General features: G+C 35.9%; 1 protein-coding gene across 2 annotated transcripts; it reads right to left on the reverse strand.

The window, feature by feature from the left end:
* Window positions 1–35,606: 35,606 nt before the first annotated feature.
* On the reverse strand, window positions 35,607–60,478 carry LOC122291844 (ubiquitin carboxyl-terminal hydrolase 8). Of its 2 annotated transcripts, XM_043099855.1 has the most exons (13): window positions 60,210–60,478; window positions 59,573–59,821; window positions 50,044–50,185; window positions 47,765–47,824; window positions 47,600–47,695; window positions 43,209–43,535; window positions 42,918–43,058; window positions 42,623–42,793; window positions 41,531–41,788; window positions 41,253–41,401; window positions 38,037–38,597; window positions 36,970–37,243; window positions 35,607–36,207 (listed from the first exon to the last, which is right to left on the reverse strand). In XM_043099855.1, exons 1-13 carry the CDS (start codon window positions 60,293–60,295, stop codon window positions 36,091–36,093), a joined length of 2,631 nt encoding a protein of 876 aa, XP_042955789.1. In that variant the 5' UTR covers window positions 60,296–60,478; the 3' UTR covers window positions 35,607–36,090. The 2 variants fall into 2 exon arrangements, with proteins under 2 accessions (XP_042955789.1, XP_042955790.1); XM_043099856.1 differs by lacking the exon at window positions 38,037–38,597 and having other exon boundaries at window positions 60,210–60,438.
* Between the last annotated feature and the right edge of the window lie 470 nt (window positions 60,479–60,948).

The raw sequence follows: 60,948 nt of genomic DNA on the forward strand, positions 1-60,948 counted from the left end.
TGGTTGAAGTGAAAACCTTTTGGTTGATTTATAGCACAAGAGGTTTCATTAGAAAAAAATTTGCATGCTTCATTAGGGTTATGGAAATAGAAATAAGTATGAAACTCTTTGTTTAATTTTATTCTTTAAGCCCTAGAGTCTTGGTTTAGTGATTTGATCCTATAACCTATAAACTCTTGCTTACAATAATTGAGTCTATGTTTTGAGTTGTATTTTGAGCCTTGTAATTAGGGTTTTGAGTTGAGTTTTTATTGAACATCCAAGAACATATGATTTTATGCAAGTTTTGAGGATCTTAGCATGTTGCTTGTTTTCATATTGAGGTTTGTTGTGATATGTTTTAAATGGTGCTAAGGCTTATCTAGGACATGAATTTGAAGTGTATGAATGATTTAGTTTATGAAAACTTGCATGCTACCTAAGGATTTAATCAAAATGGTCTAGAACAAAGCATGTATTAATCAGTTTAGGGTTTATGGCACAAACCGGTTTCTATCTTTTGTTATCTTGAATTTTATTGCTTGGAGTTATTTACTATCAAACTAGGAATGGGTACTTAACATGATAGAAGATAGGGTTGGTGATTTATTAAGGTTCTTGAAATCATTTGTAAGAACAATGCTAGAGATGCCATACTAAAGTTTCGAATTGCATGGATATTGATGTTTTGAGTTGATTTCTTTATATGACAAGTATTAATTACTATGATGATTGTATATATGGTGTCTTAACATGTTACTAAACTAGGAATTAAGAGTTGAGCATATGTTAAATTCGGACCATAGCATAAATGGTATGCAAGGATGACCAAAAATTACATCAAATGAAAATAAGGTTTAGAGGTTTCGGCCAGGGTAGTAGATATCTCATGGTAGATGTTTGATTTTGAAATTCTAAGTTCATGCATGGATTAAGAAAATAAAATACATGAAGTACGTGAAGTTCATTGAAATTCGGGACCTATTTGTAATTATTGAAAGTTTAGGGTTTGAGAATTCTCAAAGTTAAGGGGCAATCTTGCAAATAATACTCTAGGACTAGTAAGTTTTGCATTTCTAAGTTATGTAAAATCATCTAACCTTAGAATAACTTACTCTCGGTGTATGATAGTATGTTTGAGAGTAAATTTCATGCAATCGTGTCATGTTTTATCTTGATTCTCATATGAGCAATAATTAGGTATGCCATGAAATCATTTTTCATATGCATGAATATCTGTCAAATAGTACGAATATATGTCATGAAGCATCATGAAGTCATTTGTCGTACGCATGGATACCTGTCACATAGCTTGAACATATATCATGAAGCATCATGAAGTCATTTGTCAAATGCATGAAATCGGTCATATCACATGAACATATGTCATGAAGCATCATGAAGTCATTTTCAATAAGCATGAATATCTGTTATATAGCTCGAACAAATGCCATGAAGCATGCCAAGTCTATCACGTTTTTAGTCAAGCATGAAAATGTTAAGTTTTATCATGACCCCATGAGATAAGACATCATGGTAATCCAATGTTTTAAGACTGTGACATGAAGTATGGAAAACTCTGATGTCGATAAAATTATGTTTTGTAAAAGTAAGTCCATTACTATCACGAAACTTGTTTATAAAAGCAAGCATGACATGAAGTACGAAAAACTCTAATGTCAATAAAGTTATATTTTTCAAAAGCAAGTTCATGTCTATCATGCATACATGTCATGTTTATTACCATGCATGCTTGATACATTGTTGGTCACATAGACATATAATCTCATCATGGTAGTCTTAACTATCATTCTCACCCGAAATGGTAGAAGTTTTGTCAGTATTAGATGGAGCACAACACCCTAGACTAGACAAGGTTGAATATAACGATGGGTGGCTAGCCTGAGATGACTGAAGACAAATACATAGTGGAAGCCCATTTTAAGTTAGGGCAATACTAGGGATCCTGCTGGGGGATCTCATTGCCCAATCCCGTTAGTGTATTTTTTCTTTTTCTTTTTCTTTTTCTTTTTTCTTTTTCTTTTTCTTTTTCTTTTTTTTTTTTACATCATTTTTTTAACACTTCTAAATATTTAAAACAAAAAGGAAAAAAATTCACAATATTATTAAACAAAATTTTCTTAATCACTAAGTAAAAATAAAATAAAAATAAAAAATTTGGAGCGAGAGCTCCAAGCGGGATCCCTAATGTTTTCCTTTAAGTTAACCAATTTTTACATGGAAACTATCATGTTTTTGTTAAAAGATATTCAGGAGTGTAGAGGGGGAGCATAATCCCTACTGGATGTCAGTAGTTGAAGAAACTATCACATTTGAGAATCATTTTGACTTAGACGACCATTTTATGAAACTTGTTTTGAAATTGATAACTGAGACCCAAGATATCTTGGGAGGCACATGTTAATGTTTTTAACCATATAACCTAACACAATGTGCTTATATTCTAAGGATCTAAAGGTCAATGTTTCAAAGCCTACTGTATTGATTAATGTTATGAAAAATTATCTTGGGATTCTAGTATATTCTGGTGCACATTTCAAGTAAAAAGAAAGATTTTCACTATGATGATTGAATATTGCTAGAAACATGCTAGGTATATTGCATTTAACCGTTATGAACGGGGTATATAACCTTGCTTTGCATGTCCCGATGCTTCAACCTTTGTCAAATCCCAAGTGGAGTTTGGGGGCATCACAACTTCTATCTTTCCTGAATGAGGGGCCTTTAATCTCCATCATCCATGTGTCCTCTAGACTTAAAGAATGGCTAAGACCAAGTGGCTGATGGGATAGGGCACGTATGTCTCTGCAATTTGCCTTGGGAGCAAACCCGTAGTCCTTCTTCTTATGAGAGCCTCTCAAATGGCATTAGACTTTAGTACTTATGAGGTCAATCGACATGGCCTACAATTCCGTGAATTACTACAAACTACGAAATAAACATATATATGTTCAGGGATAGAAAAGTCATATAATTTTCCCTATCTATTAAATCGGATATTCTTCAAATTCCATCAGATCACACATTGAATGAAATATACACCAAAAAGAAGTAACTTTAACACTCACCGCACATTCTAGATTCTTATCCACTAGTACTCAAGGAAAGAGTCATGAGTACTACAAGAGTTGCTAAACCTAATACATAAGAATTAATAGTGTGTACCAGCCATAATATTAAATCACTACAACAAATATGGCTTTTAGTGACAGATTATAAATAGTGACGGTTTCCAAACTGTGACTAAAACGTATTTACTGTGACGGTTTGTGAGAACTGTCACTAAATGTTGGGCAAGAATTTCAAAACGTTCGGACGTTTAACATAATACGTTCGCACGTCAAAGTAACGTTCGAATGTTATGTATATTTACGTGCGAACGTAAAAAAAATTAGCGCGAACGTTCGAACGTTTTACATTATTACGTGCGAACGTGAATATATTAGCGCCAATGTTTGAACGTTAATGTGATAAAGTTCGAACGTTATATGTTAAATTACATAAATTAACCATAATATATATTTTTTTAATAGTAAGGTTGAGTAACGTTATATTAAAAAAAAATTAAGAGTAGAAATTAAGCTACACAATACATACATTAAATATTTGTGTCCATTACATATGTCGAAAATAAAAAACATTCGATTGATAAATTTTTACAAATCACTTTCAGAACTGCTGGTTTACAAAAAATTGAAACTCCTCAGTCAATGTCTCAACCTTATTGTTTAACACATCTACATGATGTGCAAGATGTGCGACAGCCTGATCTATATGTGCAATCTGTCTATCGATCTGTCGGTCTATATGCGCCTTCATATCTGTCATCATTGTATCAACCCAAGCAGGTCGCACATCCCCAGCAGATGTAACTCCCGGCTGCTAACTAGTACTCGCCGACGGGCGAGCAACATCGGCCCCAGACTCAGTCGGGGGAACAAGATCTGGCATAGGACCAGACTGACGCCGAGCTGAGCCTCTCCCCTGTCCAATGCTCCGGCGGTGTGTGGTTATGTCGATAGGGCTCATCTGGTTTATAACCATCTCCTCCGCCTGGAGTGGCACTCCCCGGGCTAGTAATAAGCGGCTGATGATGACTCCGTACGGGAGATTATCCGTGGTAACGATGCTGGCCTCGTAACGGATCCACTCAAATATAACAAGGAGCAAGTCAATGGGCTCACCACGTGCCAAGCCAATCAGGAACTGTGCACGAGCCCAACTGAATGTGCTCTTATGTGCCACCGGGTCTACATTTGTTGCAACAAAAATGTGCAACATGCGAAAGAAAGGCAGCAGCTGATTCTGGCTGAAGGAGTTCGGCCTATCGAGCTTTGTGCGGTCCGTGCCAGTGAGGATGTAGAAATCCTGGTCCCACTCATCGTCACCAACCTCAGCAGCAATAGGATCGCCCTCGGGTCGATCTTCTTCATGACTGGGCATAAACTCAACAGGGCCCGAAGATGAAGCAGAAGCGGCTGGATCTGCCTCAAATATGCCCGGGGAAAATGCAGCTGCTATGTCATCAGCCTGAGCAGCTGTCGACTCAGGTAGTATACGCGGAATCTGGAGCAAGTTGGCGAGAACATCCGCCGAGAACTAAAACTGTACACCGTGTACACTGAGAGTATGGGATGATGCATCGTTAGGCATGGTGGCCATCCCAATGTAAAACTCTCGAACCATTGTGGGGTAAATCTTTCCCCTCAATGTGCATATGGGGCCCCAGCCTCTAGTGACGAAGACGTCTCTCAGCGTCTTTTGCTCCCAGCTGAGCTCATCAAACTCATTAATGAGGATTTCTCGTTCCCCCATAACAGTTCGTGCCCCCAGTCGAGCGATGTCCGGATTGCCTCCATCCCTCCCTCGCTTCCTTGTCGTCATATACTGAGCCATATCCTGAAAATAAAAAATATATATATAAGTTATAACATTTAAAAAAAAATGATTATAATCACAGATACATACGTATTATGACATATATGGATTATACTAAAAATTAAAATATCATCCTTATAAATTTACATAATTTTGCCAGTAAAACTTTTAAATAATTTCACTTTTTCAATATATAAAATAATAATACCTAAAAGAAACAATATAAAAAAATTTTTATACGAAACGTTCGAACGTTAATACAATGTACGTTCGCACGTTAAAATAGGTGCAAATTTACAAAGATGATACGTTCGGACGTTTTTATCGAACGTTTCATTCAAACGTTCGATAAAAACGTGCGAATAAGTTCATTACATCCGAACGTATTATCCAAACGTTCAGACGTAATGAATTTGAACCGTCATACGTTCGGACGTTCTTACTAGCCGAAGAATACCAACGGTTTACGTTCGAACGTTTTATCCAACGTTACGTTAAAGTGTTGGATAAAAACGTTCGCACGTTACAATATAACGTGCGAACGTAAAGAATACAAAAGGTCACACGTTGGGACGTTGTGTCGTGACGTCCAAACGTTACGACACAGAAACGCTGAGTCGACTCAGCCATTACCGAAAGCTTCGAAACGCATGTTTCGAAGCCACAAACAACCAAAATATGCATTTCAAAAGATGGGGAATGTTTCTACGGTCCTATTCTATCATTTTACTGCAAATGGTGGCCGGAAATGCAAGTTTTATAACTGGGCTACGGTGGGTTTTGAATTTTTGAAACCCACCGATTAAAAACAAGGAAATAGAAGAGGGAGAGGGCACATTACCTTTTAGTGACGGTTGTGGTGGCGGATGGCGACGGTTGCGGCGGCGTGCGTGGCGGAGAGGATGAGAGAGTTTGAGTTTTATAACCGGTTTCGTACAAGTTATGGCCTGGAAATCGTCGTGCCTGGCCTTATATACAGTTAACGTCCGAACGTTAATTAATTAACGTTCGGACGTTAACTGCGCTTGCGAACGTTATGCATATTACGTTCGGACGTAAAAGCATACGTGCGAACGTATAACTTTTACGTTCGGACGTTGTGTTAACATGCGAACGTACTATAGTATATGTTCGGATGTCAACCAAAACGTCCGAACGTTTTGGTTATAACATTCGAACGTTTTTACACTATATATTATATTATATATATTATATAATATATTATTATAATATATATTATATTACCTATATATTACTATATAATATGATATATAATATTATATATTATATATTATATAATGTATAATATTATATACGTATAATATACGTATATTATATAGTATATAGTGTTAATAGTGTATATAGCGTATACTATATATTGTTATACGTGTATATAGTGTATACTATATACTATATACTAATGTATAATATTATATACATATAATATATGTATATTATATAGTATATAGTGTTAATAGTGTATATAGCGTATACTATATACTGTTATACGTGTATATAGTGTATACTATATACTATATAGTGTTATACTATATAGTATATAGTATATTACACTATATACTATATAGTGTATACTATATACTATATAGTGTTATATAGTATGTAGTTTTAATACGTATATAATGTTATATACGTATTATTGAAACCTATATTATATAGTATATAGTAATATAGTATACTATATTATATACGTATATTATATACGTATTATATACTATATATAGATATAATATATATTCGTATGTTATTATATATTATATTATATATACTAATATATTATATTATATCTAGTGTATACTTATATAATATTATTGTAATAATATTAATATATATATTTAATACTATTTAATATGTTAATATATATAGTATATATTATATAGTAGTATATAATGTTAATATATATAGTATATATTATATAGTAGTATTATATAGTTATAACTATATCCAATACTATAGTTAATATACTATAGTATCTATATAATAACTATAGTATATTATATAGTAATTATATAGTATATAATATATATAGTATATACATATAAAGTATATGTATAGTATGATATATATATATATATATAAAGTATATGTATAGTATACTATATATTACACTATATTTGTAGTATATATACTATATTATATACAAGTAGTATATATAACATAGTACTAGTACTATATTATATCTATAATATATTTACTATATAATATATTATACAATATTATATAGTTATTATATATAGATAACATACTATATAATACTTATACTATATTATAGACTATAATATAGATAATATATTATATAATATTTATACTACATTATCTAATAACTATATTACTTTAATATAGTTATTGGATATACTATATTAAAGTATACTATACTAGGATAATATACAATTTTTCCTATATAATATATTATAATATACTTGTTATAACTATAATATATAATATACTTATTATATATTATAGTTATAATATAATATATATTTTATATTATTAGTTTATATAAAGTTATAATATATAAATAGTACGTTGTTATATAATACTTATGTTATATATATTATAATTGGTACAAATTATATATTAATTATTATTGTATAATTTATAATTTAATTAATAAGTATATTATGAGGAATATACTAAATATATAATATGTAAATAATAATATTAACGTTCGAACCTTAATGAGAAACGTTCGGACGTTATAATAAATTCGGAGGGAAATTTCCCGCTTAAACCAAATTTGCACAGTACGTTCTAACGTACTATATAAACGTTCGAACATTACTGACGAATGCGTAGGATGGACAACAATACGTGCGAACGTACTGTATAATTATTGGGCGGGATAATTTTACGTTCGAACGTTAATGCGTAAACGTTCGGACGTTCATTAATGAACGTCCGAACGTTAATCGCATAACAAGCAGAAAATAAAACTTTCACGCACGGGAAAGCAGATTCATTTCTGCTTTCCTCCGTGCATGTTAGAGTGAGAGACAGAGAGAGTTTTAGAGAGACGGAGCTGGGAAGTGGAAAGCAGTGGGGAGAGACAGAGAGTTTTAGAGAGAGGAAGAGAAGAAGTGGAGGGTTATAGTGAGAGGGAGGTTGCAAAGGTATTTTTTTAAGCAATAAGGTAAATGGTTTTTCTCATTTTTTATTTGTAATATACATGATAATTATCAATGTTTTATTTCATATATATTTAACTAACTAGTATTGTGTATTTTTTGAAGGATCATTTGTTGTGAATTGTTGAGAAGTTGTGATTTTTGAAGAAGAATTTATTTAAAGCACAAGGTATATATACTAAACTCTATTGTTACATTTTATTGTGGATATAATTTGTGATTAAGTTTGTGTTGTTTGGATGAATTAAAAAGAAAAATTATTGTTATTGAATATGTTTATTCTTAATGTGATAATGTTTTAGTATAGTGTATGTTTTTGAATAATAATTATTTGTTAGTTTATGTGTCTATTTTAGTAATTTGTTGTTATAAAAGAATATATATAACAATTTTTTTAATAAATAAATAGTGTGATTATTTGTGTAAGAATAAAAATTTTAAAATATAATTTATTGGATGATGAAGATTATAAATTATAATATTACAATTATAACTATTATATATAATTAGTTAAATAACTAATATAATAAATTATCATATATTACTAAGTGTCAATAATAAGGCATAACTATATAGTATATATAAAAAATCGTATTACTAAAATGATAATATAAATAAGTATTATAAAATAATAATACTTATTTATCTAATAGCTCAATAATCCTAAATATTTTATCTAATAATATATAGTATAGAGTATATTAGTATTAATCCATAATAATAATTATCATGTAATGTATAGTATTAAAAAATGATTAATAAGAAATAGATAAGTAATTATAATAATAATTACTTATTTAATAATAAAAATTATTATAATAATTATAATAATTTTGGCAATAATAGTAATAATTATATAATAACTGATAACAATTAAGTGTTATCAATATATAGTATAACTAGTAATTATAATCTAATTTACTATATATTATATTAAATACGAGATAAATAAGTAAAAATTGTTATTTTATGCTATATAATAACAGATAAAATATAAGTGTTATCAGTAACTTATAATAGTAATTATAAGATATTTTATAGTAGTGTTATATATTATATAGCTGATAAATGACATATAATATAATAAATTAGGAATTATATAAGTCTACAAATAATTTCTAAGTGTTATCAATCATTAATAATATAAATATTATTAGTACATCGGGATAATTCAAACAATGTGCGCTAATTTATTTGTAGACTTTTTTGTTAGATATTGTATAACATTGCATAAATAACCTTAGACCCGTTTGGGAATTAGTATACATTTAGGTGTACATTAATTCCTGAATTGTCCAGTGTGGACAGTTTGAGATTATATTATCTGTATTGCACATAAACGTTATTCCTACTTTGAACGTTTAGTATGAAGTTTCGGTGTCTTCCTCATTTGTTCTTCGGGTATACTGTTCTTAGGGTCATAATCTCTATATGTGAACATGTATACTTGGAGAACTATGGGGAAGTGCTGCCGAAATTTTTACTAACGTTCAAAGTAGTAGAGTGACGGGACTTGTGCAATATGGAGAATATAATCTCGAATGGGATAGGACCAACTACCTTGAGAAAGAGTACTTTGAACATGATGTATCATGACATGCATGTGTATTTAACTTTACCTTAATTACTAAAAAATTAGATGTTTTTAGAAATGGATAAAAGTTGGATGCGTTTACGCGATAGACTTGGAAAAGATTACATACCCTATGCGCGTGGAGTAAGGGCCTTCATTGATTTTGCAAAGACGTCTGCTGATAGTCGTGGTTACATTAAGTGTCCATGTCGAGGTTGTAAAAATTTGTGTGCGATAGGATTGGATGAAGCTGAAAGTCATATATTTGTGAATGGTATGGATTTGGGCTATACTCGATGGGTACTGCATGGTGAGCTGTATGCTGAATCAGCGGATGACTTATTCAGTCAGTGGAAAAATTTGCACAACGTGGATGATGATTATGAGCGAGATGAGATGGAGGAGATGTTGAGTGACATTGGAGCTGGGATGTTTATGGATGAGGTTGACGACAATGGCTCAAGTGGGCGACGAAATGATTCAGATAATTTTCCAGAAATGTGGGAAGATGCAAAGCGTGAGCTTTATCCAGGTTGTACAAAACATTCTAAAATGTCGTTTATTGTGCGGTTGCTTCACATAAAATCATTGTGTGGAATGTCAACCAAAGCAATTAACATGGTATTAGACTTATTTAACGAAGTGCTTCCCGAAGGATCTGCATTCCCGAAGAACTTTTATGAAGCGAAACAGTTGAGAAAGGGATTAGGATTTGAGTACAAGTCCATACATGCGTGCAAGAATGATTGTGTTTTATTTTGGAATGAGAACGAGGAGAAACAAGCATGTCTTGTATGCGGAGAGTCGAGGTGGAAGGATAAGAAAAGCGTTCCGGTTAAAGTATTGCGATATTTCCCATTGAAACTCTGGTTGCAAAGATTATACATGTGTAAGAAAATAGCTCACGATATGAAGTGGCACAAAGAGAAAAGAGTTCAAAATGATGGATTTATGAGGCACCCTGCTGATTCACTTGCGTGGCAATCTTTCGATAATCAATATCCAGAGTTTGGGATAGAAGCAAGGAACGTGCGTCTCGGACTCACAACTGATGGATTCAACCCTTTTGGAAATATGAGTACAAGTTATAGCACTTGGCCTGTAGTGTTGATTCCGTACAATCTTCCACCATGGAGGTGCATGAAGGCGCCTAACTTTTTGTTAACTTTGCTTATCCCCGGCCCGAGATCACCTGGGAATGACATTGACGTATATTTGCAGCCGTTGATTGAAGAGTTGAAAGAGTTATGGGAAGCAGGCGTCAGAACTTATGATGCATCCACATCAACAACTTTTCAGATGCATGCTGCGGTAATGTGGACGATAAATGACTTTCCGGCATATGGGAATCTTTCTGGCTGGAGTACTAAAGGAAAGTTAGCGTGTCCGACGTGTAATAAAGAAACTACTAGTGAGTGGTTAAAATATTCTCAAAAGTTGTGTTTCATGAGTCATCGACGTTATCTACCAACTAATCATGCATGGAGAACAGAATCCGCTAAGTTTGATGGACGCGTAGAAGATAGAATTGCGCCAAATGAGTTGTCTGGGGAAGAGATCCTGGAACAATTGGTACATGTGGCAGCGAACAATTTTGGCAAAGGTCGGGGAAAGAACAAGAGAAAACGAGGCGTAGCAGAATTGAATTGGACAAAACGTAGTATTTTTTTTGAGTTGCCGTATTGGTCGTCCTGCATGTTGCGACATAGTTTGGATGTAATGCATATTGAGAAGAATATTTGTGATAATATACTGGGTACATTGATGAGCATCAATAAAAAGACGAAAGATACAATTAAGACAGGGAAAGATCTTGAGAGAATGGGAATTAAACATAATTTGCATTTACGAGTGGATGGTGAGAGGGTGGTCATGCCGCATGCATGTTTTACAATGACAAGGGAGGAGAGGATGGACTTCTGCAAATGGTTGCAAGGTGTGAAGTTGCCAGATGGTTATACTTCAAATATCAGTAGATGCGTAAGTCATGATGACTGGAAAATTGGTGGATTGAAAAGTCATGATTGTCACGTATTTTTACAGAAGTTATTACCGGTGGGAATTCGTGGGAAGCTAACATCTGCTGTATGTGTTGCCATAACTGAACTGTGTATGTTTTTTAAGAATTTGTGTGCTCGGGTAGTGAAGCGAGATATGCTGCAGAAACTGGAAGAAGACATTGCTACTATACTATGTAAATTTGAGCAAATCTTTCCACCGTCATTTTTTGATGTCATGGTCCATTTAGCAATACATTTACCCCCGGAGATCATGTTGGGTGGACCAGTACAGTTCCGTTGGATGTATCCAGTTGAAAGATATTTAGGTCGACTGAAGCGCACTGTTGGGAATAAAGCCAGAGCTGACGGTTCAATAGCAGAGGCCTATATACACGATGAATGGTTAACATTTTGCTCTTTATATCTTCGTGGTGTTGAGACACGATTTATTCGTCAAGAACAAAATGCTGATCTTGCTGCTCTGCCTTCTCGTGAGCTATCAGTGTTTTCTCAGAATGTACAACCTTTGGGTGCACAAACGGGTTACGATTTACTTGATACAGAGTTGGGTAAAGTTCGGTGGTACGTACTAAATAATTGTCAGGAGATTGATCACTATCTCAGGTATGTTGTTGTACAAGGTTTAAATAATTCTAAAGATTATATACAACTTTAACTATTGTTATGTAAAATAATATGATAATATATACTATACAGTGAGCACATGGACAAACTTAAGATGGAAGGCGTCGAGGATATAGTGGCAAGACACGAGTCAGAATTTTCTGGATGGTTTGAACAACGTGTATGAACTAAACTCTATACTATATGTTACATGATGAAAGTTTTAACTCTAACTAATATTTAATAAATGACATTATTTAAATTGTTAGATATTGGAACAACGTGCTCGTGCTCCCGGATCAGTCTCTTTTGAATTGTATACATTGGCCCGTGGTCCATCAAACAGAGCACTTCGATACACTGCATGCACAGTTCGAGGTTATAGATTCCATACTCTGGACCGTGAACGTAATAGAAAAACTCAAAACTGTGGTGTCTTGGTCGAGGGGAGTCATGGAACAGATGATATTGATTATTATGGTGTCATTCGTGATATTATCGGATTGAAATATCTGGGTGGGTCTATAACATATGTCTTCAAATGTGATTGGTGGGATCTAGGCGGTGGTCGGGATTCGATATATAGGGATAATCATTTTACGAGTGTCAATACTGCATCTAAATGGTACGAAGATGATCCATTCGTATTGGCTTGTCAAGCTACTCAAATCTATTACTTGATTGATCTAATGAAAAGTGCTGATGAAGATAGTGGAGAGATAACTTGGCGAGTTGTACAAAAATTTGTCCCTCGAAATATATATGAAGTAGGAACGAGTGCAGATTACGATAATAGTGGAGATGAAGATGACACTCTAAATGTAGAGACCTACCAGGAAGATGGAGGAGTGGATATTAACTTATTTGTTGACCTCGGTGTACTCGAGTTGCTCCCCTTATGTAGAGATGACGTCCCACTCATCCATCTCGACCTGTCTTCATTAAATTATCACTCATTTGAAGAAAGTGAGAAAAGTACAGAAGAAGAGTAGAAGAAGAAGACGAACAAGAATCCGGGGGGGAAGTGGATAAGGATGACGAACAAGAGCTTGATGATGATGATGACGAAGATGTTATACAGAGAGATTCTGAAACAAACATGGAAAATACATCCGAAGATGAAGACTAAAAGTACTAAAAAGTTTATTCATATACAGCCATTATAGAATTTTATAATAAATATAAATTTATTCTAATAATATTTTTTTGTTATATATAATCATTTCCAAGTATGCCGCCAAAAAGACAAAGGAGAAATATGCCTCCTCCACCGAGTCCAAGTCCTGAACCCATTGAGGACTCCCCACCTGAGGAGTCTGTTCCCGAAGATGAAGTTAACATTACAGAGAACGATGCACAGTCGACACCTACCAGTAAGGAATGTTTACGTTAATACTATATATACTTGAAGATGTTTGTTTCAATAAATAATATATATAACCTTCAAAATTATACTATCATCTATTAGTTGATGAACAATTGGCTCGTCGCGGTCGTGGCTATACACGCGGCATCTCACTTGAGAAAAATCGAAGGCATGGTAAATTGAAAATCACAATTCCTGATAATTCCACTGGAGGAGTGAATGATAGTGCAGCAGCGCTTTCCTCCTATATTGGCACAGTAATTCGAGCTTACGCTCCATTTTATGTGCGCTCCTGGAGAGATGTGCCAAATGAGATTAAGGAACACATTCGGAGTCGTGTGCTGGTGAGTTTACTTATTATATCATTTTTTTCACCTACATTAGTTTATTATATTTTTAACGTAATTAATTTATAATTAGGATGAATTTGACCTCGACTTTGGTCGTAGCGAGGATTTGAGAACTGTGAATGAGTTAATGGCTACACTATTCCGATGTCACAAGGGACGATGTCACGACCATTTCAAGAAATTTGAGACGTTTGAAGAGGCTGCACAGTCCCCTTTCCAGCAGATGAAATTAGACGACTGGATAAAGTGTTGTGATCTTTTTGCCTCTCCAGAATATCAGGTATTTTAGATTTATTTTCTATAATTATTTACATTTATATTTGTTGTTTATATTATATGTATGTACATATATTACAATTAACGGTGAGAATTATTTTTGTAGCACTTAAGTTCTACAAATGCAAATAATAGATCTGCTCTGACTATTCACCATCGTGCTGGTTCAAGATCATTCCATCGTCTTGCTGAAAAAATGGTAATTAATAAACGCAATAATTCATATTTTTTCTTATTATTCTTTTATATAAGTACTAATATTGTCTTTTTCAAATTGCTAATGTCGTTTTCTTAGAAACGTGATGATCCTGAAAACTTTTTCCTCATTCATGTCTATGCTGCTGCTCACACTAATGAGCATAGTGAGTGGATGGATCCTGCAGCTGCAATTAATTATGTAAGCGGTGTTCCTTTTGTTGAATAAATTATGTAACATGTGATTAAATTATTTTTTATTTGTATTTCTTTTAATATGTTACTTATTGTGTGTTTTGATCTTTCAAACTGCAGGGAAAAATGATGGAGATACAGTCAGCTTCTGGGGATTCCTCTCCTAGTGACTTGGACATTTTTTCACAGGTGCTTGGGCCCAACTCTAGTATGGCAAGAGGTTTGGGATGATCTTTCAAGCATTCCGGTTCATCTTCCTCAACCTCATCGACATCACAAATTAATAATCTTACCAAAGATTTAGAAGCTGCACGACGCGAGAATGAGTATATGAGGTCTAGACAGCAAGAGTTGGAGTCCCTCTTAGAGCGACAGTCTCATTTAGAGACGCGTTTGCAGGACCAACAAAGAGAACATGAGGAAAGAATCCGTAGTGAGGTCCAAGAGCAAGTGCAGCGGGAGATGATGATGCAAATGGAGCGTGTTATGTCATTGCAACAGAATCGTGCTGGGCGAGGAAAGAAAAAGAAATGAATTTTATTTCTATATTACGTTTTTAACATCTAATTTGAAAACAGTTTCAAACAATATTGGTTGTGAAATATGTACTGTAATGTGAAACAATTGGTTTGTTTATTAAGTGGATGAGTTTAGCATTTCTAATATGTACGTTCGAATGTAAAAAAAATACATTTCAACAGTATTAAACGTTCAAAAATACGTTCGAACGTAACCATACAAAATAGTAACAAAACGTTCGAACGTTTAAACCCAATTTAAAAAAACGTTCGAATGTCAAAAATTTTAACGTTCCAAACATCCGAACGTACACTTTACGTTTGAACTCTACTCTCTTAACATTCGAATTAATGTCCGAACGTCATGTTACAAACGTTCGGACATTATTTCATTTTCGTTGGATTCGAGATTCGAACGTAACGTTCGCACGTATAAACGTTCGAACGTTTACATTATACGTCCGAACTATAATCAACAAACGTTACATTTTCTTGTTCGGATGTTAGCTCGTCTTATTTACGTTCGAACGTATAATTTTACGTTCGAACGTTATATTCTGTGACAGATTCTAACCGTCACAGAAAATAATACGTTCGAACGTTATTTCAAACGGCACATCTCCAACCGTCACTAAAAATATTTTTAGTGACAGTTGTACAGTAAACTGTCACCAAATGTAATCCGTGACGCACATTACGTGACAGTTGTGGTGACGATCAGAAACCGTCACCAAATATATTTCGTGACGTTTTTTGCATTTCTTGTGACAGTTTCATCTGTCACTAAAACCTATTTTTGTTGTAGTGAATGAGGAAAGACTATAAAGTCATAACTAAGATTGAATGTGATTGCATGATTGGACTGTATGACTGATCAGATCTTGAGAAGTCAAGAGGAATGTATGTATACGTATTTATGTAACTAAATGTGATGAATGTGACTGAACGTGATTGAATTTGACTATGAATGTTATTGCATGACTAAAACCTACGTTTTTACACGTTGACAAGATGAAATAGTTCTTATTAAATATTCGACTCATTTTTACTTTCGTGTATGATCGTCCCAGGTGATGTTTAAACTGAGGATTGAAGCTATGGGATGGGAATTAGCTCAGGAAGAAGTGCCAGAGTCCTAGATCATGTACAAAGGTTTTTCAAATTATGTTTTTTACCAAACAAGATTTGAAAATTTTAAATAAATTCTTTGGCAGACTCTTTTTTATTTTTAAAGTACGTTTTATTAAATGAATTTTTCTCTTGGATAGATACACAAAATCCTCTTGCTACGCTTATAGTGGTTAGCTAGTGTAGTGAGGTGTAACTGAAGAAGAGAGTGATTTTTATTGAAGGGAATATGGGCATGAGTTTTGATGTGTAAACGGTTTCCCAATGGTCTCTACATGGGCTTAATTTCTTACACTTGGATACAAGAGAGGAGAGTGGCTTGGAGTGTGATTGGAAGAGTTAGGAGTCAAATGTTGGTCGTGAGCGTGGGGTGCAGGTGATAGTGGTGGGGTAGCGCCATATGAAGTGTACGAAACTTTATCGGGAGGGTAAGTTAGGGGTGGTCACCTAGAGGCAGGGGTTTTGACACTTTGTAGGGTGCACACAGAGTGGTATGGTGTAGACTACTTGAATAGGTGTGATAGGGATGTTTTATGACAGGCAAGTGACAATTTTGTGGCTGCCACGTGGGTACCCCGTCATCACACATTTTCATTTTCTGAAGCCTAAATGTTCGAAACAGGATCAAACCATATTTCTTTTTCTTCAAAAATAATTTCTATTTGAAGATTTTCGTTTTCTAAATTTTTCTCTCTTAGGTTTCCCACGCAATACAAATCTAAGTCTACCTTTGTAGTCATATATATCTTATTTTATCATGCCTTATCGTATCCTTTACTTTCATTTGTCCATGACATATATGGTATAAACAAACATAATATAGCGTGCAGAATTAAAGTATGCATAAAAATCCGTTGCCTATATTGCTTTCATAAATAATTATACGAGTGCATGGAATAAGGGAAACCAAAGAATGGGTCATATATATAGTCATAGATAAAAATTAAATAAATAAATAAATAAATGTGAGATCCGAGAAGAAACCTTATGGTTAGTCGCATAGCAGATTGATCTTAGAAGAATTCATAACTTTTCTTTGAGATCTTTTAAAATCAAAGTAAATGTGAGTTAAACACATTTAGGATCCCTAGAGTTAGAGAAAAAGGAATGGTGCTAAGTGGCAATCACATGTCACCTACGTGGCGAACCTAGAATGCCAGTGACCAACCCTGAAACACCTTTAAGAAATTTTTTATCAGGACCCACTCCATCGGGTGCTTTGGACAAACAATCATAGATATATGACACTTGGCATCCACTTGGACCTATGCTAGATCACCACGTCACCAAGTTGGCTTGCCACCTGACTTGGCTTCATTTCCTATTTACAAGCTACATGACATGCCAACTCAGCCCATCAGAAAGATCAGACCACACACTTGCATCATGGCAAGCAAATGGGCCGTGTGCAACTTGTCACACATTAAGCTAAGGTTGATGATGTGAACCAATCCTCCAACACCTCCCTCTCCCCCCTTGGCGAGCCATCACCCTCAGCATCATATTTTCCTTCTTTTTAATCAATGCTTCTTACACACTTGAGCTCAATACTACACTCGACACTTGACATGAGGATGAGAGCCAACCTCATACCCAATAGGAAATCATGCAAAAGAACCTTGAAATCTCTCTCTCTCTCTCTCTCTCTCTCTCTCTCTCTCTCTCTCTCTCTCTCTCAAGTTTATCCCCATTTTTTTCTCTCTTTTCCTTAGATAAGTCGACACACTCAAACACGTACCAAACCAAAAAGTCCTCTCCACCACCCAAGCTTATAACCCTTATGAGTACCAAGTTCAAAGTTTTAAATATATGAACTTCTCTTAACCTCTCCTATTCTTTGAACTCTTGGATGCTTACTCATGGTTGTGGTTTGGGTTAAAACTTGATGGTTGAGTTATGAATTCCACCATTTCAATGAGAGTCTCGAGTGGACATGTGGATTCATTCTTTTGAGTAGTGTATTTAAGCCTTGATGCATTTTTAAGTGAAAATATATATGATGGTGTGAATAAAGAGAAGTTTTTATTTTTGAAGTATGATGACTTCCAAGGTGTGTTCTTTCTCCTTGGATTTTTTTTATTTGATATATGAGATCATGCTTGGATTTTATATTGATAGTAACCGAGAATTAAGGATGTAGTCTATGAGAATCAAAATCTATTTTTGGGTTAACGATTTGTCAATACTATGCTTGAAGCATTATGACACTTGATATTCGAGAATTGTTTGGTTGGAGAAGAAAAAATGTGTAGATGGTTTTGAGTCTTGGTTTCCTGAGTGTTGGCATGGTACTATGCAAGAAAATGTGTTCGGAGTTTTTTATGTTGGTTTGGTCATGTTTGGAACTATGGATATGGTATGAGATTTTTATGATCTAAAGTTAGATTTTGACAATCAATGGGTTTTGTTTCCACATGGATGAAACGTATGTATGAATTAGATTGAGCATGCTTAGGAGATTTGGGGTTTTGATATTATTTCTAGGGTAGAGGTAAAATCGATTCTTATATGTAGATATGTATATTGATCTTGTTTGATGAATCAAAATCTTAGTCTAGAAACATGATAAGATTAGTCTACATATAAGATGGTGAAAGCCTGGTAAAGTAAATGATTTTAAGTTTTGCTCCGTAATTCTCGGAGCTCTCAGTTGCGATGTGGTTAGGTCTTCTCCCTAGGGTTTCGCCTATGGCGGCACCCCTAGGCCCTCTGATGTCGTTGGTGCCAGGAAGGTCTCGATCAAATGGTGATATTGGTGGTTCTGAGGGTGAGATTGATGGTAAGGATGGTGGAGCTGCTCAGAGGTCCTATATGCAAGCATTGTCTCGGACAACCAATACTTCGAGGTTCAAGATACCTATGAGGTATCCAGTTGATGTGGATGGCAAGTTGGGGTTTGTTTTTACGGAGGCGGAGATGTTTAAAGTGGTGGAGGAATTTCAGTTTGTGTTGGTATTGAAATTCTTACGTGCAAAGGCCTTCCATTGATGGAGTTCGTTTGGCAATTGTCAAAACATGGGGGCTCTCAAAGATTCCTACAGTAAGCTTCATGGATGATTATCATATCCTGGTGCAGATGGCAAGTGAGCCGGATTTTGTTCATGGTTAGGCGCAAGAGGGGCGTGTGATTGCGAGGTGCAGTTTCAGGATTTTTCGTTGGACCAAGGATTTTGCCCTGGTTGATGAACCTTCCATCGCAGCTCAGTGGATTTTTTTGCCAAGATTGCTGATGCATTTGTATCGTCAGGATTGTCTTCAAATTCTGGCTACCAAGTTTGGTAGATATTTGGGCACTGATAATGCGACGTTGAATAAGACTTGGGTGACTGGCGCTCGAATCTACATGGAGGCTAATTTATCTACAGAATTGGTTCAAGGATTTCTCATTATGGTAGCAAGCAAGAAACGTTGGCAGTCTGTTCTTATGAGAAGATGGGCTTCTATTGTTCTAAATGTCGGCGCCAAGGGCATACAGAAGTGGTGTGTAGAATGGGGTGGTCAGGGTCTCATCGTGTACCAGAAAAAAAAAAGGAGGGTGGAAAGCCGGCTTCTAGTAAGGAAGTGTGGCATGAAAAAATTGTTGCAAAGTCCTTTAAGGCTCAGGATACTCAGGTTGTTGAGGTGTCAGCTCTGGTGGTGGCCCAGCCTGTTGGTGTGGTTCAAGCAGGGGATACACAAGTGAAGGCTAAGGAGGTGGTGGCCTAGCCTGTGTATGATGTCCAAGTGGAGGCTAATGAGGTGACAGAACCAAATTCGGTGGTGACATATGCTTTGTTCTTGGCAAATTCGCAGTGGTGTGAGGAGGCAAGTTCGGATGGGAGTTCGTGAAAGGTAGTTCTTTGGTTAGTGCGGCGGGTAAAAGAAAAAACAAAATGGAGGAGGATGAGACACTAATGCAGAGAAGGGAGTCATTTGGTGGGCAAGCTTCTCCTGTGGTAGATTTTCTTATGGTGGACGGGGAAAACCGAATGGCCTGGGATGGTGGAGGTTCCTTGAGAATTATTGATGATGCTCTGGAAATAGAAGGTAGGGGTGGGGTGCATGAGATTGATGTTTGAGATGGTCACATTTCAAATTGTGAGGAAGATGAATCACTATAGCAGCTTGCTATTAAAATGGGGTATGAGTCTAATGTAGAAGTTGGTGCAGGGAGGTCATCTTATCACAGATTGGGTAATAAAAATCCTGTGGGTTTGTGACAGTCTCAACAGGTTTTATCTTGTTCCTCAAAATTTAATATATGAATGGTTTGGTCCTAGTGTAGAATGTACGTAGTTTACGCACGTCACATAAGAGACTTAAAGATTTAGTTAACAAATGGAATGCCTCTATTGTTGCTATTATGGAACCATTTGCATGGGAGGATAAATTGCCAATTCTGGAGAGTTATCTTGGTTTTAAGTTTAATTTTTCTAATGAGGTGGTAAGGGGTAAGGTGTGGCTTTTATGGCAGGATGACTTTGATGTTAATATTGCTGATATGTCGGATCAATTTTTGACTAGATGTTTTGAGTCTATGAATTAGAAGTTGTTTCTAATTTTTGTCTATGCTAAATGCAATTATCAAGAGAGGAGGGATCTTCGGCAGGCACTTATGGTCATGATAGAAATGTTTTGTGGCTGGTTGTAGGTGATTTCAATATTATTGAGGATGGAGAAAGGGTTGGGGGTAACCCGCGACCTCTGGTGGCCATTGAGGATTTTAATCAATGCTTAAATTCATGTGGGCTCCTTGAGTTACCAATAAAGAGTCGTAGACTCTCTTGGTGTAATGGCCAATTGGGTTGTGGACGTAGTTGGGCTTGATTGGATCGTGCAGTTATGAATGATAAATTTATGTGTTGCTTCCCTTCAATGTCCATGGAATATTTTACTCGAAATACATTTGATCATAGTCCTATGCTTATTAGGGGCTCGATGGAAGATGAGAAATATGGTCTAGCACCCTTCCATTTCCAAAACATGTGGATTAACCATTCTTCTTTTCAGGCTTGTATTGCTGCAGTATGGAGAGAGCCTGTGTCAGGAAGTGGATTATTTAGGCTTGCGGCAAAGCTTAAAAAATTGAAGGTGACGTTGCGAACATGGAACAAAAATGTTTTTGGTCATATTAGTAGCAATATCTCAGAATTAGAGGAAAGAATTGAGAAGATAGAGGTTCAACTTCAAGATTATTATCAACAAGAATTGGAGATGGAGTTGCTAATGTCAAAGGCCATTGTCTTTTTGGGAGCAAAATGAGGAGTCCCGATTGGCGCAAATGGCAAAGAAAAAATGGCTTGATGAAGGTGACCAAAATTCAAAGTTTTTTCATGCTGTCACAAACATGATGCTAGGGTGGTGTTGCATTTGTCGAAGGAGGTTCATTTGGGAGGTGTTCGGCATTTCCAGAATTTTCTGGGTGAAGGAAGTGTTACTTCGCAAATTGATTTGTCGGCATTAATAGATAAAGAGATCTCATTAGAAGAAAATGAGGCCCTTTGTCGAGTGCCTTCAAAAGATGAGTTAGGGAGGCTCTTGTTCTATTCCGAGGTTGAGTAGTCCTGGTCTAGATGGGTTTGGATCGGCTTTTTATCTTTCTTGTTGGGAAATTGGTAAGGAGGATGTGGTAGATGTTGCGGGGGATTTCTTTTCTGGAAATGATTTACCCAGATTTTATTCATCATCTTTTATTGTGTTAATCCCTTAAGTACAGGAGCCGAAGAGCTTTGATAAATTTTGACCTATTAGTTTATGCTCTGTGGCTTATAAGATTTTCTCTAAAATCTTAATTAGGAGGATGACTTCACTTCTTCATTGGCTTATTTCTCATGAACAATGTGCTTTTGTTCCAAGAAGGAGTATTTTTTAGAATATTTCTCTGGCTCAGGAGATGGTGAAGTCGATTAATAAAAAGACTATGGGTGGAAATGTATTGTTAAAAATTGATATGGCTAAAGCCTATGATCGGGTGGATTGAAATTTTTTATTAGTAGTTTTGACAAGTTTTGGATTCTTAGAAAAATTTTGTGACTTGATTAAGGTTTGCATTCAATCTCCTTGGTTTTCTATGATGATGAATGGGACGTACAAGGATTTTTTCCAACCCTTGCAAGGATTGAGACAAGGTGACCCTTTATCGCCATATTTGTTTATTATGATGGAGGAGGTGCTTTCTCATTTATTGAAAAAGGAGTTTAAGGAGGGAAGAATTGGGAGTTTCTCTCACCCTCGTGGGGCTCTTTGATTTCACATTTGTTATATGCTGATGATTTATTGATATTTACTAATGGTCAGAAAAAGTCTTTGAAGGTGCTCCTGGAAACTTTAAATAAATATGAGTTATGGTCAAGGCAAAAAATAAGCAAAGAAAAGTTAGCTTTATTTTTTTCAGAGAAATTTCTAGTAGCAAGAAGGTTGTCTCTACTTTGGCTCACAGGTTTTGTTGAAGGAAAGTTTCCAACTTGTTATCTTGGTGTGCCTCTGGCTGTTGGGAGGTTGAATGCGAGGATGGTTGAGCCATTAGTCATGAAGCTTCAGAACAAAGTTGCTGGTTGGAAGTTCAAGTTGCTAACTCAAGGTGGGAGGTTGGTTCTTATTAAACATGTTTTAGCAAGCATAGCTTCTCACTTGCTTGCGGTCTTACACATTCCGAAGCTTGTTTTGAAGAAGTTGAATTCTATTTTAGCTTCCTTTTTTAGGGGGGAAGAACATGGCAGAAATAGGAGGAAATGGAGAATGTGATCGAAGTTATGTAAGCCAATTTTTGGAATGGGGGATTGGTGTGAGAGATTTTTAGGAGGTCTAAAGGGCATTACATATGAAGTTTACTTAGCAGTTACTCTATTTAGATAATTTGTGGACTCAATTTTTCAAAGCTAAGTACTTAAAGGGGAAGCATTTTCTAGAAACAAACTCTAGAAATTCATATTCAATGTTTTGGAAATTCATTTGTAGGGTGATGCTAGAGGTGATGGATAATATGTTGATCAAAGTAAGAGAAGGCGTTGTTTCCTTTTGGTTTGATCGTTGGTTAGTGCAGGGACCTCTTGCGGCTCTGCACCCTCTTGCAGCTTGCGTGCCTAATATTACTCAGCCTAGGTTGGAAGTGAAAGATTGTTGGGTGGATGGTAAGTGGGATCGGGAGTTGCTGGATACCCTGATGGACTCGAGCGTTGTCGACGATATTATGAGGGGAATTCCAAGTAGAAGACCTGTGAGTGATGTTCTAGTTTGGCACCCTTGTGTGGATGGGTGGTTTTTGACGAAAACAATGTGGGAGGTTACTCATATTAAGCAAGCATAGGTAGAAGGTTTGGAGTGGATCTAGTGTAATCTTATTCCGAAAAAAAATGTCAGTTTGCATGTGGAAGGCAAGATTTAATTGCCTACCTATTGAGGAAAGGGAGTTGGTGGGTATTTATTTAGCATCAAGGTGTGTTTTCTGCTCCAGAGGAAAGGTGGAGGATCGAGACCATGTCTTATGTACTGGTACTGTGGTGACTGAAATGTGGCTTTGAGCTGCTTGCTTGTTAGGTGTTCCATGCATGGCGTTCGACAATTGGTGGGCGCAATGTTGATGCTGGTTCTGTTGTGCCAATAAGTCGACACAGCGAGGTGTGCTAATTGGCATAATCCTGATGCTTATCTCTTGGAGACTATGGCAGTGGAGGTGTACTGCAAGAATGCAAGGAAGGCACGATTCAGTTGATACGATATGGATGTCGTTCAAATTCTAGTTGCAGGTCTTTTCGACCAAGCTGCTGAAGGTAATATCTTTATCAAATATTGATCAATGTGTTCTTTCTGAGTTGGGAATACTGGTGCGAGAGACGATAGTAAGGAGGCCGAAAATAGTTTTATGGAGTAGGCTTTGTGAAAGGTGGGTGAAATTAAATGTGGATGGATCGTGTAGGGGAAATCCAGGTAGTTGTGGAAGGGGTGGGGTTATAAGGGATGATAGAGAAAGATTTTTGGTGGCCTTCTATACTAAGTTTGGATTTGGAACAAATAATGAAGCGGAACTAAGGGCGCTCAATTGCGGTTTAGTGCTTTGTAAGGAGTTGGGTTTCTAGAATATTGTGACTGAAAGTGATTCACCTTTGGTGATTAATTGGCTTAGGAAAGATGAGTTGCACAACTTGGTATTTATGGGATTATTGGGATGGAGCTATACAGGTGCTCGATGGTCTGCAATACATGGTAACTCATCAATTTAGGGAGGGAAAAAAGTGGCTGATTTTCTCGCTAGATAGGGTGAGGAGGGGGTGGAATGCACTTATATGGCTTCTGATGAATTGCTTATTCGTGTTCAAGGTTTGCTTTGGTTGGATTTTCTTGGTTTGCCTAGTATTAGGCTGTGATTATTGTTTTTTAGTATTTAGATTTCGTATACGTTTATGGTTGCTGGGTGTATTTTCATGTTACAAGGATTTATTGGTTTATTTATTGGTTTGTGATTCTTTGGTAATAAGGTTGAGTTGGATGGACATGTAACAACGGTTTTCCTCTGCCACAAGTGAGGAATTATAATAAATTTTGGGAGGAGTAATACTTGGACATGTGGCCCTAACTCTTCAAAAAAAAAAATTAGTCTACATATAGATATATATGTGTGCAATGTGTGAAAGTATAATGCAGCCAATCGAGCATGGGATTGGACCTCTTATTTTAATCAAAACTGCTAGGTACAACCGGCCTGGTAAACGTGGGGTAACTGAGTAGCCTACGTGGAAGGAAAAAAAAAAGAAGCAAAAATGCCAACATAAAAAGGAAAGAACGGAAAAAACAAAGAAGGAAGAAAGTGTGAAGTAAAGCAAAAAGCTAAGATTTTTTTCTTCTTCGCGGGAGTAGCAGCAAACCAGAGCACAACTAAGAATCCTGGTACGTTAAAGCATTTCTCCACCAAGAAAAAAAGAATCATCTCTTAGATTTCTTCATTAACATATTTCTCCCAAACCCATTTAGTAGATTTTTTTCGAACCAATTTCCTGAATTTTTTTCAAACTCATTTTTAACACATTTCTGTTGTTTCTTGTTAATCTTTCCAGACCCATTTCTAAGATTTCTATGAAAAAGACTATATTTCATTTCAATATTTCTTCCAAACTCATTTTCATCTTCTGTCTCTATTTCGCTCTTGAGCTCTATCACTGGAAAAACTTCCTACTAACTAATTTTCTAGGATTGGGATATTCTCCCATTATTTCCCTCACATCTTTAAAGTCCAAAAACTAGACACGGAGACATCAAACCAAACATCAAACCAAAGACAAGCACATCAGCAAGAACTCACAAGTGTAAGTGAAATCCGTCCACGGCCAAAGGGGTCAAATATTGTGCTTTCGGGGCCTGGACTTGGTTGAGGAACTTGATTTCGGATTTCTACAGCAAGTTCTAGGTGTCTCTCTCGGTGAGTACCTAGGACCAAGTTGGCATCTCGACGGCGTACGCTTCGAAGTCAGGGAACGATTTCATCTACTATTGTCTAAAGACAAAAAATTTTAAGCTCCTCACTCACCCAAAATAGATTTTTTCTGCTGTCCTAAATGAAATACAATCATTTCATTTAACGACGTGGCTCACCATATCAACCGATTGCCCAACGGTTGCATAGGGCTGTTGCATAAAGTATTTTTCTATTTTAATAATCCTAGAATATAACCTAGGAATGATGGTTTTGGATGTGTCCAAATCGCTTTTTAATGAGCATCAAAACAGGGTCTTATGTTGATAGGAAATGGTGAGTTTTAGGCTTGGTTTGTGAGATAAGATAAAATGATTTGTGAATAATAGTGAAATAGTTTAAGTTAATATATTTTATAGGGTGTTGGGAAATGAGAGAAAAAAAGTTGAATAAAGATATTATAAAATTAAAATATTATTAGAATATAATTTTTCAATATTATTTTTATTTTGAGATTTGAAAATGTTAAATTATTTTTTATATTTTTTTAAGTTCTGGAAAGTTGTGATGATTAGATAAAAAAGTTAAAAATTTGAAATTGAAAAGTTTGTATTTGTAGTATTTGAATAATATGATGAGATTGGATGAAATTGGATGAGTTGTGAGTACTTCGCTATCAAAACGGCCAGGACTTAATGGTGCATTTTTCAATTTGGTGTATCTTTCGATTTGTCCCTTTAAAATTTGGATGATGTTTCTATGGCTTAGAGAAAGATTTAGTTGGGTCAATCTCCCCAGATAGAGAATGGAAACATGGGGTAGAGACCCTTGAGGCCGCTCTCGAGTTGGTCCCTGCATGGAGCACTAAGTAGAGATCTTTTATAAAAGAAATTAAAGTATCTAGTGCCCTTAAGAAATGGTGGTTTGACTTAGTGAAAGAGAGTGATTTCCTAATGTTAAATGGAAAAAAGTCCCAAGTGTAAGACTTACCTTGAAGTACTAGGGCACTATGTAGAAATAGAAAGAGTCTAGGCTGAATGGCAATATTTGAAAACCAATGGGCCATAGTGTAACAGCCCGCTAGAAATTTAATTGTGAAATTTCTATTAACTTTAGGAACCTCGTGAAGACCCCATAAGTTTTCACGAATCCATTAATCGTATAGGTTTTTGTCTAACTACATAGTTAGTGTTATTATTTACTATGGTATCAGAAGTGTGTTTTTTATTATTAGAGATAGTTAGAAGTGTCAAAATGTATTATGGTTTGTACCATTAGACTCGAAGGGTTATTTAAGGTCTTATGGCGCAATAATATTTTTTTCATATTTTCGGACAAAACGTCTGTTCAAAACTGTAGATATTATTGGATAAAAATATCTTAATCTAATTTTGTGGATATTATTAGATAAAAATATTTTAAGCTAATTTCATGGATATTATTGGGTAAAAATATCTTGAATTGATTTTTGTAGATATTATTAGGTAAGAGAGTCTTACACTCCACTCTCACTCCAGGTAAGAGAGTCCTACACTCCACTCTCATTTCGGGTAAGAGAGTCCTACACTTAACTCTCACTCCAGTCTCATCTCTTCCATATCTCATCCATAAGTATCTCTAGCCACCCCTCCCCACGAAATTATCTTCATTTATACTTTCCATTAAAAGAATATTAAACACTCTCTCTCGGACAGCTTTTAGGAGTTCTTTTGCACGCCCATTTCAAAGCTTTTGTAAGTGTTTTATCATAAAGTCTCCATATAAGTTGTTCCTTTTTTAGTCTAGTTTACGTGGATATCTTATTTGTCCCATTTGAAGATAATTGGTCGATCAAATATTATGTAAACTATAGAAAGGTCATTCTGGAAGATAAACTGGAGAATATGTTATAGTTTGGAGTTTTTAACCAAGCTAATGGATAGATATTGGTCTGAAATTTTTATGGAGTATTGTTAACATGTATATATGACTATTGGTTGAGGATTTTTGCATGATTAAAGGTTTTGATGAAATATTTTCTTAGATTTAGAAACTTAGAAACTGGAAGAGGAAAAACAGTTTATGTTTTGAGAAAGTTTAACTCTTTGGTGATCTAAACTTATTCCAATGACTTTGATAATTTTATTGGAGGATCATAAGCATCTTATATACATGTTATATTATTATTTTGAAGATATTTGATGTGAGTTTCAAAGATATGAAATTTTATGCAAAGAGATATTCAGATAAGCCAAAGTGTGGATGTTCTTGGCTAAATTTATGTTTTGATTAATTTTTAACCATGTGATCTTGAATTAGAAGCTTATATATATATATTAGGATATCTTTTTAAACCATGTGATAGTTTGGTTTGAAGATCACATCTTTATAAGTCATAGATCAAAAGGTTAATCAAAACAAGTTAGAAACAAAAATCAATGGAAATAGCATATGGGAATTTCGGCCCTATGGAGTTTTAATAGTTGTGATTAGTTTTAAATTTTTCTAAATTGATATTTGAGTTAAGGATAAAATTTACATGAGGCATGTAAATTTTGGTGACTTTTAGAGTTAGTATGCAAAATCCTTAAGTTATGGGTAAAACGGTCATTTTCCTACATGTAGAGAGTAAAATAGAAATTTTACTCTTTAAGTTAGTATTTTTCATATTTCAAGTATTAGTGATTCAGTGCTAACTTTTAGAATCACTAATTACAGTTCCTCGTGATCGTGCTTGAGGTTTTATAAAAAACGCGAAGATCGAGGTAAGTTAGCTTTTAACTTACTAGCAGTCTAATGTGTATGTGTGCTAAGTAAAGGAACTACAGTGTATGTATGTGTGTTATCATATATGTCATGCCATGCCAAATTATCACGTAATTGTCTATTATACAGAATTTATTTCGTCATCAATTTTTATTTGTTACATAATATATTCTGTCATGTATTACTGTAACTTACAAGTACGTCATGCTAAGTATGCCATCTATTACATGTATGTCAAGTCATGTAATATTCATTGTTGCAAGTATGTCATGTTAAATATGTTATCTATTATATGTTATGCCATATTACGAAATGTTTCTATCTCAAGTTGGTCATGTATTTCAAGTTATGTTCAAGTCACGTTATGTTACGTCAGGGTTTCAGTCCTTTCGTATTCCAGTCACGTTTCATCTTGAGTACATTCAGTTTCGTGGGGTCCACAACATCTGTGGCACACAAAGTATAAGGTCACAGCAATTGTGACGCATACACTACGTGAGACACAGCAATTGTGACGTGTAGAATACATTGAGCCACAACAACTGTGGAGTATGTATTTACACGTAGAATACATGGAGCCACAACAACTGTAGAGTATGTATTTAACTGCATTGTGATGTGTATAATACATGGGGCCACAACAACTGTGGAGTGTGTATTTTTCATGTTAAGTCAAGTTTGTGTATAATACATGGGACCACAACAACTGTGGAGTATGTATTTACACGTAGAATACATGGGGCCACAACAACTGTGGAGTATATATTTTTCATGTTAAGTCAAGTTTCAGAACAAGTTCATGATAAGTCAAATTTTATATCACGTTCATGTTAAGTCAAGTTTCAGAACAAGTTCATGATAAGTTAAGTTTCATATCATGTTCATGTTAATTTAAGTTTCAGAGCAAGTTCATGCTAAGTTAAGTTTCAGATCAAGTTTATGTCAAGTCAAGTTTAGTTCATGTTTCAATTTAAGTTATGTCAATTATGTTATGTTGTACGCCAAGTTATACTTTAATTACTTATGAATTTGATTATGCATTTATGTTTTTACTGTCATCCATGCATCATTAGCTTGTGTGGAAGTTGTTTTGTTAACTTACTGAGATTTGTAATCAAATCTCACTTTGGTAGTCCCAACTACCATTCCCCCCGAATAGTAGATCTTGTTACAAGACCTGAAGGAGAATCAGGAGCTGATCAACTAGACACAGTTGACTAAGCGACGGTGCGACGTCAATGTTAATATAGTAGTTAACGTAAATTACTACTTGTACGATGGAGTTGCATCTCTAGTACTTTTTGGATCATAACCATTTTGGACTAATGTTGTGATCTGTTCAATGGGTCTTTATGTATGAAGTATGTTTTAAGCATTTGGGATATTTTCAATTTGGTGCATAGTATTGCTAAAAAAAAAAATTATCCGCTGCAAATATTGCATAATGTTAGAGGCATGTTAGGAACATTGCATCTTATATGTTATGAACGAGGGCAGGTAACCTTGTGTTGCATGTCTCGACGCTTCAAATGTCCGTCCAATCCCAAACAGAATTTGAGAGCGTCACACATAGTGCAAATATAACTCTCATCAAGTGCTTATTTGCAAAGTCAGTCGTCTAAGTCTAACCGAAAACATGTTCTCTCGTAGACAAAGATAAAACCAACAATACGCTTGAATCACCCTCTGACCATACTCCATGATCGTATGACATATCGTTGTAAAGTTTCATTTTTTTTATTATCATTATTGTAACTGTTGCATTTATTTCATGCATGTAGTACTTCCATCATTGTAAGCATGTTTTATGAAAGATTGCATGTTTTCTGGAGATGAAAAATTGGAAGCTAAAGAAGCTTAGGGTGAAGGACGATTACACAAGCCTTAACTGTTCTTGGGATGAAGTCACACTAACAAATGTTTGTTAATCATGTAGACGTGATGAAGGGAACCTGGACGTCCATACGGATCTTTAGGGAAAGTCATGGCGTACTGATAATATAGAACGAAATGGGGCATTTTGGGAATAGAGATATTGATCAGGAATCTAGAAAGAGTCTCGTTGGTTGCATTTCATTCTCTTGCATTTATTTAACTCTGTTTAAAAAGCTTTCCTGGTAATAAATCTCTTGGATTAATTACTTATCCACCGTGAATTGTTCAGATCATTAGCAACATGCTAGGTGCAAACATATTATTGTCACGAGTATTAGGGGTATGCAACCCAATGCTACATAACCCGACATGTAGACGACCTATCAAAACACAAGCGGGAGGTCGGGGCATCACACGAACACATTATATTAACTTCATAAAAAGATGATTACCTTGTTATATGAAAAGGGTAAGATTTTAGAAAAAAGAGTGATCCTGAATTCTTATATAAAATAGCAACAAGGTGGGTGAGATCACGGTTACGTGCCTCAAGTTTTACACATAAAATCACTTTATACAGTTAATAACAACTAAGCACGTCAATAAGCAACATCTCTACATACTCGTATCAAGAAGTTAAAATCTACTTAAGAACACTATAATGTTTAAAACTAAACATATCCTTAATTGACCTGTGATATATAATTCAATAAAAATTCTATACACCATACTATCATCTTACTTTTATTCTATTACGTAAGATATGGCACATTTATCACCATTAAATGATTATTTATTGGTTGATTCTTTACAATTTAATAGTAATAAATATGTCACTTCTTACATAATGAGATAAAAGTGAGATAAGATTGTGTTATATTAGTATTACTCATAGCGGTTTTAATCCTAACAAGTTTTCTTCTCTTTCAAGTAGAAAACTTGCCTAACATGATCACTAGATAGCTTAGGAAACTTCCTAATCTGTCAGATGGCAACTTTCGAATTTCTTTGTAGCGTATTAGGAATGCTTTTTTTTACTTATAATTTAAGGCTTACGAATAACTTTTGGAAGTTTGTATGAATTAGAGTTATATAAATTACTTGGACAAGATCACCTACAATCATAGCTAGCGCTACAGTAATTAGGAAAATCTCCGTATCAGTAGGGATGTAATCGGTCCGGTTTTGGATAAAATTTACCGGTTTTATATTTTTGAAAATCCATTATCCTTCTAAACCGGTATTCTGATTTTACCAATTTCCAGTCCAATTCGATTCGATTTTTCAGTTTTAATATATTATATTATATATTATATTAATACTATAGTGATAATATATTGTAGTATATTATAATATATATTATAATTGTATTATAGACTATAGTGATATATTATAGTATATTATAATATATAGTGATATAGTATTAATATAACTATTAATATGCATTATATAATATTAGTAATTTAGTATAACTATTAATATAATAATCTATAGTGATATAAGATTTTAAAATTTAATATTATATTAATTAGCAATTTTATAATACAAACTATTTTATATATAATTATATATTATATATATAAATCATATACAATATAAAAAATTAATATATATATATATAAAACGGTCCAGTCTGGTTTTAGAAAAAAGAAAAATTAGAATCGGATCGATTTTGACCGGTTTTAAGAAAAATAAAACTGGTACTGTGAACCAAACTCGGTACTGTACCAAACTCACCGTTTCGGTATTGTCCAGTTTATCGATTCATCGGGTTTCTTTTTTGTTTTTTGCACCCCAAGGTATGAGTCTACCCAAATTAGGTCAAACAAATTAGGAAAAAAATTTGACTTTAGAGTTTCTCCTAGCACAGGGATAAAAATATAAATCAAGAAAAGTTCATGCAAAATTGTAATTAAATAAAATATTCCGGGCAAAAATGGAGTTTCTACAATTTATAGGGTTAGATAAATAGAGCTTTTAGATTTTAATGGTTATAATTATTTTTACGGTGACTACACAGAAACGAATGACCACTCAGATTTCATGAATTTAAAAAGTTAAGGATTCCACGGTTATATGCAGAGATTTGTAAATTAAATACCCTGTTTTGTTTATAGAATTGGATTGACTTGGAAATTTATTGTTTTATTTGAAATGTTTATAATTCAAAAATATTATATGTAATAACTTTTACATATTTTTTATACACTCTATTAATGTGATTGGGTACATCATATTTTTTAATATAAAATAATTATTTTAAACAATTACATAATTAGAGTGCATAAAAAGTACATAAAAATGATTGTACATAACAAAACACTATCGTCACAGCCCTACGTGTTGGGAGGGATGTAATCTCGGTGGAACATCCATAACAATTTTAGAATGAGTAAAAATGGAATGCTATCAAATGGGTTGGCGACAAACTTCGGCCGAGGACTTGCCTTCTCACTTGTGGAGGCTAGAGAAACTTAGGTGAAAGATTGTTACAAGAAGCCCTAATTTCTTGATATGAAGAAGTCACACTGAAAGAAGTTTACGAGAATGTGTGATCAAGAGAACCACTACACTCGCACGGTGTGAAGGGGCCATACCAGGTGGCTTAAAGTAAGAGTACCATGAAAAAGAGAAGGAAAAACAGAGAATGTTTGGGGCGTTACCCATATTGCATTATAAAACTGAATGCGGATTGGGATATCGCCTGATATCCGGATCCATAACCGTATCAACAGTGCTACCTCTTGTTATATTTAAAGTACAGTGAATTTGACTCATCAACTAAGACGAAGGGTAGGTTTTGAGAGTAAAATGAAATGAGAATTTTGTAAATAGTAATAAAATAATTTATGAATAGTAGTGAGATCAACTAAGACAAAGAATATCATTTCAATATCCTAGTTGCTGTTAACGAAGTTGGATAACAATGTTGTTATTTCGTAAATGGTCTGCACTATGGTTTTGTAATATTCGACCTTGTGTTGTAGTTAAATTATGTGGTGCGACATTGTTATAAATGTTTATTTCCATTGCCACCAACATCAAAACCTAGAACCATGCTAAATAGGCCGGTAAAATATGATAAGAATGTATGGACATGCGACTATGGGTTGTTTGTCTGACATAGGTAACCCAGTCTTATTATTGTGACAGGCAATCGAGAGCATCACACGTAAAATTACATGGGCTGGCTAAAACTTGCTTGGAGCATAGATTTTTTTTTTTTTTTTTTTTTTTATTGATGTATGTTATTTTTATGGAGTACTACAAAGAGACACATCCATGTAATATTTTTATATTTTGAAAATGGACAATCCTAGGGGGCCACCCACAGCATGTACCACTCGCCAATCAGTGTGTCTCTAGTGCATTTGAATTTTTTTTTCATTTTTTTTAAATATTTTTTTAACATCCTTAAGCATTAAGAAAAAAACATACAACTTTATTAATAGTCATTTTTTTAATTATTAAGAAAAAAATAATTAAAATATCCAAACAGTAATTTTGAGGGGTCAAGTATCATTATTCTTTGAAAATTGGTGGAAAAAGAATTAAAAAAATTTATACACGTGTTTCATAATTCCTAATTAATTTCCCTTTATATAATATATATATATACATATATATATATATATATATGCAGAGATTAGAGTTTAATTTTCAAGAAAAATATTTTAACCACAAATATATTCTATAAAAATAAACTCGTAAATTGAGAGGAGTTGATATGATACGTTAAATCATAAAACTATTTTTATTGTCAAATAAATCTAATGTATTATATGAAACAATATCAATTTATAGATTTATTTTTGTGAGATTTTTTGTGTGGTTGTGACAATTCCCAATTAGCAAATATGTATAACGAAATGGAAGACGAAGAGACTTATAAAGGAACTTGAGGATTTTCGAAGGAATTAGAGCACTTATTATTTTCTATGCAATATTATTTGTGTGCATTGAGCATTGTGTGATGTTGAAATTATTTTATTGCTTTGTGACTATAACACCCCAAACCTCCGAACCTTGAACAGATCTATTTTAACTATTTATTTAAGATTATTATTACACGTGGAGAGTTTTATTTATTATTATTTTATGCAAATATTTTAAGGTAAAAATCTCAAATATGCTAATACTAGGATTTTAATCCGGACCATTATTTGAGGATTACATTTTTAAGATGGAATTGAGCCCGATCGGGCCCATGATTTTGAATAGGCCATAGGTCCAAGAATTATTTTAAAGCCCGAGAATATTTATTGGGCGAGTCGGGCTTACTTTGGACTCAAACCCGGTCCAATGTATTATTAGACTTGGCCTACGAATTTAAATGGATGGGTAAAATGCGATACATTTAAGTGGTGTCATTGAGATGAAGAATAGTACTCTACTGGAAATTGAACATTGGAATCCATTTTTAAGCATCAGTAGTTCATAATCAGGTTTCCTGCAATTGTCCTTTTTATTCTCGTTGTAAACTGAGTATATTAATAATTCACCATTTCTGTGTTGGACATCAGAAATTAGAGTAATATCCTAAGTTTACAAAAATGCTACCTGAGGTTTTTTCTTGTTATAAGTAATGTAAGATATAATTTTAGAATGTGCAAAACTCTTTTTCAAATAGAGTGTACGAGACTTGCACGTCCTATAACTGTAAATATTATGTCTTTTTATGTGATATCTTGTGTATTGCACATGTACGTCACGTTTTTGTATAGACACGTCCTCTCTGGCGGATGGTCGGTTAGCCATGAACAATTTTTTTTGTATGGATAAATTCTCCTTATAAGTGAAAGAGGGGGAGAAAAAAGACAAGCATACTGAATGTACAAACTAATTTCATAGGTTACCTCTTTATACCTAGTACACCAGTAATCGAACCTGTCAAGAGAATCATCCATGCTCAAAGGCTCAATTTTGTAAAAGTGAAATTATCTAGCCACAAAATAATTACATAAAAGTGATCCTACAAACTGATGTAGTTTGTCTTATTGTAAAGTTACTTTTATTGTAAAGTAGATCTGACGGATCACATGAAACCTTTCAGTTCGTAAGATTACTTTTGTATAATCCTTTTATAGCTATAACACTACTCTTTGTAAAAATCCAATACCAGAAATGTAAAATGTAGTATGCATGGAAGGAAGAGAGTTTATTATATTCAGATATCGCCCGAGATATGACATGAATATAATACAAAAACCCTAGATCAAAATATTTTCCCCAGCTATAGAGCTTGATCTTTTACTTTTACAAAGCACTCAGCTTTCTAGTCACTCTGTTCCAGCATTTCAGAGACAAGCCATGTGCAAAACAGAAGTTGAAAAGACAACAAATGACACATTGAAATCATCAACTTCAAATTGGAAGACTTCATTAGTTGCCTATAAAAAGAATCCCACATCTTCTATCATCAATAATATAAAAAGATAGAAAATACACGTATCACTGGGGTTGGATCATGGATGCAAATTCCCACTGCAAAATTTTCTACTCTTGAAGTGAAAGGTGTTTTTTTCATACACAGCTACAGGGGTACATAATATCTTCCTGAATCCTGAGTATGCCTCTCTTTTTCTTTTTGTTTTTTTTGTGCTAATCCTGGGCATGCCTTCATTTCTGCGGTTGTTACACTGATACACTTATCTTCAGAACCTTTGTCAAGTGAATATCTCCATTTTCGTCCATGCCGGAAACTCCAATCAATTAAATCAGTTAATGCTATTGACAAAGAATGCTACTTTAATTGTAGTTGTAAAAGATAAGATCCAAAAATGCTGAAGATATATTGCTTCAACAGGTGTTTTCAATGATCTATAATTATACTCTGATATTACACTTCTACAACTCTTCTGTAGAAAAGAACATATGCCGCAGAAGACTTTATCTTCTCGTGGCTGATGGGATAAACACGGCCATCATCAAATTCGTACCACTGGTCACCCCCTTGCTACATAAGAACAAAAACAATTAGAATACCATCTTTTTATAAGTAAAACACAGTTACTACTGGAAGAGCGAAGCTTAAACAAGATAAAGATTTCATGAAAAATTAGATTAAAGCGGACTACATCTACGAGTTTAACTTAACAAAGAATCTCGTTTTGTAGATAGGTCCGCGTTTTTGTGCCAGTAAGTCTAACTGCTGACAGCCATGACATGTGGCTAAGTGAAGCGCAGTTTTTTTTCCTTTTTCCTTTTATAAAGTGCCTAAATAATTGTATGAAATGGTTTGAGTTTTTTAAGCATGCGATCAAAGCTTGGTGTTCATCTTCCTCCTTGGCAATCAACAAAGGTAAAGCACATTTGCAACAACCTAGAACATCTAGCTTCAATACAAACAAAACAAGATAAAACATTATTCAAAAGAAAATAAAAAGTCCAAAATATGTAATATTTTTCACCTAAGAGGATTCTAGCGATCATAAGAAATCATGAAAGAGTTCAGTCATATAAAGTTAGAAATATATGGGACGGTCATTTAAAGTTAGGAATGTACATGAGGGGTCCACCGATGTACAGAAAATCCCTGTGTCTCGCATAATAGCAATTATAACACAGAAACCAAGGCCACATATAAGAAAAGGTAACTATAATATGGATAGGATGTCAAAATTTCCCTTCTACAAGTTATCGTATATTTTGAGGATACATGGTAAGTTTTTCAATAAAACAAGTCGAAAGATTAACTGCTGACAAGAACACCACTTACATGGACAAATGCTGTGTAATGACCACCTCCCATGCTTCCGTAGTGATTACTAACTGCATAAAGCACATAACGCTTACTTGACTGGCTATTCATCTGGGAAATATAAGGTGACAGATCAAAATTATCAACAGGAAAGTCAACATATGTCTCTAGCTTGTTCTTCGAGAACCGGCTATATGAGAACCTCTTCAAATGAATAACCAAAATCTCTGGCAGTCTCCAAAGATCTAACTTTTTAATAGCTTGACAATGCTTTTCACAGCCAGGACAGTACCTAAAATTATATAAACAAGAATTTGACATCAGAAAGGGTGCAATAACAAGCTGAAGTTAACACAAGGAAGCCAAGATATGCTAGAGGCTGTAGGGAACGGCATATGCTGCAGAGGAAAGCATAAATATATGCAGTGATAGTGCACCCGTTTAGTAATTCAATCTTGTCTATTCCAAAAATAACAAAACAAGGCCATCAGTAATCCATGGACCAATATCTTGAGTATGTATGGAACATTTAATGAGGCTGTTAAGATTGCTCAGTGACATAACTTTAAATGCATTGATATAAGGAAAAAAAAAAGGTTTCTTAAATGGATATGGAAAAGCTATCCATTATGTCAATTTTTTCATATGAAATAAGGACACCAATAGCAAGTGAGTTTGAACAGAGTAGCTAATACACGATGGCCAAGTGCAGACAACCAACTAGTGGACATTGTTTCTTTCAATTAGAAAAGTCACATCATCCAATATCAAAGCCATCATCTTGATAATGATGATGATGAGAACATTACTGTAATAAGAAATGTCAGTAGGACGATTAATAGATTAAAATTAACAACTAATACATCCATTGCTTTTGGAAGAATGTGTCTGAACACCTTGATACTCTACCAGAAAGCAAGCCACTATATCACCAAAATGTTACAGGATTGCCCAATCAAAAATGATGGTACAATTAACCCGTCAAAATATATCAACCCCCGTATGCCAGACAAAATATTCTGGCTAGATAGAACATGAAAATATTTTCCAAGCACAAGCTAAAGATTTATGGGGTACCCACTGACCACATGTCTTCCGGTCCAAGAGGTTCCTCCTGCAAGAATGCTTCTAGGCACTTGTAGAGAGAAATAGACTCCTGAGGTCTCTTCACATAGAACCCAGACTTGAAAACCTCTGGTAATGAGCAAAGAAGCTTTGTATCATATTGTTCCATATGTGATTCTGGCCAGCATACAAGCACATACAATCGGCTGGACACTTCCATAACTGTCACTGGCTCATTCATGGCTAACTTGGAGTGCTTAACAATTCCCTTTTCATCAGTCAAATAAAATTGCAGTTCTGGATCCAAAGCTGAGACAAACCCATTCACTTTAGAGGGGTTCACACATCCATCTGTAACAGGACTTTCGGCACCCTCTACTTCTTCAATTGCAGTGCCCTTGGAGATATCAAAGTCTTCTGTGGGATTTTCTGCGGGATTTTCTGCAAGTATTCGGAATGAATTAAGCAATTTTAGATAAAGATTGCAGATATAAGACCCATCCACAGGCCCACAAAGGCTTGCCACAAGAGGAACTCCAAATGCCTTCCAACTTGAAGTCAGCTTCCCATGGATGTACTGTCTGACAATATAGAATTAAAGAGAGAGCCAGGATTAATGGGGAGCCCTTCGAATCAATATTCTTTTAACACATCTTGAGAAAATAGTATTAATATTGAGTATGTCTGGAATCATGCTTGTTTGCATGGAGTTCTCAACTTGAGCTTTGCAAGGGAAAATGCTAGGACTTATCAAATTAATCTACCCGCTTTTCTTTAAAGACTAAATCATTAAAGTAGCAAATTTAGAACAAGAGGGGTAAACATTCCAATATGGTGATTCAGCTTCCACATGTTGGAGTTGAGCAAAGGGCACAAGTACATAAAAAATTCTCCAAAGAGATTTCACATTATAAAGAATCCATTTCCTCCATTAACTAAACTGGAGGATAAAAAACCAACAATCAATAACCTCTATGAGGCCTTGTAATTTCAGTCCCCTCCCCATGTTTGACTTCAAGAAAAATTATGTTTTTTCATCATACTATACCACTCTTCTTCTCGAAAGATCACATAGTAAAGAAGCACCATATACACTTCCTAGAAAAATTATTAGACCTAAAAGCATGAAAAAATGAAGGTAGCACACAGTTTAAAGATAGAAGTCTGGTGGTGCTTGTACCCCAAGCCTGGATTCAAGTCCCCCAAAGAGCAAAGATTTCCGAGAGAGCATTGGCTTTTTTTTCCTTTATTTTTCTATCTTATTTTTCATTTCATTATCTTTTTACTGCCAGGATGAAAAGAAAGCCAGTACAAAACACCGAAGGCAAAGAGGGTACAGATTGTTATAGAACCTCATGTGGCATATAACATACTTTCAGACTTCAGGAAGGTATCAGTCTTCAAAAAGTAAAATAGATATTTTCCAACTTTATCCCATTCTGATTTAAGAATATATGTGGCTTCCCTAATGAGTTTGAGAAGGTTGCACAGCTTGTTGAGTTTATTTGTATAAATGTTTTGCTTGAAATTTTTCTATATCTTAAATAAATTTATAAATAAGGCACCTTACATTTACTTCAATATTATAACGAAATGAAGCAGCCAAACACCATTCCAAGTACAAGCACACACATTCCAGAGTCTGGGACCACTATGTTTCCAGTCCACAAATATATCAATATTTGCATGTTATGGAGAAGACACAGAAGCCAACTTTTCATGGGCCAAAGAATGGTGAAGAACACCAATTCTTAACTTAAGACTTCCACATACAATCACATCAAAGGAAAAAATTTTACAGTTGACAAATATCATTGAACTGATTCAGCCCCTAAAATTTTATTACGTGAAGTTTACAATTCCATGGACTACGAGAAACTAATCAACAAGGTATTGTACAAAAAATTGACCACTATGTAGGATGATCATCTGATCCCAAAACCAGACCGCCCTAATGTTACCAATCAACATAGGTCAGTTCTCAACAGTCCATTGGCGCAAGCCAGTTATGTATTGAGGTGTATCAAAGACTGTAAGGTTGGTCGTCGACTTTTAGTGTCAGTAAACCCAACCATACCAACCCAACGCAGAGCAGATAGTCACTTCACTTACCAATTTCCCCTAGTAATGTTGTATACTGATTTCCAACTTCTGACCAGAGTTGGAAGAGATTTTTCTATTCCGATTCTCCCTCCACAGCACCCCCCACCCCCAAGGGCATTTAGAAGTTTGGCTGCACCACCTAAGACCACCTAGCCCCTAGGCTGCCAGATCTGGCCAGCAGCATTCACAGCACTAATACGTTCAGCACCATTGGTAAGCATCTCTCTCTCTCTCTCTCTCTCTCTCTCTCTCAAATGGGTGGGAGGCCAAGGGGATCAGTGGGTGAAGAATATGCAGTGACACTACAGTTGGTGTACATGTAAAACATCTCAAAGGGTATTGTTAACACAACCGAAAGCCATTTCTCTTGCTCCATTATTTTCTGATCTGAGGTGTCAGTTGTTCTCTAGTCTTCTCAAAACAACCATTAATCCTTTTCTGTTTTGCTTTTTGCTATTAAGTGACAATCACATATGATGGGTGCTGACTGTGGATCTGATTATGACAGTTGAAAGATGTCGCTGAAGATCAATCTAATCATGGCAGCTGAAGGAAGTCATTAAAGATGGTTCAGCCTTTAAGTAGCCCTTCTTTTCTCTGGAATCTTTATATCATAGCAAACGGTTGTAATTGACCTCATGTTCCTCATTGAAGTGGTGTTAGGTAGAGGAAACTCCCACCCTACAATGACCATATCAGCACTCCTCACAACCAGATCAACACCTTTCACGGCCAATTAATGCTCCCCAATCACCAAATCAATGCAAATGGCACCCCAACCCCAAAAGATACTCCTCATAGTCTCAACCACTAGGTAGGCACTCTCACGGCTGCCACTGAGCAAATTGGTGAAAAGGTAAGCTCACCTCATAAACCCCTCGTAGTGCCATAAATCAGCCAAAGCGATGCCTAACAATCAACAAACTAAATGCAGTGAATGTCAGGGCAGATTGGCTGATTACTGGTTTAGGGCCACCAATGACCGTTGACTAAATCAAATTAGAAAGAAATTGCAAATAATCAAATTGGCCACTGAGACCGCCAATTTAGCACTGATTTAGGGATACCAACAACCACTGATTTTAGATCAAACTTGAAAGAAATTACATAATTAAGAAGCATATTGAACTTACTCCTCCATACGCTGATTAATGAAGACAACCAAAGGAACCTGCTCAATATCTTTTGCTAACCGATAGGCCACCAGTCGGTCATCATCTCTGATTAAGGATAATGAATCAGCTGGCTCCTCAAGATAGCGTATAATCCTGTTGTTGTATATCTATGAGGAAACCATGGCGATCAGAGATCAAAATAAAAATATATTAACATCAGCATTACCAGTAGTATAAACTTAAATATATAGCACATGCAAGCTTTACTTTCAGAATATTAAGACACTGCAAAATACCTCAGCCACCAACAAGGTCTCGTCAGCCCCTAAAGAACACGCAATACCTAGAGCCTTGATAAGATCTTTGCATTTTCCATACTTTGGTACAGTAATAGTGCATGGAGATGGCTTACTATCCCCATTGGTATTCAAAACTGTTAAAGTCATCGTCCGCATTATTGTTGAAGGTAGAGGAAGTGATAGGTACATGAATGGATCAAAGGTTACAGAGATCTTTTTGCAAACAGGACAAACTAACGTTGATTTATATTGACCCTGCAACCAAACATGACAATAAGGCAAATAACAATTAGTACTATATAAAACAAAAACATCATAGACTTTCAATTCTCATGTAACAACTCAAGGAAAGCTCAAGCCAAATCCAGATCTATACTTCAAAAGGACTAATAAATGCATAGGAGCCCCTTGGAATCAGTCTAAAGAGTAAGAACCTTTTAATGCAGGTCTTCCTAAGAACAAGCATAAGATCTATTCGAGCTTATATGAAGATCTGTTCCTATAAGAAATGTTCCAAAACAGAATCCAACCTGCTTGTCTGAAAATTACAATAAAATTAAATAAATTGCCATCAAACCAAAAGAAGTTTGCCAAGTTAGCGACTTAACTATCTAAACAATCAACTTGGATTGAATCACTAGATAAATGGATATGTAACCTTGTTTTGGTGTGGTCAATCTATTCTTCAATTCCCTCCCTTAATTCTTGTCCTAAGATTTAAGTAATTGGATCAAAATCCATACAAATGGTCAAAGAAATTGAGTCATTGACCAGCCAAAACGTTTTGGTACATTGGAGTTTTCACATTCTAAACATAACTTTAAAATCTTAACATGAGCAAAAATTCAAATTTCATGCCATTATGAACACTTTTCTTGCTATTCATATTTTCATTTGCTACTCACACCCCAGGTTTGGACACAGCCAAGCACGCCTCAGTTTCCCCAAATTTATGCATGCCCAACATTAATGCCAGTACTAGCCACATTAGCATAATGCCACCCAAACCACCACGAGAGGCTTCACCATCCCCTACCAATAAAAATTTACAGCAAAAAAAAGTTGGGAGCAAAGGAAGACAACACTTACTTGGCACACATCAACAATTATGGAGTTATTGCGAGCCAAATGATTCTGCCAGTATTCATTGGCCACTTCTCCATCCGGTCGACCATCTTCATCCTTGGCTTCAATATAAGGCTTGCATTTTACACGATTGAGATCTTCATGGAGCCCATCCAACAAAAAAGCAAGAAGCTCCTATGACAAAAACAAGAATTTTCAATTTATCCGAAGATAAATTTAGGGCAAACCCACAGACCACAACCCAGAAGATACAAAAGGGAAAACCAACACCTATTTTTGACATATTAACTTCACTCACTTGGGAATCATGTTGATTATAGCCACTGAATTGAGGAGCAAATCGAGCTAGCTTTGACTTAAACAATCTTGGAGCCACTGGAGCCGCGCCAGGAGCCCATAACTTCCTTAACAGATCTCCAAATGCTAAAGCAATCTCACCCTATTGAAAAAATAAATACCTATTAAGAAACAGAACATTCGGCAAACGCTCCAAGCAAAATGAGGAACCTCTCATAGAAATGTTCTTACAGAAAACTCATTTTAATATTATAAAACAATGAATCTATGATAGTGGTAAAGGATAACATACATCCATGCCTAGTGGGTTCTCATGATTTATTTCTCTACCATAATCTCCAAGAAAATAATCAACAAGCTTTGGGGTGTGGGCTAAGCATTGGAGAGCACTGTTCATGAAACATGTGTTTCCAAGATTTTGCAATCCAGTCAATCCCAAAGAACCCACTTCACCGGAACCTTTACGACCCAGATTAGAGCTTGTATTGCCTACACAACCATTCAATGATGGGGCGGAAGATGAAATTGACAAAGCAGAATGCTGTCTAAACTCAACTTTTCTTCCATCCATGGACTTCACAGAATCTGACAACCCATAAACTTGCAACTCCAGTATAATCTGTATAGAAGCATAAACGTTAGTCCATAAATCAAAAGGCCATATATCACATAGAATAAAAACCAAGAAGTTAAAGCAGCAGTTGTAATGAAATAAACCTAGGAGGAACAATTGATTTAGTATTCTGGACTAATTTCCACTAGCCACTGAATGAACTTCCTTGTTGGGCAAGTGAGATAAATTGAGCAGCCCTAATTAATGGTCCATCCATAAGACTAGCACAAATTTTTTATGCCATAGAAGTAACCGAAACAAGTTTTCCAGAAACTCTACCATAAAATGTTCCAAACTTTTGCTCCATAGAAACTTGGAGAAGTACTCACAGTACCAGACTGGACACCAATCCAATGAAGGGGACAGGCCACTTATTAAAAAGCCACACCAACATATGGACTGGGAGCAATATAACTGCACATGGCTAAAGATGCATGCAAACACATGTTAAGTAATTAAATTTATTAGAAAATGCAAAACATCCAACCCTGTTACACAGATGTATACACAAACACACATATATTTAGATATCATTACTGAGGAGGAAACTTCAGTACCTAGCAAATATATGTTGTATATATGTGGAGCGGGTGGGGCTAGCTCAGGGGAAAAAGTTTGAACATGCTAGAGTTACCCTCCCAGTCTTGCTGATGCAACAATAATTAACTTGTTCCCAGGAACAATACACCCATTCAAGTAAACCTACCTACCATTTGCCTATTTAAGCAAGCAGTCATTCTAACAAACACCCTATATACATGCATGGAAAGCGAGAAGAAACTTCAAACATGTAAACGATGACAATCTCCCTGCCATTCAATAATCATGCATTTAATCATAAAGTAATGCAAATAATCTAATGCCAATGCCATGATCAATATTGAGTGCAGAACCCTACCAAAAATATCTCATCTCAGAATCCTACTCTCAGCATCAAATTTCGTTATCACCCTTTCTAAAAAAAATTCTTAAACCAGAAAATTGGGTTTTGTGTGTGGTGTAAGGGCAGGGGGAAGATGATGGTGTTCCCTTGCAACTTCTTGTAGCCAAAGACTCAAAGCTTCAAAAACAATAATGATAAACATTTTTCTGTTTCTTTGGAGAATATGATAAAATAATGTTATATATAAATAAGTGTATGGGAAAATTATAGTTGCCCTCCAAAACTACCACCTCTTTCGCAACATGATTTCTGAACTATCAATTTCAGTACATTGCACTTCAATTTCAAAATCCACATGTGCGGGATTTTCTTTTTTATATGCTAAGAAGATGTGGCTTGGGGATAGGTGGTGTTGATGGCTTAGACATTGTGTTTTGACCACTCGGTTCTCTGTATTAGTTAATGGCAACTCTTGTGGTTTTTCCCAGAGTTTGAGGGGTTGGAGAAGGGGATCCATTATCCCCCTTCCTCTTTGTTTTAGTGATGGAGGCATTGAGTCGTGGTGGAGGCTGCTGTAGGGGGGGTTTTCTCTCTGGTTTTTTCAGTGGGAAATAATAACAGTGCTATTTCAATCTCCCATTTATTATTTGCAGATGATACTCTCATTTTTTGTGATGCTGACAGTGGATAGATTCAAGCTTTAAGGGCTGTATTATTGTGCTTTGAAGCTGTCTCAGGCCTCAAGGTGAATTTGGGCAAGTCAGAATTGGTACCGGAGGGAGACGTGAGAAATATTAACCATTTAGCGGATTTGTTGGGCTGCAAAGTTGCTTCTCTTCCAATGAAATATCTTGGGCTTCCATTGGCGGCGTCATACAAAGTAAAGAATATTATAAGGGATGGTGTTGTAGAAAAGGTTGAGAAAAGATTGTCAGGTTGGAAGCGTCTATATCTATCTAAAGGGGGAAGACTAACCCTTATTAAAAGCACTCTTTCCAATCTTCCCACTTATTATCTTTCTTTAGTCCCAGTACCCGTTGGTGTGGCTAACCGGATTGAGAAGTTGTGTAAAGCATTTTTGTCAGGTGGCTTGGGAGAGGAGAATAAATTCCATCTTGTGAGTTGGTATAGGGTGTGCTGTCCGATTGTGAATGGAGGTTTAAGGCACCGTTAGGGAAGTGGCGGTGGACATATCAAATGGAAGGGGACTCATCGTGAAGAGAGGTTATTGATCAAAAGTACGGATGTGATTGGGGGGGGATGGTGCTCTAAGGAGGGTAGGGGATTTTATGGTGTGTGCTTATGGAAATATATTAGAAAGGGGTGGGACAGTTTTGTAAAACATATTAAGTTTGAGGTTGGAGAGGGTGTAAGAATTCGTTTTTGGTTCGATGAATGGTGAGTGAGAGAGCTCTTCATTCTATCTTCCCGATTGTTTTCAGCTTGGTTGGAAATCAGCAGGCTACTGTTTCAAAGGTGTTAAGTCATGCTGATGGGACTGTGCATTGGAATGTTACTTTCGAAATGTACAGAATTGGGAACTTAGGGCTGGTTTGGTTACACAATACCAAAATATCTCATCTCATCTCATATAATCATTACAACTTTCTCATATTCCCACACAAAATATAATAAACAATTCAACTTTTTCAAATCCCAAAACAAAACTAATATTAAACAATTATATTATAACAATATTCTATTCAACTTTCAACAAAACATCACATTTGAACTGTGTAACCAAACAAGACCTTAATGAGATTGCAGATTTTTTCAGTTTGTTGTATTCTTTGAAAATAGGAGGAAATGAGAGGGATCGAATGCTGTGGAAACACACGGGAAGCAAAAATTTTTCAGTTAAATCTTATTATAAGGGGTTGTCTGCTCAGCAGCAGTATATGGAGGGCGTTTGTGCCGTCCAAAGTGGCCTCTTTTACTTGGACAGCCACACTTGGGAAGATTTTGGCAGTTGACAATTTGAGGAAACGTGGCAAGGTTGTTATGGAGTGGTGCTTCATGTGTAAGAAAAAATGGTGAATCAATTAATCATTTACTCTTACATTGTGAGGTGGCTAGGGAGTTATGGGTTGGGGTTCTTAGTAGAGCTGGGTTGAGTCGGGTTATGCCAATGAGATTGGTGGATCTACTAGCATGTTGGAATAGGCAGCACAGAAGTTCTCAGTTGGCAGCAGTGTCGAGGATGATTCCTTTGTGTATTCTGTGGTGTTTATGGATAGAAAGGAATGAGAGGTGCTTCAACGACAAGAAGCGAACCGTTAAGGATATCTGGAAATTGTTTGTCTTCTTTGCTGCAGTGGTTTTTGGCTATTGTTCTTGAGGGAGGGAATGCTCATGAGTTTTTGTTTTCTTTTCAGGTTTCTAGAATGTAATTAGGTGCTTCTCTTGTATACTTTCTGTGTACATGGGGTTTGCCTAGTTTTATTCAATAAAGTTTCCTACTTACCAAAAAAAATTCATAATCCAGTAGCAATGTCCACTCTCCATCAGCCTTGGAGGTGTTAAGATTGAAAGAAACATGGTCACATGCAGTTTGTGCATTTTTTAGGATTGAAATGACCAAATTGCCCCCATTTCAGGCCTTAAAAGACAATAATGCAATTGAGAGCAATCTTGTCATTTCAAACCATAAAAAACACCTGCATGGAAAGTAACCAAGTTCTTGTCAGACCTAACAGCCAATGCTAATAGAGAGTTCGCATTACAAAACATCCAACATGTGAAAGAAATAACAAAACAGATTTAATCTTGTATAATCTCAACCTAGCGGTTTAAAACAGGTAACGATTGATCTTAAGCCTTATAAATAACAAACTTCAGAACAAGGATTTGTTCAGAGAATGCCCCTAAAACATATAGTAACTAGTGGGCACTAATTGGGAAATGCCCATCAAAGGATCCAAATAAAAACTCTTGGGTTTTAATATTAAACACCAAGAATCAAATTTCATCACATCAACATGCATAAATCACCAAAGTTCTACTGCAGGATATGGTAGTCCAGACCACAGTTTGCTTGCGAAAACTCCAAATTCTCAAATCCAGAGAATATGAGGGAAAATATACACTTCCAAATATACAACACAGTGAGAAAATAGTGTCAGAGATGCACACTGTTTTAAGAGCATTACAAGCTAAACAGATGTCATCAAACAGAACTACCACTTACATCATGATCTGACTGTCGTTGACCATCGCTTAGAAACTTATTTTTTTCATTTGTGAAAAACGACATTGTCTGCCCACAGAGGTCCCAGATGCGTAACTGTACAGAAACAGAAGTTAGAAGCCATTTACCTCTTCTTAATGCAGACCAAATAAAATATTTGATTACCAGCTCAGACTCTACACCGAAGATTTTACAGGCTCTTTTGAAGAGCTCGCCCGCATTCTCCTAAGACAAAAGAACAACAAATAACATATGACAATGTAGAATGTCCTCAGATAGTAAAACTATTCAGAAAATGGCAGCATCATAATGAGAATGCATGCATAGTCTGTGGTACCAAAAAATATGAAATTAGAAAAAACTAAAAAGTTTCATCACCCAAGGGCAGTCCCACTTATATCACTTTTCGGGCTGCATAAAGCATGAGCTCCACTTTTTCCCAGCGTATAAGAAATAAATAAAACCTCCCCAAGTCCAGACACCTTTTACCATTTGAGCCAAGCTCAAGGATCACATATAGATACACCACTCCAAACATATATGACATCAATAATTTGTGATGCACTCAGCATGTAATATTGTTCGTAAAAATTCCACAAAATATCTTCCACCTCCTATCAATAAGGGACAGATTATAAGCGATGTCAAATTGTCAGGTTTTATGATTAAATGTGTCTTAATTTGTAATAAATATCAATTTACCATATTCCTTTCTAACTGAAAGCCAAACAAGGATATTAAAACCCAATTATTCAGTGGTGTGTGTAACAAGCAAAACCAAACCTTAAAAAAAGTTAGTCATTCAACAGTAAATCTGAAATTATTAAATATCTACATGTATGCATTGGATGGAAGTTATGAGCAGATCAGGTATACAAATGGAAGTAGCTAAAATCCAACCAACCCACCTCCAGCAATCAAGTGAAATTTAATCATAGTGGGTTGATGCAGGCCCTTAAAGGTTGAATTTTTCCAAGTTTAATTTAAAAATCATTAGTCAAATGTTGGTGATTTTGGGGAAGACAATATATGAATATGAGCCTATGACTTTAAGTCATAGGCAAGTATAGAAAAATTCACTACTCAAATTGAAGTTTTTCAAAACTCATGGTAAAAAGTTCAATAGATTGGGTTGATGAAAGTGGTAGGGCACAAACAAATACTAGTGTTCCCTTGAAGTCAAACACAAAAAGGTCAACCACTACCTTTAACACAAATTTTGGGGTTATGCCTTGTCATTTGGTGGAACTTTTGCCATGTTGGAAAGTGGTTTACGCGTCTGCAAAGCAAAGCATTGTGGAAGAAGATCCCAGTTTGTTTGTTTTGGGTATACAGAGAGAAATTGGAGCCTGAAGCTATGGGAATAAGAAGTCAGGGGCAGACCTTCAGTATTTCTTCTTTAAAGCCGTTTATCGTTGGATGTGTTCCCATTTTGGTTTTTCTTTTTCAAGTTTTCAGGGCTTCTTTACTTTTTTCACATTTTCTTAAGTGGTGTTTCTCATGTAAACGCCCCGTATGCTCAAGCAACAACTTGTGATTGGTAAACAAGTTTAAGTTTTCAAAATAATAAATAATTATTAGTTGCCTAGTAAAGACTTAGTGGGTGGGAGGTCATCATTAGCAAAAGGCTGATTAGAGGGAACACCCAGAAATTGAAGGTATAAGTATGCAACAGTTTTGTAAAGCCAGCAATTTGCTTTCATTACAACACATTACCATAATCTGTTCACTGGTTCCCTTGGTTGGACTTTCCTCTAGTTAACTAATTTAACAGCATTGTAAAAATGACTTCCAACATGAGTAGAGAGAGTTATAAAATGAAGTATGAAAGTGCTTCTGAAAATGAAGGAAAAACTTCAAAGAGAGTTCCACAGATATCGTTAAAGCGCACCATCAATAAGAATATTCTTAGGCATTGCACTAAGTGAAATGCAAAGGTCAGATTTCTGGTGAGTAAGAAATCTGTAATATTTTTTTTTTCCATAATTGAGAGAGTTTTATTAATATGAAAATAGACCTAGCCCAAGTACACAGGTAGAAGTAAAAAAAACTGTAATGCCATAAATAATAACATGAACCTAGCAAGATTGTAAAAATAATATGTATCATTTGTACTTTAAGCATAATGAATCCATTGACTTGAAAGCTTAAACCTTATTGCAAACTCATAGCTTCATCCTTTCCATGAAAACCAACATTAACATATATTTTTTTTATAAATTCCAATGTCAAACATAAGAAGATGAAAACTGCATTTAGTTTGTATATTGTATGTAGGTATGATTATGAATGCATGTACGTACTTAAAATAACCAGTAAGCAAGATCAAAAGTCCATGAGACGATATATAAAATAGACTGCTTGGTCAAATCAATATAATCGATAGGTATTGGCATTCCAAACCTCAGAGAATAAAAAGGAGTTGGTTAATTAAATTAACTAACCTTTTTGCATATTCTTATTCCAAATGAATTTGTTTCCCGCAGAACTGAAAGCCGTAGTTTGAGAGGATACACATCCGAAATATCATCTTCTGCAGCTGAAAAGCTCCCAGAATTTTTCATTGCTACTTTAGAATCACTATGCCTACAGAGAACAACAAACCGCCATTGAGATTCTAAGCAGCTTTCGTCACTAACGACAAACAAAAACACTCCAGGAGTTGCAACTTAAGGCATATACATAATCTTAGTAGTTGGACAATAAATTTAAAATAAAACCATCTATATTCATTTGAACAATACAACAAAACCTGGTGAAAAAAACCTTGTTTGAAAATTTTCAAACAAGGCAGGATACCATATCCTTTGCTGCTCAAATCACATCGTACTCAAATGTCTATAGTTGCACGTTGAGTAAACAAATTGGAAGCAGTCAGGTGAGGAATCTTCCTTTGTTATGACCACATGAGCATTCCAAATACATTTCTATTCTGAAGCAGATGGTAGAACAACATTGTGATAACCAATCCCATAAAGGCAAGTGAAACTCACTTGTCACTTTGTAAACCTGTCCATGAGAACTCTTTTTCCCCCATGATCTGCAGGTCCCCCATTCCCCCTCCCCCACCCCTGGGCTGCCAATCACTTTTCCCACAAACAAATGCCACTACCTCCACGTCCACAGCTTTTCACCATGTTACACACCAACTATGGGCATTTCCCTCAAAGCACCAGTTGCTCAGGTTAGACACATAGTAACTCAAATATTCTTCCTCAGGCTCTCTATCATGTTTTTTCTCGCATGCTCCCTCTCACTGATCTGCTCTAGTTAAGTTCTGCTACTCTTCAATTATTTAGCCAATAAAATGTTTGTTTACAGTTCACTATAAGGAATAGCCAGAACTTTTTTAGTGAATTCACAACCATGGAAAGAATGTCGTATGAGATTTTTAAAATTTAGAAAAAAAAAATTAAAAAAAAAATCCAGAATCACAAATTTTACCTGGCTGGAAAGCATAGAATTATGATAGATTTAGGATGAACAAAATTTAATTTGTGTTATGAAATCAGTATGGATTCCAAAATTTGTGAGTCAAGCAGATAACGAAATTAGTTTGAGGTCATTTGGAGTTAATATGAATTAGTTATGATCTTTACAAGTACCGACAGACAGTAAGATTTTGCTTTTTGCAAAAAACAAAAAATAAAAAAAAGGTTATCGGTAGACAAATTTTTATTGATCAAAGAGTAGGCAAAAGCCCCAATATACGGGACATATACAAGAGCAACACCTAGGCGTGCTAATTTAGTGATACAAGGAATTCATGAAATGTCATGCCATTGAAATCAATTACAATCAACCAATGGAGTAAAGTATTGGTCCAACATGAGGATGGTGGGTTTTAAAGCTCCAGGCCTGGATGGCTTTTCCATGACCTTTTTTCAGACTTGTTGGGATGTGCTTAAAGAAGATATCATGGGGGTCTTCAACGAATTTGGATGCCATTTGGTTCAAAAAAGCTTAAATGCAAATTTTGTCGCACTCATTCCTAAAAAGCCTAGAGTGGTAGAGGTAAAAGATTATTGTCCCATTAGCTTGGCGGATGGGGTATACAAAATCTTATCCAAAGTCTTGGCACATAGGCTGAGTAAGGAGATGGAAAGTTTGCTATCAAAGCCTCAAAATGCCTTGGTAAAAGGTAGGCAAATACTTGACTCGGTACTTGTTGCCAATGAATGCTTGGATAGTCGAATTAAGTCAGGAGAGCAGGGGCTTTTATGCAAGTTGGACATGGAAAAAGCTTACAATCATGTCAAGTTGGACATGGTTATCTTTTGCAAAAATATTGCAAGACCGAAGTTTGATTTGCACTTATTATTTTTTGAACCAAATGGCATCCAAATCCTATTATTTTTTAACATATTACAAAGATTTCAAGAGTAAATTGATGTGGACTTTTTTGCAATCTACTAAAATGTAAAGGGTCTAAATATTGAAAGAACGACTTTAAATAGTCAGCATAATACTATTCCCAGTTCTTATTCTCAAGGATAATGCATGCTACCATAAGAACTCTTTAAGAGATAAATATAGGACTGAATGATGATAAATTAAAGGAATTAGGACCTTAAGTTCATGAGTAAGATAGTTCGTACATGACTTTATACTTTATAAATGATTTTGACATGTTTCAATGAGGTAATACCATGCTTAGGTTAGAGAAGTTTAAAGATCACTCAAGAAGCAATTCAGTTATTAACTGACCACACACTTCCTTAAAATAAATCACCCAAAAGCCTTTTAAAAGCTATTTTTATTGATGCTATGTCGTTTGGGTTGTTTCTCTCCTTCTAGTAGTGCATTTATGAAATTCTGTATACATGATTTATTGAAGCAATGATGTTTGAGATGCTTGCCTTTTCTTTCAATGTACTTATGAAATCCCATGCTTTTATTGTAATTAAAGTATATCATGAATATTTGATTTCTTATTACGTTCAGTGTTTGAGAAACTTATATCTTAAGAGTGCAATGAAAGATGGTACATGAAATTCAAGAACATAATAAGCTCATGAAAGATGGTATTTAAAGAAGGTTTGGCATGTACTTAAAATAAGGAAATGAATCTCTATACATGGTTTAGTATGTTTTGGCCGTAATGAAATGTAGCAAGCAAAAGCTCTGTTATAGCTCTATCAAATAGTCGTTAATTGTTTATTAAAGAATGGAAGATTCATGCTTATAGGTTTTGAGTTTTTTTTAGGTGAGATTTGTATGACCATGGGGTTCCAAAAACACGTAGTGAATCAAAAGTTTTTACATCATCAAAGGATGGAAGATTCATCTTATAACTGAAAGGAGCTGGAAGGTGGTGAAAGAGATGAGGCTAGGGTTATCCATGGTGCAATGGTTTGCCAAAACTACGGAGGATTGTCTAACGGGCAAAAAGAAGGATTTTTACACCACGGCAAGGGACGGCAACAGGAGCTACATTGTGCAAAGATGTTCAAATGCCCACGATCGCTAGATGGCATTAGTGGAGTACAGGGGTGGCAGCCGACGTAGCTTTACTTTCGTACCAGAAGATACGAAGGGTAGGGGATGGAGGAGGATGGCAAACGCACTATGGGAGTTCACAAATGAAGGTAGAAACTTGAGTCATAACAAAGGAGAGGCATCTCTAAGGCCATTGGTGGAGGCGAGCCAATCGCAACACCGATCGTATAGGGAGGCTCTGGTATAGACGAGGTGCCAGTACACCCCCGTGAATGGAACAAGGTGGAGAAAATGGCGTAAAGGCAGCTCAAAGAGGAGACATCGATAGACACAACAACGGCCAAGGGACCTGCAAGGCCCCCCATATCGTTGGTACAACAAGTGGTCAATAGGAGGGTGGTGGTGGCAGGCTCGCTATCGACCTGGCAAAGGATGGCACAATACATTGTTGGATGTGCAAGCATTGCAGGAGAAGGTGAACTCCTTAATATGATACGTTGAAGCAAGTGGTCCCAGCACCCTTACTAATCAAAACGGTACGTTGAGGAGGTAAGGGCCTTGCACAAGCTAAGGCTTGGAGGCAAGGCACCTACATGGGCCTAGGCCTGGGCCTGACCCACAGAACGTGTGCAGCTAAGAGTGAGGCAGTTCCAAACAAGCCGCTCGCCTGGGTCTCTGCCCGTGACACAATATAGAGGAGAGGCAAAGTTCAAAACCCAGCCCCTGTGGAGAGTCTGAGAGGGTGGTGATGCTAGGCCTTCCACTGGTGGGAGTTTGTCAACCTTGCCGAAAAAGGTTCAAACTGACTCGCGACCGGCCGAGGAACCCCTGACAGGAGTCCTAATGGTGACATCAACAACAGGGGAGTTGACAACAATAGAACTAGAAAATGTTCTAGTCGTATTCTCAATCGAGTGTGGGATCTCTGACACATCATAAATAGACACCCCAGCGAGTAGCAAGGACGAGGTCTCTCTTGATTCCCAAGTGGTATCCTCTCCAACAAAGGTTGTCTAGCAGGTGGACGTGGCTCAAGTGCTGCTTACAAAGGCTGGAAGTGAAGGTGATCCTCCGAGTGGGATGATAATTCCTACGCAGGGCTGCTCTCAGTGGGACTATAGGTCTCTTTTCGTTGAGGAGGAGATGGGGGCGCAGATGGATTTGTAGTGGGCAACTAGGGACAAGATCGATAAGGTTGGGGAACCCATACCCCTAAACTATCTATTACCAGGTCAGCATGGTATTTCTGATTGAGTCTTGCATAAGGTGAAGGAAATCCAACACGGTGTGTGGAGATTGCATGTGAGGGTTTCGAGGAACAATGCATGGCCTTGCTTACTGCCATTTAAGTGGGTCATGTTCAGCACAAGAAATTGGGCTCCAAAAAATAGAGGGAACTTAAGAGACTAAATGATCTATTAACTATAAGGGCAGCTCAAGTAGAGAACGATCCAAAGGGAGGGGACCAACACCCTCTTTATGAAGCCCAAGATAGTATCTTGGAATGTTCGGGGGCTTGATGGGGCTAATAAGAGCCTTCGGATAAAACATTTGTTGCATGAGTGAAAGGCGGACATCGTGTGCCTACAAGAAACCAAGATGGAAGTGATTCCAAGAAGTGTAGTTTGAGACTTATGAGCTGTCCATATGTGGATTGGACCTATCTTGCATCTGTTGGGGCTTAAGGAGGAATATTAGTTATGTGGGATAGAAGAGCGATGGAGAAAATGGAGAAGTACATCGGGGAGTATACAGTGGCATGCTCCTTTAAGAGTGTAGAAGACAACTTTATGTGGGCCTTCACTAGTATCTATGGGCCGAACTTAGACAGCGAAAGAAGACTTCTATGGGACGAGTTAGCTGGAGTACATAGCTGGTGGGACCTACCATTGTGCACGGAGGCCCCTGTGATTAAAGAGCATATTGCTAGTTTTTCCAAACATTTGCTTACTAAATAGGTTCGGTAGAGGCCAAAGCTTGATGGACTAGCATTCGAGTTCATCGAGCAACAACATGTTTCTTGGTTGGAGAGGCCCTTTGAGGAGACAAAGGTTCACAGTATGGAAAGGACGATGGTCAAAGACAAAGCTCCTGGTCCAAACAATTTTTCTATAGGATTCTTTTAGTCATGTTGGGATGTGGTGAAGGAGGATCTAATGAAGGTGTTCCAGGAATTTTTTCAATTGAAAAATTTGAGAAAAACCTCAATGCTACTTTTATTACACTTATTCCCAAGAAGATTAGGGCATCATACGTGAAGGATTATCGACCCATTAGTCTTGTGAATGAGGTATACAAGATCATCTCCAAGGCACTTGTTAACTGTTTAGGGGAGGTAATTGGGTAGATCATTACAAAACCCCAAAGTGCATTTGTAAGGGATAGACAAACTTTGGACTCGGTTCTCATTGCCAATGAACGCATCGATAGTAGATTGAAATCTGGAAATCCAAGCATCATAGTTGGATATAGAAAAGGCCTGTGATCACATCAATTGAGATTTCCTACTTTACTTGCTGGATAGGTGTGGATTTGGAGGGAGATGGTGCTCATGGATCCGGTGGTGCATATCCACGATGAAGTTCCCAATTTTGGTGAATGCCAGTCCATTTGGCTTTTTAACAGCTCTGGGGATCTAAGACAAGGGAATCCTTTGTCTCCACTCCTTTTCATCATAGTCATAGAGGTGCTTAGTAGAATGATTTCTGCATTGGTTAACAATGGCTTTGTGGCTGGTTTTTCAATTGGTGACATTAATAGGGGTACCCTTAACATTTTCCATTTATTGCTCGCAAATGATGCTCTAATTTTTTGTGAGGCATAACAAAACCAAATTCAGGCATTAAGGGCACTTGTACTTTGTTTTGAAGCTGTATCTGGCTTGAAAGTGAGCTTAGCCAAGTCAAAATTGGTTCTAGCTAGTAACACAAGCAACATCCGGCAGTTGGCTAGTTCTCTTGGGTATAAAGTTTCCCCTCTTCCTCTGAGTTACCACGAACTTCCTTTGGGGGCTACTTCAAGGGCTATATATATATATATATATATATCTGGGATACAGTAATTGAGAAGATTAAACGTAGATTGGCAGATTGGAAGATAATGTACTTGTTGAAAGGCGAAAGGGTCACTTTAATCAAAAACACTTTGTCCAATCCACCAAATTATTTCTTATCTTTATTCCCAATTCCAACAAGTGTGGCAACCCGTATTAAGAAACTTCATCATGATTTCTTTTGGAGGCTTAGGGGATGAATTCAAATTCCATCTAGTTAATTGGGATAAGGTATGCTCCTCAATCTCATCTGGTGGGTCGGGCATTAGAAACCAGCTTTTCAATCGGGTCCTTCTTGGGAAATGATTGTGGTGATACAATATGAAACTGAAAGCTCTATGGAACTTGGGGATTGATTCCAAGTATGGAGGCTTGTGGGGGAGGTGGAACACATAGGGTGTGCAGAGTGGGAGTTTCGAAGCACATTAGAAGAGGGTGGGGGGATTTTGCTTGTCACACCAGACTTGTGCTAGGAGATGGTTCTAGAATTACATTTTGGTACAACTTATGGTGTGGAGATAATGCACTCAAGGATTCTTTCCCTTTAAATTTCAGGATTGCATGTGAGCATGAAGCTTCAGTGGCCAATCTCTTGGGGATAGCTGGTGACCTAGTCCAACGGAATGTGAGCTTTAATAGAGCAGCCCAAGATTGGGAAATTGAAAGCTTTGAGAATTTTTTTAGACTCTTGTACTCCATGAAACCAAGCCCTCAAGAATCTAATACGTTGTGGTGGGTACCTACAATAAAAAGTATATTCTCGATTCGCTCTTTCTATAAGTCACTAACACAATCGCAAAGTAATCACTTTCCATGAAGAAGGATTTGGAGAAACAAGGCGCCCCTCAAAGTGACATTCTTTGCTTGGACAGCTTCCCTAGATAATATTTTACGATGGATAATTTACATAAATGCAAAGTGATTATAGTGGACTGGTGTTGTATGTGCACAAAAAGTGGGGAGACTGTGGATCATCTTCTACTGCATTGTGAGATTGCTAGAGTGTTATGGGAAGATGTATTCAAACGATTAGAGCTAGCCTAGGTTTTGCCTGCCATTGTGGTTGAGCTTTTAGCCAATTGGACAAATCTAGACGATATTCCACGAATCACAACTGTGTGGAAGATAGTTCCTATTTGTATTCTGCCGTGCATATGGCAGGAGTGTAATGACCAATCGTTTGAAAACAATGAGTGCTCATTGGAAGAGGTTTGATTACTTTTTGTCAGAACCTTATTTTTATGGGTCAAAGCTGTTGATTTCAACGGCCTTGATTGTCATATTTTTTTTGTTTCCATTTCTTCTTCCTAGATAGGTGTCACCTCTTGTACAACATCTTGTGTGCTTGGGTTATGCCTAATCTTATTAATACAATTGTTTACTTACAAAAAATATAAATATATGAAATGTAGCATGGTACCATAACTAAATGGATGGAATGCAACCACAATGTGTGGTCCATCACCAAAATAGTTCCCCTAAATGCACCTTAAGTTAAACAAGTGGAATTAGATGCCGTAAGGTAGGCCGTAATGAAATGTGGCAAGCTACCATAACTAAATGGATAGACTGCAACACAATGTGTGGTCCATCACCAAAACAATTCCCCTAAAGCACCTAAAGTTAAACAAGTGGAATTACATTCCATAAGACAAAAATACAAGCTTTCTTGTGGCTTCTTATCTTCAAAAGTTACTTCTTCATCAAAAGTAATTTCAAGTTTATTTGTTGCATGCTAAAAGGCTTTAAAAGTATTGCATTTATATATTCACTTTTACTATTTAGTATTTGGTGCATTACTTACAGTGTCTTCACTTTATTCATTTCCCTTTCAGACAAAGTAGATAAGATTAGAGAGGTTTGGGATAAGACCTATCAGTCCATGGTGGCATGAGTGCTCATACAAGCACAAGCTGATGTTTAGTCTAGCACTGATGTCATTTGGTTACAATAATCAGAAGACCTTATTTAATTACTACTAAATTAATCAATGTAAAATGACTACATATTTATTGTGATTTTTCTTCTTTACTTAAGAAGGTTGAATTTCCAAGATAGTCAAACATTCTCTACTTGCGTATTTTTAAATCTTTCATTCGCATGCCCCCTAGAAATATTTTTTTTTTGATAGGTTGCCCCCTAGAAATATATTAATTCACAATATTGACCCTTTGGGGTTTGGGTTGTGACAAACATGGCAGCCATCAGATCATGACAAGAATAAGATTAAATTAATGAGGCAGTACTCCTAGGGTTTTCCCTATTTGGATCTGCCAATTGCTAGAGAAGGACTGAGCAAGGTGCTAGATTTCCTCAGATCTAAGCCTTGGTCAAATAGATCCCCGAGGGAAATAACCAACAATGATTAAATTTGAGTCAAACGGAATAAGATAGTGCAATGACCCAATGAAGGATCAAGTCACATATGAGTCATACTCTTAAAGAACTAGTCAATAGTACAATTAGAGCCCTTAGAATCATTATGAAGAGAAATAATTTTCTATCCCAAACAATGTGAGACCTCATTCACCACTACACTCACTCAATACGGGTATCACTATTAGTTACGTAGTGCCGGCATAGTTAAAATTGAGGGTGTTAAGACATCAAAAAGAGGTTTCCACAAGGATTGGTAGAAAAAATTGTGTGTGAATAGGCTCTATATGGCAGGGTATACAAGTTTTGAGTCATGTAGGAATGTACAATAATTTCTTGTCTAGAAAAAAAAATGAGAGAATTAACAAAATTAACATAAATAATAGAATTCACTGTCATTCTTTCACAAAGCTCCAAATAGAAAAAACTGTAGTCAAATGAAAGAAAATTATAACAAGTTGTCAAAACATATTCTATGGTAAAATGCAGCTCAGCAGCCAAATTCAAGAAGACCTAAAATGTCATTCTAAACTCAGATCTAACTGTGTGTATCTTGAAGAGTGCACCACGTCAACAGCACAAATGGCATCGAACATATGCTCTTTAATGGATGCACATATCATAACATCCAGTAATTCCAAACACATTATTTCTACACAAAACTGATCAGCTGCTACATGTTTTCATTCTGAGACTAACAAAGGTTTGATCAAAACATTGACCTGTCAGCTCCCTATCTAAAAATTAAAATAATCAAATGCGAGAAAGCAGATATAGAAGGAAAACAGAACACTCCATAAAAGCGGAAATTAATGGAAATTATGATTGATATTATTAAGTCGCTTTCATTAAAGCATATATAGGTTGTTTAAAATGTAAAGCGTATCCTTGCGCATCTCAACATAGCGTACCTCAGTTACAATCCAGAGTCAAGCTAGCTACTTAAGTTATTCGAGAGCATCTAAACCAAAGATGACGTCAAACAAAGACTAATATTAACGAGAATTCTTATAAAACCTATTTTCATCTCACAATTAACTCTCGCTTATAATCGTAGAACTAATTCAAGTCAAAAGAAAAAATCCAAATCAATACAGGGCACTCACCATCTGAGTGCCTGCACCCACATTTCACTGGGGACCAATGCATAGTCCCGTCCGGAGACACCCGCTTCACCATTTTCCCTCTTCTCGGAATCATCCTCCCTTCTCAGACTCAAAACAAGATCCAAGCTGAATATGTTGTTGATGAGCTTCATAGGACCCGTATATGAGGAACCTGTCGACGCCGTGTACACTACGGCTCCCTTCGAACCCAAAACCTCCGGTATTGAATCTTCCGCATCCTTCCACCACCTGAAAAACCAAATCACACACACACATACACCATTCTACGATTCAATACTTCCCGCTAATGCAGCACACTGAGATCACAAGAATTCGAAAAAAAAAAACTGAAAAGATAAAAGTTCCAATTGGTTCCCACGCACCGGAAGAAAAGGGAAAGAAAACGAGAAATTGGAATAAAATGGCAGCAGAGTACTATCCAATAAGTTTCCAATTCCGTGTCACATTTCCGTTAGTTTTATTTTATTTCCCCTGCGTTTTCGGGGCAACCAAACATACCATATTGAGGAACCAGAATGACCCCATTGAAATTTTTGGTTTAGATTCGTTAATAGTGGTGAAGAAAGCAGAGAATTGAAAGGGACTGAGAGTGAATCTGATGAGGCAGAGATGAGACCTGTAGGGGACGAAGTAGACTCGTTGGTCGTTGTCCAAGTCGGAACGCTGGGTGGAATTAGAGAGATCTTCTGAGAGACCGTCCATTTTTAGAGAGAGAGAGAGAGACGCGTTTAGAAATGGATTCGGAAAATGTAGATCATTTTGGTGAGGGGAGGGGGGAGAGAGACAGAGACAGAGACAGAGACAGAGACAGAGAATGGCGGATTTGCAGAGAGAAACGAGTGGAGCTTTTTTGTGAAGAGGGTTCGAGGAGGGAAGAAAACAAAAGTCAAAAGGTATATACTGTATTACTGTGTTTCCATTCGCTTGAAATTTTGAAAAACTTCAAATTATTCAGGCACATTCAATATGTGGAGAAAAACCTTTAATTTTTTTTCTTTTTATTTTAAATCAGTTTAATTTTAAAAATTATAGATTAATTAAAAAAATAATGAGACTAAGGGGATGTTTGAAAATATAATTGTTTTAAAATATTTTTAAACTATTTTATTATTACTATAAATAATTTATTATTATTCACTATTATTTATAAATGATTTGAGATATTCTTAACATTTAAATGTGTCTAAAAAATGATCAAAATAATTTGTTTAGATTTTATTGCTAAAGTTTCCTCTCGGAGGTCGTATTTTGAATTTCATCCACCAATTTGGTTAAGAAATTTTTTAAAAGCATTTTAATTTTTTTAAAACAATTCAACTTAAACCAAAATCTTAAACAATTCAGTCTCAAAATGA

Source organism: Carya illinoinensis, chromosome 13 (assembly GCF_018687715.1).
Source record: "Carya illinoinensis cultivar Pawnee chromosome 13, C.illinoinensisPawnee_v1, whole genome shotgun sequence".
Taxonomy (NCBI): domain Eukaryota; kingdom Viridiplantae; phylum Streptophyta; class Magnoliopsida; order Fagales; family Juglandaceae; genus Carya; species Carya illinoinensis.

Coding starts and splice junctions, on each gene's coding strand:
- LOC122291844 (XM_043099855.1), bottom strand. CDS start 60,295: ATGGACGGTCTCTCAGAAGATCTCTCTAATTCCACCCAGCGTTCCGAC. Junction 43,059..43,208: donor AGAACCCACTAGGCATGGAT/GTATGTTATCCT, acceptor TTTTTTCAATAG/GGTGAGATTGCTTTAGCATT. Junction 41,789..42,622: donor TAATTGTTGATGTGTGCCAA/GTAAGTGTTGTC, acceptor GTTTGGTTGCAG/GGTCAATATAAATCAACGTT.